Source organism: Cupressus sempervirens, chromosome 11 (genome assembly GCF_028749045.1).
Source record: "Cupressus sempervirens isolate cs-2001-9-10 chromosome 11, ASM2874904v1, whole genome shotgun sequence".
In the NCBI taxonomy this organism is placed as follows: Eukaryota; Viridiplantae; Streptophyta; class Pinopsida; order Cupressales; family Cupressaceae; genus Cupressus; species Cupressus sempervirens.
Window position 1 is genome coordinate 374,008,554 of NC_143128.1, and position 72,089 is coordinate 374,080,642.

The following is a 72,089-nucleotide window of genomic DNA, read 5'->3' on the forward strand; positions in this document are numbered from 1 at the left end:
ATAAAGTCCAGCCCCTAAATCAACTTCCATCTCTGCAGCAAGTTGTGGTTGACCCCAATAAACTTCAGCCCCTAAATCAACTTCCATCTCTGCAGCAGGTTGTGGTTGACCCCAGTAAACTTCAGCCCCTAAATCAACTTCCATCTCTGCAGCAGGTTGTGGTTGACCCCAATAAACTTCAGCCCCTAAATCAACTTCCATCTCTGCAGCAGGTTGTGGTTGACCCCAATAAACTTCAGCCCCTAAATCAACTTCCATCTCTGCAGCAGGTTGTGGTTGACCCCAATAAGTTCCAGTCTCTGGACTTTCAAAAGGTCCTACTGCAGAAAAATTACTAGGCATAGTCCCTGAATTTCCAAAAGGCTCAGCTGCTGGAAAATTATTAGCTGTAGGTCCTGAACTTCCAAAAGGCCCCGCTGCAGGAAAATTACTAGGTTTAGCGCCAGAGCTTCCAGAGGGCTCCGGTGTAGGAAAATTACTAGGTGTAGTCCCTGAGCTTCCAAAAGGCCCCGCCGAAGCAAAATTACTAGGTGTAGTCCCTCAATATGCAAAAAGAATTGTCTGCTCAATATGCACTAAAACCGGTGAACTATTTTCATATCTACATCTGCATTTATAGGTAAAGGAAAACTCCGCCCAATTAAGAGAATAAAAGCTGTTTTTAATGTTAATTTTATTGAAATAGAATGTTTCCAGAAAGCATGCCTGAGAATAAAGGCTGTTTTTAATGTTAATTTTGTTGAAATAGAATGTTTCCAGAAAGCATGCCTGAGAATAAAAGCTGTTTCTAATGTTAATTTTATTGAAATAGAATGTTTCCAGAAAGCATGCCTGTTTTTAATAAAGCCCGGCATTGAGAGAAAATAAATCCATTCCCATAAGGATTGCGAAAGATTTGCAATCATGCTTTGCGTTTTGGAGTATAATCCGCGTTTCCAGCTCCGTTTCTTCATGGTTTCCCTTCTCAGCCGATTCTTAGTTTGGAGCTTCACCATTTTTTTGATTTATGCGCAGTTGTGTTTTTGGCTTTCAACCGTCTTGGGATTTTGTTCAGGCGTTTCAGCTCCCTTGGAAGGACAAAACTATTTGGGCGTTTCAGCTCTTCAGTTTTTTTAAGTCGCTTTTATCATTAAAAAAATACGTTATATTTTATACTTTCTTTCATCTTTTGAGTTTTCCTTTTAGTTTTCTATGAAGTCATTTATTATGAAAAACCTGTTTTATTTTATGTTCTTTTTTATCTTGAAAAATTATCGTCTAAGATTATGATTTTTAGTAGATAAATAAAATGTTTTTTATATTTATATTTAATATTAACATAATTTTTATATTAGTTTTAGTTATAACTAGATAAACTATTTATAAAAATCAATAATATGTTTATATTAATTCAAAAATATGATATAAAATTTAAAATATATTTTAGTATTATTTTAAAAAAGTGTATAACAGGTCAAATATATCTTCTTCTTTTTTAAGGTCTTGATTATATTAATTAATAAAAATTGGTAATTTACAACAGAGTTCCTCTGTTCTAGTAGGAAAGAACGAAGAAGAAAACCTCCAGTCTAGCCCACGAGCATAGTCTTTTATTATTACATCATTAAAGAGCATACCCCTGTCAAATTACCTCAAATATTATTATTACAAAAGAGAAGATTGGAATTCAAATAAATATAATAGTCAACGTTTCTTAAATGCAGCTAAGACCAATTTTAGTTAACCATTCCAACCTCTGCACTTTTACATCCTTCCATTATTGAGCGAAACTCTCATCCCTCCCTTCTTGACTTGACAATCAGATTGGTTAGTGGTAGAGCTGCATATATCTTTTTAAATATAAAGGATACCTTGGAGAATATATTTTTATTATTAATTTCTTTTGATAAGATTATTTTTTATTATTCAAAATGACTAGTTATTTCTATAAATTTTTAATAGTAATACAAAACTTTTATTCCTTTCGTAAATTACAAATAAGCATGAGTAGTACTATACTATATACTTGTTTGTATATGCATATTCATACATGTTTTTGAGCTCATACACTTGTGCAAACTAATGCCTAATTCCTACTATAATAATACAATTTTATATTAATTTATTTAATATCTTTTATGTTACGTCAACTCCTATTTAGCTTGTGTGTATTTTATAATAGCCTATATATATATATATTAATAGAAATTTATAATTTATTAGGTTATGATTAGAGTTAGGGTTTATAATTGGAACTATGGTAAAGATTAGGATTTACATCATGGTTAGTATTATCATTAGGGGTAGGGGTTGGTGAACTTATGATTACAAATAGGTTTAGGATAATAGTCTAGGTTTACCAAGATTAGAGTTAGGGTTGGGATTAAGTTTTCAATTATAATGTTGTTTAAGATTAGGATTATGGTTGGGACTAACTGTTTGGGTTAGGGTTAATGTTAGAATTATGATCATGATTATAATTTTGGGTTTAAGATTGAAATTATAATTAGGTTTAGGGTTTATATCTCACTTATAATTATGGTTAGGGTTAGGATATGGGATTTATTTTGTGTCATGATTAGTCAGGATTATGGATTGATGTTTTTACTACACGATTTAGAATTTAAGGCTAAAATGATAATTTGTGTGAGGGTTTGTATTATAGTTAATATTACAATAAGGATTAACGTTTCAATTAGGGATAGACGTTAGGGAAAGGGTTAAGGATTAGGATTATGGGTAGGTTAAGGGTTTATGATTAGGGTTAGGATTTTGATTAGTGTTAGAATATATGTTTACAATTAAGATTAGGATTTAGGCCATATGATTACAAAAAAAATTTAGGATTCAATTAGGATTAGAGTTCAGTTAGGATTAGGGTTTGAGATAGAATCATATAATAAGAGTACAATCATTGTGAGAATATGATTTGAGTTTGGACAAGGTTTAATTAAGGTTAGGGTTATTTTTGGATTAGTTTATTACTAGGGTTAGAGTTAGGGTCAAAATTAGGCTACAATAAGGATTAGTATTACATATAAAAATAATTGGTATTATGTATAGGGTTTAATTAAAGTTATATTTCTAGGGTTAGGTTAAATTAAGATTATGGTCATTATTATCATTTTGAGTGTGGTTCAATTAGGGTTAGAATTGGTTTTAGTTATCGAATAGGGTTATGTTTTAAAGATAAAGTATTGCTTTAAAATTAAGGTATGTTGTTGTGATTTTGTCATAAACTCAAAATTTCCAAATTTTGTTATGTTGGAGTCATTAATGATAATTTATATGTCAAGCTTCAAGCTTCAAAAAGAATGCTAGTCCATGAAGTTCTTGGAGATTTGACATCTCTAGTTCCTCTAACCAGTTATCATCTCCATGCCACACTTCAAATTTCTCAAATCAAAGCCGACAATTAAAATTTCTATCATTTTCAGTTATTTAAAATTTTGAAATAAAAAATTCAAAAATAAAACCATAACCTTTGAGAGATTGAAAAAATTAATGGTCAATCTGTGTATGTCCCTATAACATCCTAACTTTCTTCCAAATCATAAATATTGAAAAGGTTAATGATTAGTGATTGGGATTTCAAATTTTGAAGAGGCAAAATGATAGGAAGTTAGGAGTCAACATTTTATTTTTCTTGAGACGTTAACTTTTAATAAGTTAGAGATTACAATCCACTTTTTCAAATATTGTGTCTTAATCCTAACCTCGTACAAAATGCTTTTAATAAGTTAGAGGTTACAATCTAGACTTTTCCAAATATTGTGCCTTTATCCTAATCTCATATAAGTTAGAGGTTACAATCTAGACTTTTCTAAATATTATGCCTTAATCCTAATCTTGTACAAAATGCTTTTAATAAGTTAGAGGTTACAATCTAGACTTTTCCAAATATTATACCCCAATCTTAACCTCGTACAAAATTTTCACTTTAATCCTAACCTCATGAAATTTCAAGATAGCCAACCCAAACCCTGAATCCAACTTTGTAACTAGTTGTGAGCTACTTTCAAGAAAATACAATTTATTATAGTTGAACTAAAAATGAAGAAATATCACACAAAATTTGCCAACCTTCTAGTATTCTCACCAGAACATTAGCACAATGGAAACAAGAAAACATCACATGCCAACTATTTGACCAAATATCTCTACTTTATGTGCATGAAATCAATTTTCTAAAATGACTTTATTAATTAACTCTACAAGAAGATTATGCCTGCTAGTCACAATGGAGTTTTCGCACAAACTATCAATTGCCTAAATCTTATTAGACATTTTGACTAGAAAACTCTTTTAGAAAATAACACAGATGATTGAGCATGTAATGGTTTTGGGTTCCTCTTCATGGCATGTAATTGTTGACTAATGTTTCTCTTTGATGCAAAAGTTGAAAAGATGTCATGATAAATAATATGAAGATGTGGCATTTGTGACAGTGGTAATGTGAAATGTCTTTTTATTACATTGTTGAAGACAACTGTTTTAGCATATTCAAATATTCTCCTCACTTATCGTGGCAAGCAGTAAGGTTTATTAAAGCCTAGTAATATTCACTTGGTAAGTAAAGTGTCACATGTCAAAATTGTATGGTGGAATTGAAAGGCTTGTGAAAAATGTTTTAGGACTTTATTGTAAAGTGGCTTTCAAAAGGATCTTTCTTAGTTTCTTTGATTCAAAACAAACATAAACCCCATCTTGGAGACCACTGCAATTTCTTTTAGACTAGATTCTTGAACTAAATAAGAATTCATGACAGTCATGTTGAAAGTTTTCTTTTCCACCATGATTGTGTGTTGCACAATAGTCTTTATGAATTTTATCTATCAAGGTAATGTATTGTTTTTATTGTTTGATTAGGTGTTGTCTTTCAGTTTGATAGGCACTCAGTGGCAATGGATTTTATACTCCTTATGGTTATATATGCACTCATTCAACATGTTTTTTGTTTGAGTTTCATATGTTGAGAACATTGGAACAACATGGAAAACAAGGGTTTTTCAGTTTCATTAGATCTTCATAAAGAGAAAGAGGTAAAACATCTTTTTTGTTGTAGGTATGAGATTCAACAAATGTTTGCAAATTTATTTGAAGAAATACTCAAGATTTCTTTGTCTATTCCAATTGGTAAAAAGAATGTTTTGTTTCCTAGAACTTGTAAAGATGAAATGATAATGTGTCTCTCTGTTATCGTTGTTTTGTGGCTGAGAAAAGAAGATAGTTTAGTTTTTTGTATATTCTTATGACTCTGTCAAAAGAGAGGATGGATGTTTGTTTGGATTTCTTGTCCAAATTTTATCTTTTATTCAAGTCAAGAAATGAAGCCATTCACAGTTCTTGACGGTTCTTGATAGTTACTTTTTTTAAAGAGTCTCATTTGTAAAACTCTATGTTGCTTTAGCAAAGTGGTTCTTGTATAGTTTCTTCAAAACTATTACAGTTGAGTAATAGATTATGTAACAATTATCATTGTAACTAAAAATTCTTCTCTATTTAAGAGAATGTTGATTAGTGTTCAAAATAGGTTGAGTACTTTGCAATAGAGACACGTCTATTTTTTTAGAACATCCGAGATGAATCTGAAAATTCATTTATAAGATTATCTACATGTAGGGGTGTATAAAATTAAAAGCATACAATTATATATGTATGTAATATTGGAACCAAATTTTTAAAAAGGAAAGAAGGGTTGTAGCCCTAAAGCAGTTGTAGCTATGATTGTAAAAGGAGTTGTAACTCAATAAAATAGCATATTCAAATGGAGTGGTTTTCTCCCTATGACGAAATTGAAAGGATTTTTGAGGGTTTCTCACTAGGCACAAATCTTGTGTTTCTATCTTTTGTGAGTTGTATCTTTTCTATTCTGATATCTTGAAAAGTTCTTATTCTTAGAAGATGATATAAATGAAGTGTTGCTTATGCATTTTTCTTTATGCAAAAAGAGATTAAAGTAATTGAAGACATAGTTTTGATTCACCATCCTCCTCCCCCCCCCGCTCTCTTCCCCTCTCAGAATGATAACTACTTCCAACCAGTGGTATCAGAGCATAGGGGTTCCTTCATAAGTCTACCTATAGGAACTATTCTTGGGATTCTTGGAAATATAATGGCTCAAGCTGAAGGTGCTTCTCTTAATCAAGCTCCATTATTTGATGGAAATGACTATGTTTTCTGGAAGGTTATGATGGAAGCCTTCATACATTATTTAGATGTTAGAATGTGGGATGTTGTTGTTACAAATTATATTGTTCCAAAAATAATACCTACTGATCCAAATGATAAACTTACATATGAGTTGGACAAAAGGGCAAGATATGTTCTTCTATGTGGTCTTACTAAAGATATGTTTTCCAAAGTAGTATACTGTCAGTCTACAAATGAAATTTGGGTTAAACTAGAAACCATATATGAAGGAGGTGAGAAGGTAAAAGAGTCAAATTTGATAACTCTCAAAACTTAGTTTGAAAATCTTAAAATGAATGAAGATGAAACCATAGCAGCCTATTTCTTGAGAGTTGATGAAATAGTTAATGCTAGACAAGGTTTAAGAGAAGAGAATAAAGAACAAGACACAATTTCAATAGTCATAAGGTCTTTCCTATCATAGTTTGAAACTAGAATCTAAACCTTGGAAGAGAAGAAAAAGTTCTCTAAAATGAATCTACATCAGTTACAAGGAACCTTAACTACATATGAAATGAGAATTAGCAATCAAACTAATTCTACATCAAAAGAGACAACCTTTAAGGCTAAAAAACAAGGAGAGAGTGATTCATATTTAATAGAAGCCTTAGAAGCATTACTAGTTAGGAAAATGAAAAATAAATATCAAGGAAAACCAAAATGCTTTAGCTGTGGTCAATTAGGACATTTTGTTGCAAAATGTCCCTATGCTAATCAAGATGATAATGACGAGAAAATTGAAAAGTTTTCCAAAAAGAAACCTTGGAATCAAAACAAAAGATTCAAGAACTTTAAAAAGAAGAGTCTCATGTCAAAGAAGACTCAAATGAAGATTCAAGTGAACTAGATGAGGAAGAAGAAAGATTATTTATGGCTGAAATAGTCAATATTCCCAAATTAGAATCAAGCCTATCTAAATCTTCATTTGATTCAGATAAAGAAGTTGACCTTGAAGAAGAACTTCAATCCCTACAAGAATTGAAGAGATTAAATAAATTAATCTCAAATCATGAAATAGATAATAAGAAACCTCTTGCAGATTTAGAGGAAGTAATAAGTTAATTGAAAGTCAAAAGTTGTTACTTGATGAAAAGGACAAGAAGTTGATTTCTTTGCAAAATCTGACTTATAAATCTGATTCAAACTTAAAAGAATATGAGGCTTCAAAGTAGAGGATACAAATTTTTTTTTAGGGTTCTTGTTTTAGTTGCACTATCTTTGGCCATAAATCTTTTCAATGTAATATGAGTAGTACTGGTTATGGTTCGAAGAAAATTGTTAGGTGTTTCAAATGCTTCTATTATGGCCATTTTTCTAACCAATGTAAATTGAATCTGATGTCTAAATAGGTACGGAAACCTATTGTCAAGAAGGTTGAAAAATCATTCATTTTTGAAACAACCCTATTTGCTCATAAACTCACAACCTGGGTTCTGCACAATGGTTGCTCACATCACATGACCAACTATAAAAATAAATTCAAAACCTTAAAGGATTTTGATGGAGGATTTGTCTATTTTGGAGATAATTCAAGTGCATATATTACACATCAAGTTTCAATAATACTTAATAAAGAAACACCTATTCATGATGTATATCATGTAGAAGGTTTAAAACATAATATTTTAAGTGTCAATAAAATTTGTGACAATGGATGCTAAAATTCTTTTAATGCTCAAGGATGCTCAATCAAAAATGAGAAAAATAAATTCATTGCTAGTGGTCTAAGGATAGGAGTAAATCTTTATAATTTGATTGATTTTATAGTTCAAGAATCTTCATTGATTAATACTTGTTCATTGAGTCAAGTTGAAGGAGATTGGTTATGGCATAAATGACTAGGACATTTAAAATTTGATAATCTTGTTAGAATTACTAAGAATAAAAAGGTCAGAGGATTACCTATGATTAGTAAACTAGACAAAGTTTGTGAAGAATGTGTAAAAGGAAAACAAACAAGAGTGTCTTTCAAAACTAAAGAATATCTATCAAATAGGCCATTAGAACTTGTTCACACTAATTTATGTGGACCAACTAAAACTCCATGGGTCAGTGTAAGAAGTTGGGTTTCACTTTTGGCCAAAAAGTGGAAGTGTTTTTCCTATTTTTAAATTTTTTTGTCATTTGGTGTCAAAATTTGAGGTATTTAGAAATTGAATATAAAAAACTCCAGAAATAAATTTTTAGTGTTCGGAATCTAGTTTTTGAATAAGTAATTTATTTGTGTACCCATATAATAGATTTTTTTTTGGTATGGATCTTTAAAAACCACTTTTTCAAAATGCCTATTTCAGGACCATACCATGCTCATGTATAGACACCATAATTTGACACAAATAAATGAATTTTCGGAAATCCTTTTAAAGGGAGTTACCTAATACACCAAAGATTAATGACAATATTTTTCCTTAATTTTTTATTGAATAATTTTTTATTATTAATTATTAATTGGCTATAAAGGTAAATTTTAAAACCTCTCATGTATGGACCACATAATTTGATCAAAATCTCACTTTTTTCAAAAAAAAAAAAAACAACGTCAAAAGAATTGTATGAAGATTGATGACATATAAATTAATTTAAGAAAAATTATAAAATAAAAAAGTTATTAAAGTTTTAGTGAATGTCACTTTTTAACGTTTAGGAGATAGTTTTGATTAATAAATAATGGAAAAATAGCAAATAAACTAATAACACTATAAAATTTTCATTTTTGGAATCAAAACAGTAAGAGCTATAATGGGTTTTTTTCTCATCAAAAAATTCAATGGTGATGACTATAAAAAAATTATGACAATACTAGAAATTGTTGATTAAATGCCTTAGAAAAAAAATAGATCATAAAGGCATGGCTTGGTGGGACCAAGCCTATGCCATGCCTTTCCCCAAGGCAAAACCCCATGCAAAAGTCAGGAGCCATACCAAATTCCTGCTCATGTCTCAAGAATCAATCACCTGATTTGTAATTCGAAAATTGGGTGCTCGATTGCTTTCAACCATTGTACCCAATTGCTTAAAAATCGGGTACCCGATTCTTTTTGAAATTGGGTACCTAATTTTTAAAGAATCAGGTACCTAATTTTTAAGTGATTGGGTACCCATTTCTAATGTACCCCGTGGGCCCCAAAAGCTACCCTACAGACCAAATTTCAATGATTGAAATGATTGAATAATAGTTTTAATTTGCAACAATGAATTCTGTCGTGCTTATTGTATTTTCTTGTCCTCTTATACAATTTGCAAGCTACTGATTCAAATTCAAAATTGGTGCAAACATGGGATCAAAAAAATGAAGAAAGAAGAAAGCAAAAGTTCTGACAAATGAGGAGATTGCAGCAAATAAAGAGAATGAAGCACGACATCAATGAGAGAGAAGATAGAGAATTAGAGACTTGAACAATGTTTCAAAGGAGAAAGACATTGAGGATACCACGATAGATTAAGAGGTCAAATAAGAGAACCCAATACAAGAAAATTCAGGTGCACATTCTAATCATGCATTCAATATAGGTGTGTCTCCAAACCCTCGAATATTCTCTCATGATGAAATTGGTGATCTTTTAGAAGCAGGTTACGATTTAAATGATTTAGATTTTCTTCATGAGAAGCAATTGTCAAATGATCATGCACAAAAAACTCCAATTGAAATGCATGCCCCAAAAGAAATACCAAGAAAATTTGAAAATGATATTCAAATCTCAAATAATAGTGAAAATAGTAGAGTGTCTGAAAATAAAAATTGCATGAATGTAGACATAGAAACACCAACTACTGAACAAACATGTCAGAATGATAGTAAAGTGTTTGAACATAATTTTCATATTCCTAATGATGTGTTAGATAATCTTAAGGGATTGGTTTAATGGAGACAAATTAGGACACATGCTAATAGATTGTATAGGCATTTTTTTTTAATAAGAAATTTGGGTTTCAATGTCAGCTAATGTTGCAACTAATTAAAATGTCTAAAATGTGAAAAGTAATGAGAAGGTTGGGAATGTATGAAAAACCCAAGAATAAAAATGAGTTTTCAAAACAAGTTGTATCCACTATTGCTAGTTCCTTTAATGTTATCGGAAAGAGAAGCTGGTCTAAAGATAAGAATGCAGCATGACGAGCAATAACAATAACTTTAGTTAACAAATCAACATCTAACAAAAGATTCTTAGTTTGGAGCTTCACCATTTTTTTGATTTATGCGCAGTTGTGTTTTTTGCTTTCAACCGTCTTGGGATTTTGTTCAGGCGTTTCAGCTCCCTTGGAAGGACAAAACTATTTTGGTGCGGTTCTGTTTTTTCTTTAGTTTTTTTAAGTCGCTTTTATCATTAAAAAAACACGTTATATTTTATACTTTCTTTCATCTTTTGAGTTTTCCTTTTAGTTTTCTATGAAGTCATTTATTATGAAAAACCTGTTTTATTTTATGTTCTTTTTTATCTTGAAAAATTATCGTCTAAGATTATGATTTTTAGTAGATAAATAAAATGTTTTTTATATTTATATTTAATATTAACATAATTTTTATATTAGTTTTAGTTATAACTAGATAAACTATTTATAAAAATCAATAATATGTTTATATTAATTCAAAAATATGATATAAAATTTAAAATATATTTTAGTATTATTTTAAAAAAGTGTATAATAGGTCAAATATATCTTCTTCTTTTTTAAGGTCTTGATTATATTAATTAATAAAAATTGGTAATTTACAATAGAGTTCCTCTGTTCTGGTAGGAAAGAACGGAGAAGAAAACCTCCAGTCTAGCCCAAGAGCATAGTCCTTTATTATTACATCATTAAAGAGCATACCCCTGTTAAATTACCTCAAATATTATTATTACAAAAGAGAAGATTGGAATTCAAATAAATATAATAGTCAACGTTTCTTAAATGCAGCTGAGACCAATTTTAGTTAACCATTCCAACCTCTGCACTTTTACATCCTTCCATTATTGAGCGAAACTCTCATCCCTGCCTTCTTGACTTGACAATCAGATTGGTTAGTGGTAGAGCTGCATATATCTTTTTAAATATAAAGGATAGCTTGGAGAATATATTTTTATTATTAATTTCTTTTGATAAGATTATTTTTTATTATTCAAAATGACAAGTTATTTCTATAAATTTTTAAAAGTAATACAAAACTTGTATTCCTTTTCTAAATTACAAATAAGCATGAGTAGTACTATACTATATACTTGTTTGTATATGCATATTCATACATGTTTTTGAGCTCATACACTTGTGCAAACTAATGCCTAATTCCTACTATAATAATACAATTTTATATTAATTAATTTAATATCTTTTATGTTACGTCAACTCCTATTTAGCTTGTGTGTATTTTATAATAGCCTATATATATATATATATATATATATATATATATATATATATATATATATATATATATATATATATATATAGGCTAGTAATGTAACATGAAAGATATTAAATAAATTAATAGAAATTTATAATTTATTAGGTTATGATTAGAGTTAGGGTTTATAATTGGAACTATGGTAAAGATTAGGATTTACATCATGGTTAGTATTATCATTAGGGGTAGGGATTGGTGAACTTATGATTACAAATAGGTTTAGGATAATAGTCTAGGTTTACCAAGATTAGAGTTAGGGTTGGGATTAAGTTTTCAACTATAATGTTGTTTAAGATTAGGATTATGGTTGGGACTAATTGTTTGGGTTAGGGTTAATGTTAGAATTATGATCATGATTATAATTTTGGGTTTAAGATTGAAATTATAATTAGGTTTAGGGTTTATATCTCACTTATAATTATGGTTAGGGTTAGGATATGGGATTTATTTTGTGTCATGATTAGTTAGGATTATGGATTGATGTTTTTACTACACGATTTAGAATTTAAGGCTAAAATGATAATTTGTGTGAGGGTTTGTATTATAGTTAATATTACAATAAGGATTAACGTTTCAATTAGGGATAGACATTAGGGAAAGGGTTAAGGATTAGGATTATGGGTAGGTTAAGGGTTTATGATTAGGGTTAGGATTTTGATTAGTGTTAGAATATATGTTTACAATTAAGATTGGGATTTAGGCCATATGATTACAAAAAAATTTTAGGATTCAATTAGGATTAGGGTTTGAGATAGAATCATATAATAAGAGTACAATCATTGTGAGAATATGATTTGAGTTTGGACAAGGTTTAATTAAGGTTAGGGTTATTTTTGGATTAGTTTATTACTAGGGTTAGAGTTAGGGTCAAAATTAGGCTACAATAAGGATTAGTATTACATATAAAAATAATTGGTATTATGTATAGGGTTTAATTAAAGTTATATTTCTAGGGTTAGGTTAAATTAAGATTATGGTAATTATTATCATTTTGAGTGTGGTTCAATTAGGGTTAGAATTGGTTTTAGTTATCAAATAGGGTTATGTTTTAAGGATAAAGTATTGCTTTAAAATTAAGGTATGTTGTTGTGATTTTGTCATAAACTCAAAATTTTCAAATTTCGTTATGTTGGAGTCATTAATGATAATTTATATGTCAAGCTTCAAGCTTCAAAAAGAATGCTAGTCCATGAAGTTCTTGGAGATTTGACATCTGTAACTCCTCTAACTAGTTATCATCTCCACACCACACTTCAAATTTCTCAAATCAAAGCCGACAATTAAAATTTCTATCATTTTTAGTTATTTAAAATTTTGAAATAAAAAATTCAAAAATAAAACCATAACCTTTGAGAGATTGAAAAAATAAATGGTCAATCTATGTATGTCCCTATAACATCCTAACTTTCTTCCAAATCATAAATATTGAAAAGGTTAATGATTAGTGATTGGGATTTCAAATTTTGAAGAGGCAAAATGATAGGAAGTTAGGAGTCAACATTTTATTTTTCTTGAGATGTTAACTTTTAATAAGTTAGAGGTTACAATCCACCTTTTCAAATATTGTGTCTTAATCCTAACCTCGTACAAAATACTTTTAATAAGTCAGAGGTTACAATCTAGACTTTTCCAAATATTGTGCCTTTATCCTAATCTCATATAAGTTAGAGGTTACAATCTAGACTTTTCCAAATATTGTGCCTTAATCCTAATCTTGTACAAAATGCTTTTAATAAGTTAGAGGTTACAATCTAGACTTTTCCAAATATTATACCCCAATCTTAACCTCGTACAAAATTTTCACTTTAACCCTAACCTCATGAAATTTCAAGATAGCCAACCGAAACCCTGAATCCAACTTTGTAACTAGTTGTGAGCTACTTTCAAGAAAATACAATTTATTATAGTTTAACTAAAAATGAAGAAATATCACATGAAATTTGCCAACCTTCTAGTATTCTCACCAGAACATTAGCACAATGGAAACAAGAAAACATCACATGCCAACTATTTGACCAAATATCTCTACTTTATGTGCATGAAATCAATTTGCTAAAATGACTTTATTAATTGACTCTATAAGAAGATTATGCCTGCTAGTCACAATGGAGTTTTCGCACAAACTATCAATTGCCTAAATCTTATTAGACATTTTGACTAGAAAACTCTTTTAGAAAATAACACAGATGATTGAGCATGTAATGGTTTTGGGTTCCTCTTCATGGCATGTAATTGTTGACTAATGTTTCTCTTTGATGCAAAAGTTGAAAAGATGTCATGATAAATAATATGAAGATGTGGCATTTGTGACAGTGGTAATGTGAAATGTCTTTTTATTACATTGTTGAAGACAATTGTTTTAGCATATTCAAATATTCTCCTCACTTATCGTGGTAAGCAGTAAGGTTTATTAAAGCCTAGTAATATTCACTTGGTAAGTAAAGTGTCACATGTCAAAATTGTATGGTGGAATTGAAAGGTTTGTGAAATATGTTTTAGGACTATTGTAAATTGGCTTTCAAAAGGATCTTTCTTAGTTTCTTTGATTCAAAACAAACATAAACCCCATCTTGGAGACCACTGCGATTTCTTTTAGACTAGATTCTTGAACTAAATAAGAATTCATGACAGTCATGTTGAAAGTTTTCTTTTCCACCATGATTGTGTGTTGCACAATAGTCTTTATGAATTTTATCTATTAAGGTAATGTATTGTTTTTATAGTTTGATCAGGTGTTGTCTTTCAGTTTGATAGGCACTCAGTGGCAATGGATTTTATGCTCCTTATGGTTATATATGCACTCATTCAACATGTTTTTTGTGTGAGTTTCATATGTTGAGAACATTAGAACAATAGGGAAAACAAGGGTTTTTCAGTTTCATTAGATCTTCATAAAGAGAAAGAGGTAAAACATCTTTTTTGTTGTAGGTATGAGATTCAACAAATGTTTGCAAATTTATTTGAAGAAATACTCTAGATTTCTTTGTCTATTCCAACTGGTAAAAAGAATGTTTTGTTTCCTAGAACTTGTAAAGATGAAATGATAATGGGTCTCTGTTATCATTGTTTTGTGGTTGAGAAAAGAAGATAGTTTAGTTTTTTGTATATTCTTATGACTCTGTTAAAAGAGAGGATGGATGTTTGTTTGGATTTCTTGTCCAAATTTTATCTTTTATTCAAGTCAAGAAATGAAGCTATTCACAGTTCTTGATGGTTCTTGATAGTTACTTTTTTTTAAGAGTCTCATTTGTAAAACTCTATGTTGCTTCAGCAAAGTGGTTCTTGTATAGTTTCTTCAAAACTATTATAGTTGAGTAATAGATTATGTAACAGTTATCATTGTAACTAGAAATGCTTCTCTATTTAAGAGAATGTTGATTAGTGTTCAAAATAGGTTGAGTACTTTGCAATAGAGACACGTCTATTTTTTTAGAACATCCGAGATGAATCTATTAATTTATTTATAAGATTATCTACATGTATGGGTGTATAAAATTAAAAGCATACAATTATATATGTATGTAATATTGGAACAAAATTTTTAAAAAGGAAAGAAGGGTTGTAGCCCTAAAGCAGTTGTAGCTACGATTGTAAAAGGAGTTGTAACTCAATAAAATAACATATTCAAATGGAGTGGTTTTTCTCCCTATGACGAAATTGAAAGTATTTTTTAGGGTTTCTCACTAGGCACAAATCTTGTGTTTCTATCTTTTGTGAGTTGTATCTTTTCTATTCTGATATCTTGAAAAGTTCTTATTCTTAGAAGATGATATAAATGAAGTGTTGCTTATGCATTTTTCTTTATGAAAAAAGAGATTAAAGTAATTGAAGACATAGTTTTGATTCACCATCCTCCCCCCCCCCTCCCTCTCTTCCCCTCTCAGAATGACAACTACTTCCAACTAGTGGTATCAAAGCATAGAGATTCCTTCATAGGTCTACCTATAAGAACTGTTCTTGGGATTCTTGGAAATATAATGGCTCAAGCTGAAGGTGCTTCTCTTAATCAAGCTGCATTATTTGATGGAAATGACTATGTTTTCTGGAAGGTTATGATGGAAGCCTTCATACATTATTTAGATGCTAGAATGTGGGATGTTGTTGTTACAAATTATATTGTTCCAAAAATAATACCTATTGATCCAAATGATAAACTTACATATGAGTTAGACAAAAGGGAAAGATATGTTCTTCTATGTGGTCTTACTAAAGATATGTTTTCCAAAGTAGTATATTGTCAGTCTACAAATGACATTTGGGTTAAACTAGAGACCATATATCAAGGAGGTGAGAAGGTAAAAGAGTCAAATTTGATAACTCTCAAAACTTAGTTTGACAATCTTAAAATGAATGTAGATGAAACCATAGCAGCCTATTTCTTGAGAGTTGATGAAATAGTTAATGCTAGACAAGGTTTAAGAGAAGAGAATAAAGAATGAGACACAATTTCAATAGTCATAAGGTCTTTCCTACCATAGTTTGAAACTAGAATCTCAACCTTGGAAGAGAAGAAAAACTTCTCTAAAATGAATCTACATCAGTTACAAGGAACCTTAACTACATATGAAATGAGAATTAGCAATCAAACTAATTCTACATCAAAAGAGACAACCTTTAAGGCTGAAAAACAAGGAGAGAGTGATTTAGATTTAATAGAAGCCTTAGAAGCATTACTAGTTAGGAAAATGAAAAATAAATATCAAGGAAAACCAAAATGCTTTAGCTGTGGTCAATTAGGACATTTTGTTGCAAAATGTCCCTATGCTAATCAAGATGATAATGACGAGAAAATTGAAAAGTTTTCCAAAAAGAAACCTTGGAATCAAAACAAAAGATTCAAGAACTTTAAAAAGAAGAGTCTCTTGTCAAAAGAAGACTCAAATGAAGATTCAAGTGAACTAGATGAGGAAGAAGAAAGATTATTTATGGCTGAAATAGTCAATATTCCCAAATTAGAATCAAGCCTATCTGAATCTTCATTTGATTCAGATGAAGAAGTTGACCTTGAAGAAGAACTTCAATCCCTACAAGAATTGAAGAGATTAAAGAAATTAATCTCAAATCATGAAATAGATAATAAGAAACCTCTTGCAGATTTAGAGGAAGTAATAAGTTAATTGAAAGTCAAAAGTTGTTACTTGATGAAAAGGACAAGAAGTTGATTTCTTTGTAAAATCTGACTTATAAATCTGATTCAAACTTAAAAGAATATGAGGGTTCAAAGTAGAGGATACAAATTTTTTTTTAGGGTTCTTGTTTCAGTTGCACTATCTTTGGCCATAAATCTTTTCAATGTAATATGAGTAGTACTAGTTATGGTTCGAAGAAAATTGTTAGGTGTTTCAAATGCTTCTATTATGGCCATTTTTCTAACCAATGTAAATTGAATCTGATGTCTAAATAGGTATGGAAACCTATTGTCAAGAAGGTTGAAAAATTATTAATTTTTGAAACAACCCTATTTGCTCATAAACTTGCAACCTGGGTTCTGCACAGTGGTTACTCACATCACATGACCAACTGTACAAATAAATTCAAAACCTTAAAGGATTTTGATGGAGGATTTGTCTATTTTGGAGATAATTCAAGTGCATATATTACACGTCGGGTTTCAATAATACTTAATAAAGAAACACCTATTCATGATGTATATCATGTAGAAGGTTTAAAACATAATCTTTTAAGTGTCAATAAAATTTGTGACAATGGATGCTAAAATTCTTTTAATGCTCAAGGATGCTCAATCAAAAATGAGAAAAATAAATTCGTTGCTAGTGGTCTAAGGATAGGAGGAAATCTTTATAATTTGATTGATTTTATAGTTCAAGAATCTTCATTGATTAATACTTGTTCATTGAGTCAAGTTGAAGGAGATTGGTTATGGCATAAATGACTAGGACATTTAAAATTTGATAATCTTGTTAGAATTAGTAAGAATAAAAAGGTCAGAGGATTACCTATGATTAGTAAACTAGACAAAGTTTGTGAAGAATGTTTAAAAGGAAAACAAACAAGAGTGTCTTTCAAAACTAAAGAATATCTATCAAATAGGCCATTAGAACTTGTTCACACTGATTTATGTGGACCAACTAAAACTCCATGGGTCAGTTTAAGAAGTTGGGTCTCACTTTTGGCCAAAAAGTGGAAGTGTTTTTCCTATTTTTGAATTTTTTTGTCAATTGATGTCAAAATTTGAGGTATTTAGAAATTGAATATAAAAAAATCCATAAATAATTTTTTTAGTGTTTGGAATCTAGTTTTCGAATATGTAATTTATTTGTGTACCCATATGATAGATTATTTTTTTGGTATGGATCTTTAAAAACCACTTTTTCAAAATGCCTGTTTCAGGACCATACCATGCTCATGTATAGACACCATAATTTGACACAAATAAATGATTTTTCACAAATCTTTTTAAAGGGAGTTACCTAATACACCAAAGATTAATGACAATATTTTTCCTTAATTTTTTATTGAAATTTTTATTATTATTAATTATTAATTGGCTATAAAGGTAAATTTTAAAACCTCTCGTGTATGGACCACATAATTTGATCAAAATCTCACTTTTTTCAAAAAAACAAAAACAACATCAAAAGAATTGTATGTAGATTGATGACATATAAATTAATTTAAGAAAAATTATAAAATAAAAAAGTTATTAAAGTTTTAGTGAATGTCACTTTTTAACGTTTAGGAGATAGTTTTGATTAATAAATAATTGAAAAATAGCAAATAAACTAATAACACTATAAAATTTACATTTTTGGAATCAAAATAGTAAGAGCTATAATGAGTTTTTTTTCTCATCAAAAAATCCAATGGGGATGACTATAAAAAAATTATGACAATACTAGAAATTGTTGATTAGATCCTTAGAAAAAAAATAGATCATAAAGGCATGGCTTGGTGGGACCAAGCCTATGCCATGCTTTTCCCCAAGGCAAAACCCCATGCAAAAGTCAGGAGCCATACCAAATTCCTGCTCATGTCTCAAGAATCAAGTAGCTGATTTGTAATTCAAAAATTGGGTGCCCGATTGCTTTCAACCATTGTACCCAATTGCTTAAAAATTAGGTACCCGATTCTTTTTGAAATCGGGTACCTAATTTTTAAAGAATCGGGTACCTAATTTTTAAGTGATTGGGTACCTATTTCTAATGTACCCCTTAGGCCCCAAAAGCTACCCTACAGACCAAATTTCAATGATTGAAATGATTGAATAATAGTTTTAATTTGCAACAATGAATTCTATTATGCTTATTCTATTTTCTTGTCCTCTTATACAATTTGCAAGCTACTGATTCAAATTCAAAATTGGTGCAAACATGGGATCAAAAAAATGAAGAAAGAAGAAAGCAAAAGTTCTGACAAATGAGGAGATTGCAGCAAATAAAGAGAATGAAGCACGACATCAATGAGAGAGAAGACAGAGAATTAGAGACTTGAACAATGTTTCAAAGGAGAAAGACATTGAGGATACCACGATGGATGAAGAGGTCAAGGAAGAGAACCCAATACAAGAAAATTCAGGTGCACATTCTAATCATGCATTCAATATAGGTGTGTCTCCAAACCCTCGAATATTCTCTCATGATGAAATTTGTGATCTTTTAGAAGCAGGTTACAATTTAAACGATTTAGATTTTCTTCATGAGAAGCAATTGTCAAATGATCATGCACAAAAAACTCCAATTGAAATGCATGCCCCAAAAGAAATACCAAGAAAATTTGAAAATGATATTCAAATCTCAAATAACAGTGAAAATAGTAAAGTGTCTGAAAATAAAAATTGCATGAATGTAGACATAGAAACACCAACTACTGAACAAACATGTCAGAATGATAGTAAAGTGTTTGAACATAATTTTCATATTCCTAATGATGTGTTAGATAATCTTAAGGGATTGGTTTCATGGAGACAAATTAGGACACATGCTAATAGATTGTATAGGCATTTTTTTTATAATAAGAAATTTGGGTTTCAGTGTCAGCTAATGTTGCAACTAATTAAAATATCTAAAATGTGAAAAGTAATGAGAAGGTTGGGAATGTATGCAAAACTCAAGAATAAAAATGAGTTTTCAAAACAAGTTGTATCCACTATTGCTAGTTCCTTTAATGTTATCGGAAAGAGAAGTTGGTCTAAAGATAAGAATGCAGCATGACGAGCAATAACAACAACTTTAGTTAACAAATAAACATCTGACAAAAGATTGATTAGCAACATAAGTGGATATCTTAATGTGAATCATAAGACATTAGAAAGAGCTCTAAAGAGAAGGGTTAACTTTGAGTGTGATCTAACAAATATTTTATGGACTTATAGTGGTAGACTCCCGAGCTGTGATATGAAACTTACTAGTGAAGTCAAAAGTTTGATTGAAAATTTTTGGCATGATAATACAAGAGTGTCATCTAATTCAAGAGGTGTTCTTAAATTGAGAATTGGGTCAAAAATACATGATCCACATCCTAAACACCTTTTGGACATGACTCAAACGAAATTGTTTAAAATTTTTGTAGATGGTAAGGTATTAAATATTACCATTAGTCAAAGATCTTTTGAAAAGTGTAAACCATGGTATGTAAGGATTAACAAGGAAAGAATCACATGTTGTTGTAAAACTCATATTCAATTTCGTTACCATTATGATGTATTTTGATCTATACGTGGTACCATGCATAGTAAAGAAATGTTGCAAGAATGTGGTATAAAAATACCACCTCAAACTATAAAAGATTTCATATCAGATTTGTTTTGCAAGCCACCCAATGATCAATACTTTCTTTTCAATGCATGTCTTTCTAGTACATGTGATATGTGCGGCAATCTTTCTTTGTTAGATGAATGTTTGCATGAAAATGCTTTGACTACTTTTGGACAACAATTAGTTTAGGTAAAAAGATTCAAAACTATTGAATATCCATTGAAGGATGGGAAGATTGGAAGAAGGTGTGATCTAGTTATAGATAAAGTTAGTTGTCATGCATTTATGGATGAGTTTAAGAGTGTGATCATACCAAAATATGCTAAACACTCTCAATATTGTAGATGACTTGATGGAAAATTTTACATATGTAAGAATACATTTCTAATTGGTACTATACTTTCAGTTGTTGACTTTGTAGAGAACTACACACTTGCACTGCAAGAAGAGGTAGAACCACAATATTACAATTTAGTGCAAGTAACAATTTATGTTCATATAGTTTATAGGCATGCACCTAATAGTACAGAGGAGGATTGAAAAATATTGAGAGAGTACCATTTTTATATAAGTGATAATAAGCTCCATTCATCCGAGTTAATCCAATATTGTTTCAAGGTCTTTTATGATAATTTAAAAAGAGAGAAAAATTCAAATGATACAACATTGGATATCGTTAGATAATTTTATAGGACAATTAAAGGATGCTAGAAGGTTCTATTGGTTGAGTAGGACACATAGGCAAACTACCATCCAACATGTGTGGATTTTTTTTGAGGCTGGACATGGTAAAGGAGAACATGATGGTGCTGGTGCATGTGTGAAGAGAGCCCTTAGTAGAGAGCAATTAAAATTTGAGGAAAAAGCTAAATTCAAAAATGCACATGAGGTTGTCGAATGGTGTAACAAATATTTATACACGGGATCAAGTTAAAACTCTACAACCAAACGTTTCTTCTACCTTGTTGAAGAAAATAACATCCCTTCAAGATATGACTGTGATACAATTAGTGGGTTAGCTAAATGGCATTCATTTAGGAGTTTAGATTCTAACACTTGGACTATATGGACTAGGGAGCTTTCTTATTTTTGTCAATTTTGTCTTGTAGGTGAATGGGAAGAATGTGAGAGTACAGAATGGGTTGAAGATTGGCAACAAAGATCATTAGCACCTACTGACATGCATTTTGAAGATGATATAGTAAATGAAGGCCATAATGTTACTTTTGCATCAGAAGACTATGATTGTATTTCAAACCTCATAGAACCTGGTATGCACAATTTAATTAGATTTTTTTTGTGATCTCATGCTTCAATTTATATAATTTTCATATGTACACTCATGTGATTAACGTGTTTCTATACTTTATCTTATCTTGTAGGACATATTTATGTTATTATTGCACCTAGTGATAATGATGAATAGGCTGGGTATTGGCTAGCTAGATGTGTGGAACCTAAGAAAAAATTGACATGTCATCAAGTAGACAATGATGGTTTTGAGTATCCAATTGGGTTTGTCATTGTAGCTAGCACCTAGCTACATAGATACCTAACAAGAAGAAATGGTTTGCCATTATTTGAAGACTACCAAATCGAAAAGAAGATTTTACACTATTCTCATTTGGTTGCGGCAGCAAATATCAAATTAGAAAGATACAAAGGGAGACCAACCAATAAGGCATTATGGACAATTTCAATGGACGAGCACAAGACAATCATAGATGCATTGCAAAAGAGAGAGGATGTAGATGGTACAATCGGATAACTATATTTAAATCAAACACATGTAAGCTTTTTCATTATTGTATTATTTATATATATGTACTTATATAATTTAATTACATGTATGTTTGTGTTGTCAATACCAATTTAGAGAACTTATATACCTCTTATTCAGGTCTGAATTACAATTTATGCAATTTTAAATGTTAAAGTGGATCAAACATCAACATCTTGTGCAATTTCACATAGTAAGTACATACAAATTACACATATATTTACATAGTTCAAATACCTTGAATATTAATTTATGTGTTTATTAACATGTGTTTTTGTTTTACAATTTTATTTTATAGGACCTCATTTGAAGAGATGTGTTGAACCAATTTTATGTTTTGAGTTCACTGAACTATAAATATATCATTGACATTGTCTTACATATATTGTGAAATATGTTGTACAAACTAATTCAAAAATGAGAGTTTACTTCTATTTGAAAGTTAAAGGTATGCACTTGATAAATTATAAATTAATTATCAATTTAAGTAATGACCTCCTATTTTGTTCCATTACTTTTGCATTCAAGCATGTTTAAACTAATGTTTGTTTGAAGTTTCAAATTACTATTGATTCTAATATTTATTGATTAGACTGTAGGAATTGGGTGCAACACAACCCACACTATAAACTGCAGTGTGCCAGGTAAACTTTTTAATGTGACTAGTAGCACTGGCACGACACGCCCACCGGTACCACAAGGACGGGGGAGACTATATTGATTGTAATATTAAAAGCAAGTCACTTGTACATGATAATTTAAAGATCATTACTCATTGTATTGATTATATGTTAGATCATTACTCATTGTATTCATTGTATTGATTATATCTTACATTACCAAACAACACATTAAGACCACTTATGATACATTGTTAGGTACGTTATCCATACATGTGTGTCTTAAGGGGACATGGGAGTCCTAATTAGTCATATTAATTTCTATAAATTTTAATAAGTCTTAATATGTTTACTAGCACATAATAGGTATTATTAGGTGATAATGAGTCTTACATTACCAAAAAACACATTAAGATCACTTATGATACATTGTTAGGTATGTTATTCATACATGTGTGTCTTAAGGGGACATAGGCGTCCTAATAGGTCATTATGTTTGTTATAGGTTATGATAGGTATTCATATGTTTACTACCACATAATAGGTTGTATTAGGTAATAATGACTCTTACATTACCGAACAACACATTAAGATCACTTATGATACATTGTTAGGTACATTATCCATACATGTGTGTCTTAAGGGGACATGGGAGTCCTAATAGGTCATAATAATTTCTATACATTTTAATAAGTCTTAATATGTTTACTAGCACACAATAGGTATTATTAGGTGATAAAGAGTCTTACATTACTAAACAACACATTAAGATCACTTATGATACATTCTTAGGTACATTATCCATACAAGTGTGTCTTAAGGGGACATAGGAGTCCTAATAGGTCATTATGTCTATTATAGGTTATGATAGGTATTCATATGTTTACTACCACATAATAGGTCGTATTAGGTAATAATGACTCTTACATTACCAAAAAACACATTAATATCAATTATGATGCCTTGTTAGGTACGTCATCCATACATGTGTGTCTTAAGGGGACATAGGAGTCCTAATAGGTCATTATGTTTGTTATAAGTTATGATAGGTATTCATATGTTTACTAGCACGTAATAGGTCTTATTAGGTAATAATGACTCTTACATTACCAAACAACACATTAATATCACTTATGATACATTGTTAGGTACATTATCCATACAAGTGTGTCTTAAGGGGACATAGGAGTCCTAATAGGTCATTATGTTTTTTATAAGTTATGATAGGTATTCATATGTTTACTAGCACATAATAGGTCTCATTAGGTGATAATGAATCTTACAGTACCAAACAACACATTAAGATCACTTATGATGCATTGTTAGGTACATTATCCATACATGTGTGTCTTAAGGGAACATAGGAGTCCTAATAGGTCATTATGTCTGTTATAAGTTATGATAGGTATTCATATGTTTACTAGCACATTATAGGTCTTATTAGGTGATAATGAATCTTACATTACCAAACAACACATTAAGATCACTTATGATACATTTTTAGGTACGTTATGCATACATGTGTGTCTTAAGGGGGCACAGGAGTCCTAATAGGTCATTATGTCTGTTATAAGTTATGATAGGTATTCATATGTTTACTAGCACATAGTATGTCCTATTAGGTGATAATGAGTCTTACATTACCAAACAACACATTAAGATCACTTATGATACATTGTTAGGTACATTATCCATACATGTGTGTCTTAAGGGGACATAGGAGTCCTAATAGGTCATTATGTCTGTTATAGGTTATGATAGGTATTCATATGTTTACTAGCACATAATAGGTCTTATTAGGTAATAATGACTCTTACATTACCAAACAACACATTAATATCACTTATGATACATTGTTAGGTACATTATCCATACATGTGTGTCTCAAGGGGACATAGGAGTCATAACAGGTCATTATGTTTATTATAAGTTATGATAGGTATTCATATGTTTACCAACATATAATAGGTATTGTTAGATGATAATGAGTCTTGCATTACCAAACAACACATTAAGATCACGTATGATACATTGTTAGGTACATTATCAATACATTTTTTAATCTAGTAGGTCAATTTTATTTGTATGAATCTCAATGCATAAATTTGATGTGATATTTATCCAATAATGCTCTATAGATAGTTAAAATTATTGTTCATCTTGCATATATACTTATAAAATGTGTCATATGTTCATGAATAAAATATATTAGAATAAAGAAAATGGTTTGAATATACTTAAAACATGATGAAACATAATAATATATACTACATACACAAGCATGATAAGAAGTCATAAAAAAATAGTACATGGTCTAACATACAGTTTTAACTGTCCTAACACAAAGTGTATACGTCATAAACAATATACATCATAAAAACACAATCTATAGGTGCCAACAAGACCTAATCTATCTGATTGAATGTCTTCTTTACTCCACGTGAAGAGGACTTAAATGAATCATCATGTGTAATATGAGCCGTCTTGTCATGTTGGACACCCTATGAGGTAGATGGATCACCTTGTGTAACATGAGGCATGCCTCATCATGTACATGCTTAATTGAAATCAGTCTCAAAATCTAGCTTGCAAATAAATTAAATATTCACTACATAATAAAATAAATACCACATGAGATGGGTGTCCCTTAGTAATAGGAGGAGGCGCACTGTCAAAACTACCAAATGCAGTACTAGTGAGGTCTTGTAATTTACAATACATACATTTTTAAAATTTGATTTTAGAGCATAATGAACTATACATTATGTATATAAATCACAATACTGACCTCAAATGATGATGTGGGTACCTCCATCTGGCTAAGTCATGTGTTCTCAGCAACACTCATGGTGACATAGTCCTAAAATTATGGATACATAAACGTTTAGTCAAAATTAAATATACATGAATAATTACAAAGTACATAATTTGTACACTACATTTTTTATACACTATAAATTTAACATGTATATATATATATATATATATATATATATATATATATATATATATATATATATATATATATATATATATATATCATACCTAAGTGGTAGCCAATGTCACAGATGTGTCTATAGGTATGCTAGCATGATAATCATAAGATGGAGTCGAAAATAGACTATACCGAGGCCTATATGGATGAGTATGATATGGCTCTTGTTCATAAAATCAAAACACATAAAATATATATATACATGTGAGTCAAAATTGTTGAGATTATAAGTTAATAATAATGTACATACATAAAAATAATACAAATTATTTGTCTTCAGTCAAAAGTTCATACCACATGTATTTGAGGCTATGCCTCAATCGTAACTGGAGTAGGACCTATACTAACATCAATCTGTGTAGATGCCGTCAATCCCTACAAAATCAGATAAAAAGAACATCTGAGCACATGTTATTAAATTCGAGTTTGAATGTACATTTTTACAATGTAATTCAAAGTGCATACTGTATAAGGGATGCCAATGTCTATAGGTCTCAGAAAAAGAGTATACTGCCTCCTAGGAGGAATAGTATCATCCATCCTTTGTTATTTCAAAAGTACAAATTAATATGGTTAATACAATTACACATTTATGTAGAAAGTAAATAATTATGTGTACTTTATATTTATATTAAAATTAAAATTTTACCTACTGCTCTTGACTCTCTCCAGGCTCTCCTTGCTACATGAGGTCAACAAATGATGACATGTCTATCTCGTCACTACCATCACCATGGGCAGCATATACATCATCATCAAAATTTGCACCCTCAGCATAATGGCCATCATGTGCTACATTAGGATCACTCTGGGGGCTTGTGCATATGCCTCTATAGCTAGTACAAACATGTCCAAGTGGAGGAGCATGTACCGCCTACGTCCATTGCTATACTAAATTTCCTGAAAGGGCACTCAAATGGGTAAAAGCAAATGAAACTACTCGATGATGGTGAAGCACAACAGGTGTAGGAAGAGGTACAAGGGGCTCAACTTGCCTGTAGTTTCTCATTCTATCACTTAGCTTTTCCCTAGGCCTATCTTGAGGCATCCCTCTACCAACCCCCTGAAATGCTTTCATATCAAAATAGTTGGGTTTCAAACCCAACTCAAGCTCAGCTCATAAATTCCTAAGGAAGTACATGGGCACTTCATGGTTAGTGTGTAGTGGATGGTCAAATACCATCCACCACCATTCCCATAAATGTGCTACTATACGTGGATGTGTACACCACCTAATGGAAATGTGAGGCTTCTTATCATTAATTTCTTCACCCATCTTAGGGTTTACAAAATAATGTTTAAAATTCCCTTTACCTATATGTAGGTTATAAACCTGTTTGTATGATAAGCTGTTGGAGTATAAGGCACGCATGCTTTCCCTGCACAATCTAAATGAATCAATGTTTGAATCAAAATGATGGATGGAGTCAATCATGTCTTGCATGCTATATACAAGACATAGTAGGTGGGGGGGGGGGGGGGGGGGGGGGTTGTCTCTCACGTTGGATAGCCTCTATATCACACATGAGTTCATTGAGGTTACACCTCATGGTCTTGTGAAGCTCATTTGTAGTGGGTGGTGGAGGTGTGGGTGAAGGTGGAGGTTGAGGTGGAGGTGGAGATGGAGGGGGTAGAGGCGAGGGTATGGGAAGGGGAGGGGGTGGTGGTGGGTCCATCAAATATAATCTGCATATATATTTAAACAACATAAAACATAAAACATGACAAAAATACATCACAACATAAAACATGACAAAATTACTATTTAATAAAATTTAAATAAAATTTTTATCAACGAGATCTATATAAATGTGCATATCTTTATTAAAATCATATCAATTAAATAAATAAAGTTAAACACTTAAGTCAAATTAAACATTAAATACTAAATTTTTAAATCTAATCATAAAATAATACTCCAAAAAGCTATATCTAGGTTAGTTCAAGGTTTCTTTTCTTAAAATAGGAGCCACCAACTAATTTTTCTTTCATGTACACTTATTTTGTGACATTGGGGGATTGTATGAACTCATTATGGATTATATGCTCATCTTAGGATGAAACAAAGTTAAAATTATGGCAAGGTTATGGTTTACAATTTTGTTATGTTAACGGTTTTCATGATAGCTAAGCTTAAGATTATTATAATGATTATGGTCCTTTAATGTTAGGGAACTTACCTAGGATTATGGTTTTAGTTAGAATTATATTTAGGTTTTGTATATTTATTATGGTCCTATTGTTTATAGGATATATAATAGATGGCGTTAGAATGAGAGTTAAGGTTACAATTAGAATGAAAGCTTAGAGATAGAATTATGATTTTATTAAAAATTATTTATGATTGTAGCTTGAATCCTAAATATTATCCACTTTTTAATGCAAACTATAAGTGTAGATCATGCCAGGTAATGAACTAATGCATGTGAACCCTATCCCTAACCATATAATAATCCTAATTCTAATCATAATCCATAATTCATTACCTTATGAAGTTTTGGCTATCCATTTTATTGCCAAAGTAATCCCTTGAACTTTCTTAAAGTTTTCATTCCAACTTACTAATCTCCTTTCTTTATGTGAACTACTCTTGGTAGCACGATTCTTCATATTTCCTTTTCCATGTGACCACAAAATGTTCCTAATAGATTTATATAGAAGATCAAACTGATTTAAATAAAATAAGCAAGAAGAAGAGAAGTACACCCAATATGAGGAGAGAATATTTTAACATACTTGAATTCTACCAACCAAAGTGAGATAATTAGAGTTCCAGTTGTTGAGTTTTCCAAAGATTTTCTTGTTGATATAAAGACACATTTCAGTTATATATTAGGGTTTACTAAAAATGGAATCCCTAGGTACCTAACCTCTTAATTATGATATCTCCATCCAATACCATATTTACTACACAAGGTAGGGGACTCAATATTTATCCCCAATAAGATAGATGTAGAGACATAAATCTTACTACTCGATACAAAGAAAAGAGGTCCAATTTGATAATTAAATGACTCATGTTGCACTCTTCTAGCTTAAAAAGAATACAAATATTATCAACAAACTATACGTTAGATACTTATTAATTATTTGGAGAGTAGATCCTCTAACTTTTAGAGACAACTAGATATCTCTAAGGAGATAATGTAATGAGTCAACAACAATAAAAAATAAAGAGGATGCAAGAGGACGCCCTTTCATAATTGATCTAGAAAGTCCTAAAAATTATGATCTAACCCCACTAATTTCTTTACTAAAACCCTGACAACAATCATAAGAGAGGACACCATTTGACATAATATTGGATGGAATCTTGGGCTTGCAACATCATCATAGTGAAACTCCATTCCACCCTTTTGTAGACATTTTCATAATCAATTACTTGAGCATGCCTACATTCTATCCTAGAAATGTTTCCCAATCCAAAGTCTTCCAATAATTTATCAAGTTCTCCAATATGTATAAATATCCTTAACAAAACACTTTTGTGTAGGGTTAATGATCTTGGGTAGGATATTTTCTAGTCTAGAGGCTAAGACCTTGGAAAGAATTTTGTATGATATGTATTTAGGAGTGTCCTATCTCTAATTTTTAATGAAATTCTTATCTCCCCTTGGGGATCAATTTTATGAGCCCTCCATTGATTACTTGACCTAGGGATTTTATGATCCCTCCATTGATCACTTGATCAATTTTATGAGCCCTCCATTGATTACTTGATGTAGGGATTTCTCATTACTAATTTTTGGATGGAGGAGCTGATTTATGATAGAAATGGGTTTATCAAGGAATAATGCATCTTCATTAGGAATGATGGTTCTCATTTTATTCCTATCTTCTAAATCATTTTTAACTATCATCATCTTCTAACCAAAAAAATTGATAGTAAAATTCGGAAAAAGATCTTACCATATATCACTAGGGGGTGGGTATTTCTTTTTATAGAATAAGGCAATATTTTGTTATGTGGCCTTCCATTCTGCAAAGGCAATAAACATTTAGGCTACCCATACAAAAAATAGGAAACAAATAGGGGAATCTCCAGTCTCCAAAAAAAACTTTTAGGCACTTCCAACCCAATATAAATAGAAATTAGTCCACCCTAACATAATCATCTAGTTAGGGATTGGGGTGTTAGAGTGCTTCAATACCCTCCTAATTAGATATTACATGATGAATACTCACTTAGGATATAAAGGTTTAGGCATCCAATGGAAAGACAAGTCATTCACTTCTTTAGATATATTCTTAGGCATCCAAGGGTGTAGTCTAGGCTCCTACTCACACTGATGTTCCACCTCCACCTCTTGATGGTGAGGGAGGGTTACTTAATTAGATGCCTGATTCGTTCAAGTCTCTTCTAATTTTTTTATGATGTATCATTTTGAGACCTTGATATCAATGTTTAATTAGTTTTAGGATCAGGGTTCAATTTGGTTTGTTCTATTTGATTAGGTTTACATGCTTAGATTTCAATTAGGAAAAGAGTTAATAAATTCAATCAAGTTTTAAAGTGCTAAATTTGGTTTTAGATATAGAATTATAGTTAGAGCTTTTAGATTAAAAACCAACATTAATTCAAAAAAGTTAGGTTTGAATTTTGTTTTAAAGTGTTGAATATATTATTGAGTTCTAGTTTAGGGTGATTTGGTTTAGTCTTAAGGTCAACGTTTAACTTGGTTCAATCTTCGGGTAATGGTTCAATTTGGTTAATGGTTGGGGAAAGTATTCAAGGTTAAATTCAAGGTTTGTACTGTTAAGTTGGGATATATAATTAGGTTTATGATCATGGTTTAATTCAATTTGGTTTATAATTGTAATACTAATTAGTTAAGGGCTAGGGTTACCTTTCAATGTAGTTTGATATATTCAATTTGGTTTAGGGTTACCTAGGGGTTAGTTTATTTTAGTGTTAAATATTAAGATATAATGCTTTGATATCACTCATTTTTTGATATTTTGATTATATCACCCCTATACATTGATAACTTATATGCAATGAATCTTACAAATATTATTTGATCTCATTACATGTGTCATGGTAATTTTTTTTAGTTTATGTACATGAGATGCTCCTATAAATGGTGTTTTTCTTTTCTTATATTATATAGTGTTATATATATATATATATATATATATATATATATATATATATATATATATATATATATATATATATATATATATATATATATATATATATATATATATATATATATATATATATATATATATATATATATATATATATATATATATATATATATATATATATATATATATATATATATATATATATATATATATATATATATATATATATATATATATATATATATTTACCTAAGTACCCTTCTTGATTATCTATGACGGACATGTCGTAAATGACATATCTCTATATGATTCTTTTGATATGATATGGATGGATAATATATATAATGAAAATTTTAAATCCTTCCTCTGCAATAAATGATGTAATTAGATATGTACAAATGTTTTTAGATTCACGTGTACATGACATGTAGATGTAGATATGATGCTCCTGTAGGATAATTTAGTTTACCATAAATAAGGTTACAATTTTAGGGTTTGACATTTATAAAATTAGTACTCAAGGTAAGATAGGAAAGTTATTTAATTATTTATATATTACCTGGTGTAGGTTTTAGCAAATTAAGATCAAGGTTAAGATGATAGTAAGGGTTATGATTAGAGTTAAATTCAATACAAATTGACATTATAGTTAATCCTAAATGACGCCCAGACAAGGGATGCAAAGAACTAATCAAAAGTTTTACTAAGCAAGCAATAACATACATACAGTAATTTACATTTATAAAAAACATAAGAGATTGAATTCCTTAATGAGCACATTTACATTTCATTTTTAAATAATTATAAGTACTAAAAGTAAAATAAATAACACATCCATATAAAATAATATTAACTACTTCAGTTCAATCCATTTAAATAATATATACATTTGTTTCGAATGCCACTTGGCAAATTAATTCGGAATGCACAATCATCCACTGTACATGTCACAGGGTATGAAAGGCTGAAAGAATATACATTTATAAAATAGTTTACATCATCCATTTTTGATCCATGAAACAAAGTACAATACAATTTAAGTAAAATCATTTTAAATACTAAGTTTTTTGTTTGGATCCCTTGTCGGGCTATTATGTGATTATGTACTTAGTTATATATGTTTAGGGTTTTATTGTACATAACTATATGGTAGGTCGAGATTATAGTTTAATCAATGAATTTAGGCCGAGGTTATAGTTTAAAGAAGGTCGAGGTTATATGGTTCTAGGTGGAGGTTATATTTATTTGTAATTATATGTTTAAACAATGAATTTACATCTAATCTAATCATTCAACATTGTAATAAATACATAAATTGAATACATTTCAAAACATCTAAAATAATAATTTTTTAAACAAACATTTATGAAACTATATTTTAATTAACAGATACAAAAATTTAAACATCTACTCATTAACAATGTAAATTTACAATTTTACGTATATGAAAACTTTTTAAAAAAAAAATAACATACATATAAAATGTAAAATTGAAAAAAATGAAGTAAAATAGTACAAAACATATTAAAATACCTGGTATATCGAAAACTAGCAATAGGGGGGTGGTCGGTAGGGCTAAAAATCGGGCTCCCATTTTTGAGGTCATTAAAATGACTTCAAAAATGCCAAAAAAAGGGGTTTAATAAAGTCTTTCAAATCGGGTACCCGATTTTTAAAAAATTGGGTACCTAATTTTTAAGAAATCAGGCACCCATTTTCAAAAGCAATCAAGTGCCCAATATTTGAGTGCCTTGGGCACCCAATCTGCTTTCAAATATCAAGTATCCAATTTTTGAATTTTGGCTTGGGTACTTGAAGCTTGATTTTAGAAACAGGTACTCGATTTTATAAAAATCGAGTACCCATTTCTGAGAAGTACAATTCTACGGATTTGACTTCTGCAGAATTGTGACCCAACTTCTTGCGGTCACCCCCATCCTTGAATGGTGAAAAATACTTTATGCTATTTGTAGATGATTATTCAAGAATGGTTGGGTAACATTCTTGAAAACCAAATGTGAAGCATTTGATCATTTAAAAGTCTTTAGAAAAATGGTATAAGGAGAAACATTTTTGAAGTTAAAATGTTTGAGGTCAAATAGAGGTGGTGAATTCACCTCTTAAGAATTCATTGAATATTGTGAGAAATGTGGCATTAGGAGGTAGTATTCAACTACCTATACACCACAAAAAAATGGCATTGTGGAAAGAAAGAATAAAACTATTAAAAAAAAAACTAGAACTATGCTGAATGAAGCCAAAATACTTGACAAATACTAGAAAGAAGTTGTTCATATAAGTGTGTATATTTTAAATAGAGCTCAAATAAGAGTAAGGACAAATCATACCCCATATGAGTTGTGGAATGAAAAAATAAAAAAAGTAAAGAACTTTAAAATATTTGGCTGTAAATATTTCATTAAAAAGGACAATGATTTTTTGGAAAGTTTTAATACAAGATCTAATGAAGGAATATTCCTTGGGTATTCTACACATGTAGTAAAACTTTTAAATGTTACAATACAATATTGAATAAGATTTTAGAAGCTATACATGTAGTGTTTGATGAAAGTCCATTTTTACACAACAATAATGATGATGACCTTGAAAATATTTCTTTTCAAAAAATAGAAACCATAATTGACGATAAAAAGTTAGATGATGTTGATTTAAATGCACTTGATGAAAGTGAACAAGAAAGTTGTTCAACTCCTAAAATAAAAAATGCTAGTATGCAAATGACTAAAACTCCATCCAAGATCTTTGATAAAAGACATCCTAAGTCTCAAGTCATTAGAGATGTAGAAGGAGGGATTCTAACTAGAAGAAAAGCCAAAATAGATGAGCATGCTAATATTGTTGAACATTTCTATTTGATATCAGATTTTGAACCAAAAATAGTGACTGAAGCACTAACAAATTCTTGTTGGTTGACTGCTATGCAAGATGAAATAAATTAAATTGAGAAAAATAAAACATGGGAACTTGTTCCTAGACCTAATGACAAGAACGTCATAGGTGGAAAATGGGTGTTTTAAAATAAATTGAACAAAGATGGTAAAGTGGTAAGAAACAAAGCCAAATTTGTATGTAAAATTTATGCTCAACAAGAAGGAATCAACTTTGGTGAAGCTTTTGCACTAATTACAAGAATGGAATCTATTAGAATTTTTCTTGCATATGCTAGTTATAAAAAGTTCACTATTTATCAAATGGATGTTAAAACAACATTCTTAAATGGCTATCTTGAAGAGAAAGTTTATATGGAACAACTAGAATGTTTTGAATCTTCTAATAAACCAAACTATGTGTATCGACTATAGGGTGTGTGCAAGATCATGGTGTGCCAAAAAGTGGCGATCTGAAAAATATTTAGTTCTGAAATGCCTCAAAGAATTTCAAAATCTATTCCCACTTTTTTCCCAACCATCCTAATACTAAATGAAAACAATTAATACCTTTATAATTCCTACTATATCTTTCAATACCAACCTTATATGGTCATCTTTAAAACATCCCAAAAATGTGTTTTTGGCATGTTCTGATGTGTTTTTTACTTCAACCATGTAGCTGACTACTTTTTTTTAACTAAAATTTGATGTAATGAAAACGGTTTCTTAAGAATGTTCTTAGCTTTTCATAAATATAAGTTTTGTCAAATTACAAGTTCAGTAAGTAATTATTACTTATTTTCTAATGGAGTTAGCTACAAAGTGTTGATTGACATACTAGTTGAAAAATAGCTATAACTTTCAAACCGTATAAGATTTGTGAAACCAAAAGATGTGTCACATTCTATGCTTTGACTAGTATAAGAAAAAAAAAAAAAAAAAAACTTAATTTTGATTTTTTTTGAACTAGTTAAGGTGGTCAGACACGGGAGTTTTTTAATTCTGAAAATAGTATAGTAGAAAATTCATAATTAATTATTTATTTGGAATAAAAATTGCCAAAAATATGTGTCACATCCAGGCATGAGTCTAATTTTTATATCTAAAATTATATTTAAAAATATTATCATTTGATTATGATTAAGGTGGTTAGACATACACCTACTTTTTATTTTTGCCTTGAAATTTTTGTAGTACTACATTAAAATCCAAACTTTTGACCAATCAAATAATTTTTTCTCCAGATAAGGCCTTGTATTTTAAAAACTAGATTCAATTTCCTACAGATTATTTTCTTACAACTTTTTGATATAAAGTCCAGAACCACTTTAAAATTATGTGTCAAGTTGACATAACCTTGATTTGCTGGTTCTCACTGCCACTTAAGGCCATAGTTTGGTACACCATGATCCTGCACATACCCTATAGAGCTTGGTATTCTAGGCTAGATAAACATCTGACTGCAAATGGTTTCTCTTGTGGTAGTGCAAATAAAAGGTTTAAAGTCATCAATGATGATATTTTAGCAATTGAAATTTATGTGGATGATATTATTTTTGGATCCACTAATGACGAATTAGCAAAAATTTTCTCTAACGTTATGAAATCTGAATTTGAGATGTCACTTTTGAGTGAGCTCACATTCTTTCTTATTTTGCAAGTCTCATAGCCCGAACATGGTTTATTTCTTTCTCAAGCAAAATATGCTAAAGAAATGTTGAAGAAATTCAATATGACTCATTGTAAACTAGTCAATACACCTATGGAAATAGGTTGCAAATTAGTCAAAGGTGATGATTCACCTTCAGTAAATTAAACTTCATACAGGTCCATGTTGACAGTTTGTTTTATCTCATAACATCTAGACTTGATATTGTGCAGGCAGTTTGTATGGTTTCTCAATTTCAATCTGCTCCTAAATAGTCCCATCTTAATGTAGTAAATTGAATTCTAAAGTACATTCAAGGTACTTTTGACATTGGTTTATGGTATCCACACAATGATGATTTTACACATCTTGGTTATATATATGTAGATTGGGGTGGCTTTGAAGATAAGAAAAGCACTAGTGGTGTTGCATTTTCACTTGGTGATCATTTGGTTGCTTGGCATAGAAAAAAATAGGAGTGTGTTTCCTTATCCACTTGTGAATCTGAATATGTTGATGCTACTTCATGTTGCACTCAATTAATTTGGATGAATTACCACCTAACTAATTTAGGTATTCAAGTTCCAAAGCCTATTACTATCATGTGCGATAATATGAGTGACATCCAACTAAGTAAAAATCCAGTAATGCATTCTCATAGTAAACATGTGGCTATCAAACTTCATTTTTTTCTTGATAAAGTTCTTGAAAATGAGTTTAAATTGATTTATGTTCCTAGTCAGGGACAAATAATAGATATTTTCACTAAACCCTACCTATGGATTCTTTTGAACAGTTATGAACTCGATTGGGATTTTTCTCTCAATCAATGACTTCCTAGATTTCATATTTTGGGGGAGTTTGTCATTGGTTTCTACTCCTATTCATATAAATTTATGTTGTTTAAAAGTAGGAATGATGTTTTGTCCTTGATGCAAAAATTTGGGGGAGAAATTCTCTTTTCTTGGTATGGTGTAATGTAGTATAAAATAGTGATACAGGGATTAGAGACTAGTGAAAGTGATAACATGATCATTTCAATATTTTAGCATAATATTAATATCTTTATGGCAATGTTTTAACACATTCTTTGAATTTTGTCATATGGGCAAATACATATGTCATCTTGAACTGATAAATATATGTATCATCCTAAATTGATAAATACGCACATATATCTATTTATGCATATGCTAGAGATTGGTTAAAACATTCATTTGTATACATATATAATATGATGTATAAAGGAGATTAAATTTTTTCCTCAAAGAAAATGGGGGAGCTTGTTGACTAATGTTTCTCTTTGATACAAAAGTTGAAAAGATGTCATGACAAATAATATGAAGATGTGGCATTTGTGATAGCAGTAATGTGAAATGCCTTTTTATTACATTGTTGAAGATAATTGTTTTAGTATATCTAAATATTCTCCTCACTTATTGTGGCAAGTTGTCAAGTTTATTAAAGCCTAGTAATATTCACTTGGTAAGTAAAGTGCCACATGTCAAAACTATATGGTAGAATTGAAAGGTTTGTGAAATATGTTTTAGGACTTTATTGTAAAATGGCTTTCGAAAGGATGTTTCTCAGTTTCTTTATTTAAAAAAAAAACATAAACCTTATCTTGGAGATCACTTCGATTTCTTTTAGACTAGTTTCTTGAATTGAATAAGGAATTCATAACGATCATGTTGAAAATTTTCTTTGCCACCATGATTGTGTGTGTAGCACAACAGTCTTTATGAAGTTTATCTATCAAGGTAATGTATTATTTTTACAATTTGATTAGGTGTTGTCTTTCAATCTGATAGGGACTCAGTGGCAATGGTTTTTATGTTCCTTTGTAGTGCCTACCCCTAGGTCGCATTTTTGTTATCATTGTTGAACTCTTTTAGGGCTAGTTTTATGTTGATGATTAATAGTAGCATTGTTTTGAGACTATTAGATATTATGCGATGGATTCAATTGATATGTGATGAGATTACTTAGACTCTACATTTCATATATGTATGATGATCATTCAGTAATTCATTTATTGATGATGATTAGTTAGATGATTTATTATCATAATTGTTTTCTCATGGATACTTATCCCATACTTGCATGTGTATGGTGTGCGTGCTTGTTTCCTTTCTGGATGGTATTTCTGATGTGGTTAAGGAAGGGAGTTGTAGTCACCTACTAGTCAGGATCTACATGATGCACCACTTCTTGCCATTGCTTGTTTAGCTTAGCATATATATATATATATATATATATATATATATATATATATATATATATATATATATATATATATATTGTATGTACATGCATGGTTTTTATGCAAGTTGTAAGTATCGGGTATTGACTTCCCTGAATTGCCAGGATGAGCGTACCCTATCACATTATCTCAATGGTAAGAGAGAGGAGATAAATTCTCAAGTCCAAATCCCGACCCTTTAAGCTAGTTGTCCTAATTGAAAATTAGGACAAATATCTGAGTTGAGTACCCTCTGAATATTTTGGATGACGTAATTCGTGATATTAACCCTTTAGTTTGATTTTTTATGTGTTTTTCTATAATGGATTTTTTAATATTTTACTTTGAGTCTTTAGTGTATTTTCTATTAATTAAGCCTAATTAAAAGATTTGATTAATGGTTTAATTTAATGGAAAATTAATATGGTATTTTAATATTTATTTTATTTAATTAATTAGGAAATTAATTAAATAAAATAATTAAATAAAAGTTATAATTTTAAAAGTTGGAATGTAATAATATTTATTTAAGTTAATAAATATTTTAGCAATTAAGTTTTGAAAATGAATTTAAAAGTGGAAAAGATATTAAAATTATTAAAAGATTCTAGATTGCATGATGTGTACATGTGATTAAAATATAAATATATTAAGATAAAAACAAGTGGAGTTATTAAAGTTAGTGCATGAAATTTAAAAATTAATAAATTAAATTGAAAAGAGTAAAGTGTATATTATATTAATTAATGTGCATTATTTTAATATTTAGGAGTTTGCAAATTCTCGAGAGTTGTCATGTAGACAACACATGAGTTTGCACTCTAAGTATGCACATGTTGTCTACACTTAGGAATTAGCATATTATTTGAGCACATAGTGTCTACAACATTCTAGAGACCTCATCATGTTTATCTTCTTATCATGGAAGTTATGTGCTTGGTTGTCATGCTTATTTCCTAGTTCTTCTAGACACATTCTAGATGCATCTTAGAGGCCATTAAATAGAGGCTCTCCTAGTGTGATTGGACAAGCTTCAAAGCTTACATGCATTTGAGAAGCTCCTATGCTTCTGCATGCTCCTATGCTTCTTCAAGCACTTCTAGTCACATGGGAATTTCGGTTGGCTTGGATCTTGGAGGAATTGTGAATGTTGGAGAAGGAAGGGATTTTTCTATGGACTTTTGAGGCATGGAAAATTAGCATCAGTGTCCAGGTGCACTCATGATTCTCGCATATTCTATTTGCACTCTTTCTCTTCTTGTCTTCTTCGTGACTGTTATATATGTCTAAATATTTTCTATGATTGAATCTTCAATTTTGAAATTGGAATCTAGATATGTATGTTAATTTTAATTGGTTGAGAAGAAAATAATAGAAAACCCTAGTTTCAATTTAAGAAGAAATTAAATCTAAATTGGGTTTGGGTTCGAATTAGAATCAAAGACTTGATTAGACAAGGGTTTGTATTTTAACAAAGAGTTTTAAGTTAAAATTTATAATCAAACCCAATAGAAGGAATTAATGAGTAAATTACTTTATGGAAATTCTTAATTTATAAGACAAGATAGCCCTTTTACTTATAAACTATGTTCTTTTTTTTTATAGAAATACTTATATGTTCAAATCTGCATACATATACATATACATATACATATACATATACATATACATATACATATATATATACATATATATATATATATATATATATATATATATATATATATATATATATATATATATATATATATATATGTATATGTATGTATGTATGTATGTATATATATGTATGTATGTATATATATGTATATATACATACATACATATATATATATACATACATACACACACACACACACACACACACACACACACACACACACACACACACACACACACACACACACACACACACACACACACACACACACACAGATATATATATATAGTGAAAACCGAATGTCAATCACAATTGAAATACATTATGGAAAAATCCGAATTGCTCGAAACATTTTATGAAAAATGTTTAAAATTTTTTTTTATTAAAAAATGATTTGAGAAGGGACCCCCATACCCCCCCTCTGTCTTCATGCGATAGCGGGTAATGTGGTCACAGGGTACCAGCGACAGACCCTTTTACCACCACACGGCCTTTGTTAATTGCTCAACGATTTTTAAATCGCCTAAACTTCTAATGCCTCCTCCCTACTTTAGTATGTTTAAAATTCGATTAAGTTTTAATGAAAGTTTTGTTAAATTTTTTTATAATTATGGATATATATTATTAAAAGGTTATGAGCAATATTGTTTATTGCTCATTATTATTAGTTTTGTTAATAATATTGTTTATGATAATTATATATTAATATTATAGTTTTATATTTAGAATTTAATAATTGACTTAATGAAATTTAGTTTAATTAAGGTTAATCAATAGAATATATTATAAATCAAAATTTTGAATTATGCAATTATTGTTATCGATAATGTTAGTATTCGTTGATAAGAGTGACAAATGTGGTCATTATAGATTTATTAATAAGATTTCCAATATAACTCGTTATTAAATAATAACAAGTCATTATTGAACTATTAATATGAATATTAGTAAGTTGGATTATAGTTGACTTTTAACTTGTAAATTATAGTTAGATATTAATCAACTGATATTCGTTGGGTCATTGATATGGTTATGTAATTATTAATTAAATTAATTAATTAGAATTAATTTAATTTAATTAATAATTAAATTGTGTAATAAATTTTTAGTTGATATGATTCTTTTAACGAAGTTGTAAAGTATTTACATTGAAGTTGATAAGTCTTATTCTAATGACTTGAATAATGACTTTAGATTTTTTAATGGTTGTTAGTGATGATTTAATCAAGAGACTTAATATTTAGTAATATTTAATTGAGTTTTAATTAAATGATATAGGGTCATGGGTTGTGTACCTATGTTAATTGATTGATTTAATTGATCATTTTAATAAAGTTATAATCTTCTTATTCGAAGACTAGTAACTAGTTTTCTTATAATTTAAACGAATAATGATCCTTTGATTATGTTGAAAAGTTGAAGTAACATTAAGGAAGAGTTATTCAATTAGTAACATTGATCTTATCAAAATAAAGAAAATGATTTAATTAAGGGTCAACGAAGATTAGTTTAATGAGTAAATATTTACCCTTAAGTTATTCTTAGAATATTATTTTAAATAATGGAAGGATAATGTTATCGAGGGAACAAACGGGTTGACTTGTAGGTCAAATGATTAATCCTATACACTTGAAGTATACTTGCAAATAGAAAACTAAAAACCTATACACTTAATTCAGTTATGTAAATTTTAGTAAACCAAAACATGTGCTTGCATTGTGTTTCTTTATACTTCTTGTTTTGGGTTTTTGGGTTGACTAGTGTTGACCAGTTATAGGACGTCTACTAGAGGCTCAGGGGTTATGATTGTGATGTCATGATGATGTCTTGAATTTGATCTTTATAAACCCAACCATGGTTATGTGATGGAATGCTCTATGAGATGTTTGTATTTACTGATTGTTATTGCTCATTAGTCTTCTTAAAGTGAAGCTGAGTTATGTGTATCTGAGACACTTGACTTAACCATTTTTGAGTCATCGATCAGTTATCCTTGGATTACTTTCCAGTCACCATGATGGGACTGAAGTGTTGATTTATTTCTTGATGATGTCATGTTGTGACATGTTTTGACTTGACCATTTTGGAGTCTTTGATCAGTATGATTTTGAGATATATTTTGGTTATTGAGAACCAATGGATATTTTGATTATCATTGATACCTTCAGTTGCCAATAGAGAACTATTGTGGTCATGATTATCTATGGATGCTTTTCATCTGCTCATGGAGATTTGATGCTTTTATTATGGATTATCTTTTGGTATTTCTTTCTAATCGCTTGTATAGGACTGTGGTGATTTTGTGATTTATGATTCCATGAGCTTAGGGTAGGTTATCTACTTGTAGTGTTGGGAAGTGGCTTGCAATGAGAGCTGGGGTCCTAAGTGGCTGCCAGGGTAACTCATTGTAAGTTTTGTTAATAAGTGATAACATTTACAATAAATGAGGATTAAATGAACCTAAAAAGATAATTGTTTTGGTTCTCGCCCATGCCTTGAGTGCTTGTACAGACTAAGATTGGAGTAGAGAGAATGCTTGGTTGCGACCTTACATTCCATAGTATGCCTTGTCAGTATGAGAGGATACTAATGGCCACATAAGGATCAGTAGGCACCTGTGGAGTTGTAAGCTAACTGCTAGGGTAACTTCTACATGATATATTCGATGACACTTGCCCACTTACAGAGTAGGTTTCCTACATGTCATTGTTGTGCCTATGGAATTAGATGTCAATTTTGTGATTGGAACCTTTGAGTTAGTATACTTTTAGGATTCCTTGACTAAGAGTATATTTGTGCTATGTGATTGTTAACTTGTTTGGGACTTGAGATTATCTCCTCAGTGCAGTGGGAGTGGACCAATTAGGTTCCATGGGGTCGAGTGGTAGTGCTTTATCACTCTTATCATTTGAGATCCATCTGAGACACCATGGCTAATGCATTCTCTTGTTGGCATCTATTTTTTGTGGGTGGATTATGATGGTGGACATGTATCCTTATATTGATGATTTGCATATATTAGATGATGTTATCTTATGTTTTACTTTTCATGTTAGTAGGATGTTTTAGGAGTGACATTCCTACTATGTTAATAGCCGATGATCACTTCGGTGACTTGGGATGTTACGCATGGAGGGATGGCTAGGAACCATGATGGTCTAATGATGCTACTACGGTTGGGAGGAACCGTGCACTTAGTTATTTATGTTTGTAATATATGGTTATCTTTTATGATGATGTATCATGTATGATGTATGGTTTTATTTACGTTATTGCATCATGGATTAGAGTTAGTATGATGATGTAGTTTATTTTCACACATGTATATTATTTTAAGCCTTTCATACCCTGTGATATGTACAATGGATGATTGAGCAATCTGAAATGTAATTCTAAAAGGACACTTGTATAATGTTTAAGAACATTAGATGTATCATTGCTAAGGATGTGATGTTAAATGCATAGTTAATTTAGATGTGATACAACGTTAAGGGATTTATGAAGAATGTAATCAGTTATGTATGTTATTTTTACTTTCAGTTGAATTGATGCTAATGCTTTCGTTACTATGTATAAGTTGTGAATGGTTTATCTTTCATGTTTAAGAAAAAAAATTGTTACCAAACTTAATATAAATTTAGGTTAATTCTTTGGATCTCTTGGCGGGGCATTACATCCTTCTAGTTATATATGCACTCATTCAACATGTTATTTGTGTGAGCTTCATATGTTGAGAACTTGGAAGAACAGGGAAAACAAGGGTTTTTCAGTTTCACCAAATCTTCATAAAGAGAAAGAGGTAAAATGTCTTTGCTATTGTAGGTATGAGATTCAACAAATGTTTGCAAATTTATTTGAAGAAATACTACAGATTTCTTTGTCTATTCCAACTAGTAAAAGGAATATTTTGTTTCCTACCACTTGAAAAGATGAAATGATAATGGGTCTCTCTGTTATCATTGTTTTGTGGCTGAGAAAAGAAGATAGTTTAGTTTTTTGTATATTCTTGTGACTCTATCAAAAGAGAGGATCATTGTTTTTTTTTTTGGATTTCTTGTCCAAAGTTTATCTTTTATTCAAGTCAGAAAATGAAGCCATTGATAGTTCTTGATGGTTCTTGATAGTTACTTTTTTTAAGAGTCTGATTTGTAAAACTCTATTTTGTTTCAACAAAGTGGTTCTTCTATAGTTTCTTCAAAACTGTTATAGTTGAGTAACAGATTATGCAATAGTTATCATTGTAGCTAAAAATGTTTTTCTATTTAAGAGAATGCTGATGGGTGTTCAAAACAGGTTAGATACTTTGTAGTAGAGACACATCTATTTTTTCAGAATATTCAAGATGAATTTGATAGTTCATTTATATGATTATCTACATGTATAGGTGTATGAAATTAAAAGCATATAGTTATATATGTATGTAATATTAGAACCAAATTTTCAAAAAGGAAAGAAGGGTTGTAGACCTAAAGTAGTTGTAGCTTGATTTTAAAAGGAGTTTTAACTCAATAAAATAGTAGATTCAAATGGAGTGGTTTTTCTCCCTATGATGAAATTGAAAGGATTTTTGAGGGTTTCCCTCTTAGCACAAATCCAGTGTCTCTATCTTTTGTGAGTTGTATCTTTTCTATTTTGAGATCTTGCAAAGTTCTTTTTCTTTGAAGATGATATGAATCAAGTGTTATTTACCCAATTTTCTTTATGTAAGAAGAGCTTAAAGTAATTAAAGACAGTTTTGATTCACCCCTTCCCCCAGAACAATAACTACTTCCAATAGTAATGATTAAAAATCTTGTCACAAATACTCGAAGAGATGCATGCCAAATGTGGATTTACATATAAAGAATCTAAACTATTGATAAATGGTTTCTTGGTATGCATGAAGCTAACAAATCATCAATTTAAAAAATCCTTCGAGTAATTGTAATTGCAATTGGCTAGTCTAAAAATACGAGGACTTATCAAAGATGGGGATTTCTTGAGAAAGGTGGAGCCAAGTTCTACAACCTGTATTACTATTAGGGCCTATTCCAGTGGCTTAATTGACACTCTCAAATCATTGATTAGTAATGGTTAGGAGTGGTCCCAGCCACTCTTAACCAATACCATGAGACAAATGCATAACAGTGGCCCCAAGCTATTGGCTAAGAGTGGTTGGGCCCACTCCTAGCCACTATTAGTCAATGGTTCCAGTGTGCTAGTCGGGCTTGTTTGGTTGAAGGTATAGGAATGGAGAACATGAATGCATATTGGGAATAGGAATGGCTATTCCAATAACAACTACTTTTTGGAATGGGTATAAGCTCATTTTAGAAGAAAAATGGGAATATATATATTTTTATTCCCTATTCCAATCAAAGAACCAAATGGAAAATAGAAAATGTAATCCTATTCCTATTCCTATTCCTTCACTATGGGGACTAGTTTTTGTGGAACATAGTAGTACTACAAAGTGAGGTGTTTCAAGTTGAGTTCTTTCTAAAAAATAATTATTGTCTTAACTTTTCCTCGTCTTTGTTTTTTAAAAAAATTACCATAATAATTTTGGTTTTAATTTTTTTCTCCAAAGCAACATAATGAGAAGTCTTGAGTGGGAAATTTATTCCATCCCTAAAGCTAATGAAAATTTGGAGTGGAAAACTAATTTCATCCCATTGAGAAATATATATGACAAAAAAAAAGGGTAGGAGTTAGACATGAAAGGTGTGAGGGTGGAGTGGATGTTTTAGAATTTGGTGAGTTCTATGGTACATGGGAACTTTGGGTTTTTGAAAAGACCAATTTCAACTATTCATGCATTTTTGTGAACAAGTTAGTTCCAATTGTGGATGTAGTGGAGATCCAAATTTGGTTAAAGTATCTACAGTGATATTGCAAGGTAGAAGTGGGATAAAGCTCAGAATGATAATCCAAATTTCAACCTTTAAGTCTTTACTAATGGATTTGGGGAATAATGGCGGAGAAAAAGATTCAGGAGCAAGAGAATTTATGCAAAAGGTCTCTTGTCAAGGAAAGTATTTTTTTATGTCAAATAAATTTGGTTTTGTGTTCTATTTATTGGTATACATGTGGATCCTTTGCATATGAAGTTGACATATCTCTATAAATATGCAATACTCATTGAGATTGGGGAAAAAACCATTTTATTTCTAAACTTCACAAGAAAAATCATTGTGAGTAGTTTGGAACTCTGTACTCCTAGAGTATTTCTTCCTTTATTCTTGTGGTTGATTTTTTAATTCATTTAGATATAGAAAACATGGTTTAAAATAAAATCTTTCTTTTTGCTTGGGATAAGTTAGCTATTGTCTTATTCATGGAAGTTCCATTCTCAACCTATTTAGAATATTATATCCCTACAACATGTTTGGTTTGTTCATCCCTAGTTACCACTAAAGTCTTCACATTTGGGTATTTTTTGTAAGTTTTTGGAATCCTCGACAATCAATTCAAACATGGTTTTTTCTTTAATTGGTAATTATTTTATATAGCAGATTTGTGGACTTAGAGACCCTAATGTTGTTCCTCTAATAACCTTGAATTGAAAATCTATAGATAGGGTTTGGTGTTAAGAAACAATACAAGATTCATGTGATACCCTGCCCAAAGATCCTTACAAACACAGATAAACAAAGACTAACATATACTTTTTATTTAGATAAAGAATATTTACATGCAACTACAACAATAAAAAATAGCAAAATGGAAGGCAATTGACCAAATCACCAAAGATCCCCAAGCATTTATCACTTACAAACACAACCATATCTATTGATAAGAATCAATCATAAAAGGTACAACTGAAGATATAATCCAACATAATAATCGAGGTTCATTTTAAAGCCCAAATCCAAGGTTCCTAAATGGTTAAACCATAAAAGTTAAATTTACCAATAAGACAATAAATGAAAGCCACAAACACCACTTGAACCCTAAACATCTAGTAACCAAAAGGTCAAGAACTAGGGAGTAAGAAATCCTAAAAGGGTGTCTAAATAGCCTTTTGGAACACCCCAAACAAGTAAAAAAGTACTCGCAATTAACCAAGTAGGTTTTACAAAAGACTCCAGGAGATACTTCACAATACTTCCAAGTGATACTTCACAATACTACCAAGTGATGGACCACAAAAGAGCATTATGATACTCTACTAGTACCATATGATAGACCATAAAACTAAATTATGATACTTCACCAGTATTGTACGATATTTCTCCAAACTAGAGTTAATATTTCACCAGAACCATATGATATGTTGTCCCACTATTTCTTAGGTCAAAAGAAAGACTACAAAGCTAACAGAGGAAGTAACAAAAGGGTTAGAGCCTCCACACCTAGAAGTACCAAAACCATCAAAAGTTGAGGAATGCATACTTGAGAGCATCAAGAAGCATACAGAGGATCAAAAAACCTCAATAATCATCAAACTATTCTAATCCATAATAATCAAAATCCCCATAGAAATGTCAACATAAACAACAATGCAATGAAGGGAAAGCACAAATAGATGAAGCAACCATACAAAAATAATTCTATTTATTTTCTCCCTACCATAATGACATCATGAGACCTCAAGGATCCTAATTATACCCCTAACAATGAATCTCAATTTTCTAATAAGATCTTTGGTGTTATGTTAGGTAAGTGCACCAAGTTGTGGTGTCAAAAGAGGGGCTATAAGTGGCCACTCTTTTTTTCTGAAATCAACAATTTCTGAACTTCAACAAGAATTTCAGATAGTTATTCTCAAAATTTTAATATATGGCAAAAATAAAAGTAGTATTCCTTTGAATCTAGTTTCTAAACTACTAATTTTTTTCAAAATAGTTTAGTGTTAGGTGCTCAAAAATGGGGCCACAAAAAATGGTACTATTTTTTCAAAAAAAAAATAACATAGTGCAAAGTGTGGCCCCCCTAATTTTTTTAAAAAAAATTTGAAATTCTTAAATTGCTTTGGTCAAAAGGTACCTAACACCATCTAGTTTATCCCATATTTTTCAAGTAATTTATAATGTGTATTTTTATTTTATGAATTTTGTAATTGGACACATTCGAAAAATGTGAAATATTTGTGTGGTCCTCCTAGAAATGATTGAAAACTAATCTAAAATGAAAACTTATTTTTTTTAAAGTGTGTAGAATGGATTCTATTTTCTAAAAAACTAACTTGTTGCAAAACTTGATGAACAAACTAAAATCTACACCCCAATTAGTACATGTTGGTTTTTGAGATAAAATGGACATACATTCTAAAGAAATTATAGTTGAAAGGCTTGAAATAGTTCAAATTCAAAATAATTTTATGGTTATATAGCTAACATAGAGATCTACAATATCATGTAACCTAATTTTATCGATGTTCAACTACTTTGAAACTTGAATGAGAGCACACAAGAAAATCAATCATTTTTTGTGTGCTTGTTGCAGAACATGTCTTAGACCAGTTTAGAGAATCTAAACCTTTGGGTTGGATCCCCAAGGAAAATCCAAGCCTTAGGCTTGGTAGAATCCAAAGCTTTAAATTTAGGCTTACATAACACACATACACTATAGCATGAAATGGGAACACACTTTGTAAGCCTTGTATTTCAATAGAGAGGGAAGGAGAGAGGGAGAGAGGGTAGAGAGTGAGAGAGAGTAGAGGTTTGGGAGAGAGTAGGAGATGGGAGAGGGTGGGTAGAGGGAGAGGGAGAGAGAGAGAGAGAGAGAGAGAGAGAGAGAGAGAGAGAGTAGGGGATGAGAACGGTTAAGAGTGAGAGAGAGGGAGAGTAGAGGATGGGACAAGGTGTGATAAGGGGGGGGAGAGAGAGATGTGTGTGAGAAATATATAGTAAAAGAAAGAAGTGGGAGAGAGATTTAGCTAGAGAAATATGGAGATTAAGACCAAGATAGATACATGAATATATATAGAGAGAGATAGAGAGAGAGTAGGAGATGGGAGAGGGTGAGAGAGAGTAGGGTTGGGGGAGGGAGGGAGGGAGGGGGAGAGGGGGGGAGGGGGAGAGAGAGAGAGAGAGAGAGAGAGAGAGAGAGAGAGAGAGAGAGAGAGTCGAGGATGGGAGAGGGTGGAATAGGGTGTGTATGTGAGATAGAGAGACTAGGGGATGAGAGAGGATGGGATAGGGGGAGAGAGAGACTAGGAGATGGGAGAATAGGGTGTGGGAGAGAGAGGGAGGGAGGGGGAGGGAGGGGGAGAGAGAGAGAGAGAGAGAGAGAGAGAGAGAGAGAGAGAGAGAAGGTGGTGGGAGAGGGAGGGAGGGAGAGGGAGAGGGAGAGTAGGGGATGAGAGAGTGAGAGAGAAATATTAGGGGATGGGAGAGAGTGGGATAGGGTATCAGAGCCCAAGTTTCTACATTGGGAGCTCTGGGTATATTGGAACACCACTAGTGTTAACTAGTTGAACAAAAATGAAAACTTTAAACTATCATGTGTATCTCTTTCAAATTGAAAACTTCAACTAGTTGAACTGAAACAAAACTTAAACTTTTAGTTGTATATTTTTCATACTTCAACACTTAGACTTCAAAACTAAAATTATACATAAACCTAAACATAGGCAAAACTGAGATTGAAACTTATTCTATTTGCAAAACATGTATCTTTCATATGTGCTTTATAGTAGTTTGTTTTATGGTTATTATAGCATCTTGTATCTTGGATATTATTGTAGAATGGTATTTGGGACAAGGTCTTCCATTAGAGGTTGTGGTAGGGGCCATGGACGAGGCAAAGCTATCAGTGTCCATGAGTTTGTCCACGAAGACCTTAATTATTGAGGGAATAGGAAAGAGCATGTCAGTGACCATCAGGAAGAGAACCATAGAGAGGAGCATGTTGACTCTAAGGAGGTTGATCTAAGGAACATGATGCAAACCATCATTGATTTCCTACCTCCTATTCATGACCAGGATATAGCACATCAGGCAGGACATGAGCATAGACCTAGGTCTAGGAGCCCTCCAAGGGATCGACAGAGATCCATAGTATCCACTCAAATGAAGGACCTTTAGAGGTCCAAGGTCAAGCCCTTTAATGAGTTGGGTTTAGTTAATGTAGTTGAGCAGTGGCTTATTGCTCTTGACAGGGTTTTTTCTATACAGGACTTTGACAGTAATGTCAAAGAAAGATTTTCTATTACCAACCTGGAAAAATTTTGAGCCACTTGGTGGACTTTGAGGAAAAGAAGCTAGGCATAAAGATGAACAATGTCACTTGGGAGTTATTCTTGGAGAGTTTCCCTGAGTGATTCTTACTAGAGGAATGGAAGCAACATAGGGTAGATGAGTTCCATAACTTGAGACAGTTCACTATGATCGTTGAAGAGTATGAGCGCAAGTTCTATGAGCCCATGCCTTTTTTGAGAATCAATGATAACCTAGCACAATTGGCACAATATTTAATTAGAGGCTTGAACAACCATTTAGTTGGGGGTGTTAAGGTGGTTGAACCTAAAACCCTCAAGGATGCGGTGCATCAAACCATTCTTGTAGAGTAGAGTGTGAACCTAGGTCATGGGGATTTTGTAAGAGCACCTTCAGCATTAGGAACAAAGGGTGGTTAGGGAGTAGGTGGCAATATGAAACCTCCTTCTAGGGGTAATCAGCAGTAGAGAGGAATTTATCCTCCTATACAAAGTGGTGGGAGTGGTTCCAATGCTAGGAACTATCACAATGCTTAGTGCAACAAGCACAACTAGTATGATCGGTCATCTCAGAGTGTTCAATCTTATCCTAGTGGGGGTAGTTTTCAGCAGTCTACTAAACCTAGAGTTTAGAGGAGCTTTGATGGAGAGTGTTTCTCATGTGGACAATGGGGACACCAGTTATCTTGTTGCCCTAAATGGAAATCACAATTCTTAGGCTAGAGACCCACAACTTCAGAACCTATGGTTGGTGACATGGGTAGAGCCTAGAGAGTGTACTCAGTGGAGTCATATCCTCATACTAGGGGAAAGGGTCCAATGGGACCTGCACAGTGAATCCTTAGTTTTACTTTTCTTGTAGGTTTCCAAGAGTAAGCCTAAGTCTACGGGGGTGGATTTAGTGCTTGCCCTTAAACTACATTTTTCTATCATTGCTAAACTCTTTTAGGCCAGTTTATGTGTGATTTCTAGAAGCATTATTTTTCAGATCATTAGATATTGTTTTACATTCAGTTGAATATATGATGAGATTACTTGGTACTCTATATTTCATATATGCATGATGATTATTATAGTGTTTTTCAGTTATTGATGATGATTACTTAGATCTACACGACACACCACTTCTTGCCATTGCCTATTTAGTTTGGTAAATGTTGTGTATGTAAATATGTGAATTTTATGCAGGTTGCAGGTACCAAGTATCGACTTCCCTGAATTAGTAGGATGAACATACCTTGTTGCATTATCTCAATGATAAGAGAGGGGAGATAAATTCTTAAGTCCAAATCCTAAACGCTTAAGCCATTTGTCCTAATTGATAATTAGGACAAGTATCTGAGTCAAGTACCCTTTGAATGTGTCAAATGATGTTAATTCATGATTATAACCTTTTTGTTTGATTTATTATGTGTTTTTCTATGATGGGTTTCGTATTTTTATTTTTATGAGTCCTTGGTGTGTTTTCTATTAATTAAGTCTAATTTAAAAATTAAATTAATGATTTAATTTAATGGAAAATTATGATGATATTTTAATATTTGATTATGTTTAATTAATTTGAAAATTAATTAAATAAAAAGAATTAAATTTGAAGATAAAAGTTATAAGTATAAATTTAGAACATGCTAATATTTATTTAATTTAATAATAATATATTTAGAGTTCATTTTTTAATAAATGTTAAACATTATTGTTATTTAAGTTAATAAATATTTATCAAATTAAACATTTGAAATAAATTAAAAGTAAAAAAAGAAATTAATTTATTAAATTTTTTAAGATTGCATGATTTATGCACAAGGTTAATATATGAGAAATTAATTAAAAGATAAAACAAGTAATTTAATAAAGATATTTTAATTGCATGATGTGCCCATGGGTTTAAAACTTAATTAATTAATTAAAAAAAAGAAGTAAAGTGGAAATTTAATAAAGTAATTTAATAATTCATAAACATGCATGAGAAAGATTAATGCAAGATAAATAAAAGTTAATATGGAGTTAAGGGTTGTGAGCAAGGAGTTCTCTCAGATGAATGCACAATCAGTGCCCCAATTTAAGGAGAGAACTCTTTATCACAATTAGGAGTTTCATTATTGAGGGACAAGAATTTTGGAGACAAATTTGGACTGCAAATGTTGGAGAAGGAAGGGATTTTTTTCTACAGTTTCTGAGGCATAGCGAATTAGCATCAGTGTCCTGGTAGATGCTCCTGATTTTTGCATACTTCATTAGGCTCTTTCTCTTCTTGTCTTCATCATGTCTGCTAAATGTTTTTTGAAGAATTCTTGTGACGAATGTTTTCAATAGTATGTATTCCCGTTATGAATATTTAATCATTTTGTTATGAGAAAACCCACAAAATCTGTATGGCCCTCTTTAGAAGATTAAAGAAATTTGTTGGGAAAGGTTTGAATTTAATTAAGAAAATCTTCTTGGGTACGTTGTATTTTCCCATCAGATTAATTCTTAATTTTGATGTAAAAATAAAAAATAAATAAATAAATAAATACATTTTTAGTAAAATTTGTTTTATTAAATTTTGTAATTTACAAAATAATAATAAAATAAATAATGACTTATAAAGAGGGGCTTTGTTTATTTTAAATTTTTATTAAGAAAATTTTTAATAAACAAAATACTATTTTTATTTAAAAAAAAAATATGTATACATTCATTTAAAATGTAATTGATTTACCAAGTTTTGAAATGGAAGGAGAACGTTTAATATAAAAAATGTTTTATATAAAAAATAATAAAAAATAAATAAATTTAATATATTTATGGGTGGGGGAGGGAATTACCTCCCGTTCCATCCCTTGCCACGACTACGACAGTAACTTGCATCACAGGTACTGCGACGACAGGTACTATGTACCTACCACTGCTGAGGCTTTTATTAAGCCGATAGGCTTATAAAAAACACATTAAAAAAAAGTTTTTAATGCTATTAAAGTTAATTTTATTAAATGATTTAAATATTATTTATTATAATTTGTTAATATTATTTTTATCAATTAAAATGATTAAAGATTATTGATTTATAATAATTAATTAATGTTATTTAAAAAGGTAATTAATTAATTTAAATTAAATTTATTATAGAAAATTAAATGTTATATAAACATAGGTTAGTTTATTTTAAAATAATTTTTAATTTAATTTATTATGGGTATGAAGTAAATGGGAGACCTTTTTAAATTGCTAAAGATTATTCAAATTCTAACTTAGTAGAAATACAATTATCTTATTGGGAAACAATATGAATTCATCTTAGCAAGTTTAGAATGAAATTATAATTTACCCTTAGTAAATTTTTAGAAAGGTTGATTTCAAATATTACAAGGGATTAAACCTTAATTTAATCAAATGTATATACGAGATAACTATAGGGTAAAAGAGAGTCTTCTCACTTGATAGAAAACTTTGGAATGAAAACTAAAACCTTATTATTAACTCAACCATGTGTTTTAAAACAAGCCAAAATATGAACTTACACCTTGTCCTCTGTGTGATGTTTATGTTTGGGTTCTTTTGGGGTTGATTAGAGTTGACCAATTTAGGTTGTTACTAGAGGTTCAAGGGTTATATATTTGTGATGTCATGCTGATGTTGATCTCGATCTTCATTATTTTTCTCAACCATGTATGTGTTGATATGGTCTATGTTGAGTGTGTTTATATTGCTGATTACTATTTTCAGTGCCTTGTGGGATGGTGAGAGTTATGTTATGGGTTTTTTGACTTAACCATTTTTGAGTCATTGATTAGTTATATTTGATTTGCCTTCAAGTCACTTTGAGAGGACCAAGATGCTTTGGATGATTTGTTCTTGATGATGTCATGTTGTGACATGTTTGACTTGACCATTTTGGAGTCTTCGATCAATGTTATTTTGGGATGCTTTCTAGTTGCTCATTAAGAACCAATGGATATTGTGGGATACTTTCTAGTTGCTCTTTGGAGAATCGATGGATATTGTGATTTATCATTTGATGCTTTTTAGTTGCTCATAGAGAACTGATGTGATTATTATGATTATATTTATGATGCTTTCTAGTCACTTGTACAAGACAGAGGTGGTTTTACTATGATTCTTTGATTTTTGATTCATGATCTTAGGGTAGGTAATCTATGTGTAGTGTTAGGAAGTGGCTTGCAATAGGGGTCAAGGCCCTAAGTGGCTACTAGGGTAACTCATTGTAAGTTGTTTTAATATGTGATAACATTTACACTAAATGAGAGTAAAATGAACCTAACAAGATTAATTGTATGTTCCTGCCCATGCCTCAAGTGCTAGTAAAGACTAGGATGGGAGTAGAGAGAACACTTGGTTATGACTTTGCATTTCATAGTATGCCTCATTAGTATGAGAGGATACTAGTGGCCACAGGGATTAGTAGGGAGCCGAGATTCCTAAGGGATTTCTTGGGTAACTCTGAACATGATTAGTGCAATGACACTTGCCCACTTACATAGTAGATTCCTAAATGTCTTGTGTGCCTCTAGGTCTAGATGTCAATCTATGTGTTGGAACTTTTGAGTTAGTTTACTTTTAGGATTCCTAGACTTAGAGAGTTCTTGTGTTATGTGATTTGATATCCTATTTGGGACTTGAGACTATCTCCTCAGTGCAGTGGGAGTGGGCCATTTAGGTTCCACGCGGTCGGGTGGTAGTGCTTTTTCACTCTTACCATTGAGATCCATCCATAGTCACCATGGCTGGAGCTTCTTGGGATGCTTTTTTATCATGTTTAGGTGATGTTATTTACTCATGCATTTACTTATATTGATGATTAGCATGTTAGATTTTCCTTATGCTTATGTGGTAGTATGTGTAGGAGCGACATCCCTATTACTATAGTACCAATGATCTGGTCAGTGTCTTGGGATCTTATGCATGGGGGATAGTTAGGGCCCATGATGGTCTGATGATGCTATTGATAGTTGGGAGGAACCACACACTTGTGTTTTATGATGGATAGTTGTATTCCATGTTAGATATTTATATCTTTTATGATGGATAGAGGTATCATGTATGGTAGATGGTTTCATTTACTTTATTGTACTTGTATCATGGATTTGAGGAGGATGTTGTATTTATATTTCTTCATATGTATATTCTTTTAGCCTTTCATACCCTATGACATGTATAGTGGATGATTGAGCATTCCGAATTAATTTACCAAGAGGCATTCAAGACAAATGTATAATATAGACATTAGACTTTTTGATTATTCTTTCATGTGGATTTGGTAGTTGTTAGACTTAGAATTAATTAAATATAAATGTGACTCAATTTATTGGGATCCTTAAGGAATGTAACCTATTATGTATGCTTACAGTTGATTGAATGTTATTGCTTCTACTACTATGTGTTTCAGGCATATGTTATCTTTCTTGTTTTAAAATTTTTTTTTTTAGAAAACTTAGTAAAACTTTAGGTCAATTATTTTGGATCCCTTGGGGGGCATTACATAGGGTGAGAGATAGAGACTAAAGGATAGAGAGAGAAAGAGAGAGAGAGATAGATAGAGAGATAGAGAGAGAGAGAGAGAGAGAGAGAGAGAGAGAGAGAGAGAGAGAGTAGAGGATGGGGGATGGTGGGATAAGGGGAGGGAGAGAAAGAGTAAGGGATGGGAGAGGGTGGGATAGGGAGAGAGAGAGTAGGGGGTGGATGAGAGAGAGAGAGTAGGGGATGGGAGAGGGTGGGATAGAGGGGAGAGAGTGAGTAGGGGATGGGAGAGGGTGGGATAGGGTGATAGGGTCAGAGAGAGAGAGAGAGAGAGAGAGAGAGAGAGAGAGAGAGAGTAGGGGATGGGGTAGAGAGAGGGAGGAAGAGAGAGTAGGGGATGGAAGAGAGTGAGGGAGAGAGAGAGAGTAGGGGATGGGAGAGTGTGAGATAAGGTGTGTGTGTGTGTGTGTGTGTGTGTGTGAGAGAGAGAGAGAGAGAGAGAGAGAGAGAGAGAGAGAGAGAGAGAGAGTAGGATATAGGAGAGGGTGGGATAGCAAGATAGAGGGTTGGATAGAGAGAGAGAGAGTAGGGGATAGGAGAGTGTGGGATAGGAGAGAGAGAGAGTAGGTGATGGGAGAGGGTGGCATAGGGGAGAGAGTGTAGGGGATGGGGGATGGGGAGAGAGAGAGAGAGAGAGAGAGAGAGAGAGAGAGTAGGGAATGTGAGAGGGTGAGATAAGAGAGAGTTGGGGATGGGATTGGGTGGGATAGGGATGGAGAGAGAGGGAGAGAGGGAGGGAGGGGGGAGAGAGAGAGAGAGAATATGGGATTAGAGAGGGTGGGATAGGGAGAGAGGGAGGGAGAGAGAGAGTAGGGGATGGGAGAGAGTGGGATAGGGTTACAAAGAGAGAGAGTAGGAGATGGGAGAGGTTGGGAGAGAGATAGAGGGAGAGAGAGAGAAACTAGGGGATGGGAGAGGGTAGGATAGGGGAAGAGAGAGGTATGGGATGGGGGGAAGAGAGAGAGAGTAAGGGATGGGAGAGGGTGGGATTTGGGGGGGGGAAGAGAGAGAGAGAGAGAGAGAGAGAGAGAGAGAGAGAGAGAGAGGGTGGCATAGGGAGAGAGAGATTTTTCACATAGTGTGGAGGCACTATAGTGTGTGTGTGCTTTATAGTGCATACACACTATATGAAAACACCAAAAAATGGTTACAAGGAAAGTTTGGGTCCCTATTGACCCATATTCTCTTTTTTGTCTACTATTTTTTCTATTGTTTTGACAGAAAATATAGGTTTCTTTCTTTTGGAAGCTAGCAAACACCAAATTCAATCATTGGATACACTATTTAAAGGGTTTTTTACCATTCTTTCTATAGAAAAGGTTAGTGCATGCCTTTTTAAATATTCTTTATTACTATAGAGACAAATTTCATTATAATTTGACAAGTTGTTTAATATATAGTGAATTCATTGAAATTTTTATATTTGAATCAATTGTTATTGGGAAATGGTTAGAATTTTGACAAGTTGTTTAATATATATTGTGTATTCATTGAAATAATTGTAATTTATATATGTATTTGAATTAATTTTTATTTACAAATTGTAAGTAATTCATATGTTTTAATAATTTGACATATGGAAATCATCATCATGCCAAGGAAGAAACCAAAAACTGGAACAATGGAAGAGAGGGAGTGAGATTTGGCAATTAAAAGAGATAAAACAAAACTACTATGTTAACAAAGAAAATTTTAATGCAATAATCAAGAATTATCTTTTGAAGAGGAACACGAACCACCAATACAAAGAAACAAAGAGGAAGAATTAGAAAGACAAAGAGAACAAATGAGACTCTTACATTCAAGATGACAATTGAATTGTGAAGCTACACCATCTTCTAATGTTGGAGTCATTTCATCATCTCATGTTGAAGAGATGCTTATTTCTACATCTGATGATGTACACACTCTATCATCTCATGTTGAAAGCACAACATCAACATATCAAGTAGGTGATATTCCATCTTTTGGATCTTATTGCCAAGGCACATAATCATCAGTTCAAGGTACGCAAAAAACAAAACCTTATGTTGATGTTCAAACTTTTGAGGGAATGGAAGAGATTATAACACCTTCTAGAATTCATTTTAGAAGATCAAAATATTTGATTGATATTGATACTAACATTTTGAAATCAATGCCTAACAAGATTAGCAAACACACTTGTCAAAGAAAAGTTAATTGTATTTGAAAATTATTCTTTGAAGAATTAAATATGAAAGGACAATGCCAATTATTTGTTGAAATTATGAGGATTTTAAAATTTAGGCCCATCATGAAGATTCCCGGGCTAAGAATGATAGATGAGTCAAATGAAAAAAGCATTCTAAATAATCTAATGAGTGTATATGAGAAAGTGGGTTCTAAATCACACACCAAATATAGTAATATCATAAGACATGTACTTACATCAACAATAGTAAGTATCAGAATGAAGAAAGCTTGAATCATGAGAAAGACAAGCAAAACATTGAAAATCAGTAGAGGTACTCTAAGGAGAGCCATGGTAAGGCATGAGAAAGTGGAAGATCCAATAAAAAAAGAGTTATAGACATTTAGCAATAGACTACCATGAAAGGATAAAGAAATTAGTGAAGCTTTGAAGTCATTGATTGAAGATTTTTGGACAAATTACACTATTTTTTCCCTAATCAAAGAGATGTTGTAAGAAGGAGGATTGGTAGCCAAAATCACGATCCACGTGAGAAACATTTTTTGGACTCAACTCAGACACATTATTTTGAAAAATTTATTAGTATGTATCCTCAAATTCTAAAAAGTTAGATTTTTTGAGATGGGTAAACCTTTTTATGTGAAGATAAATCACATACACACAACTTGTTGTAGGATACATATTGATTTTTCTAACAATTTTGATGTTTTTAGGCATATATATGTGTTTTTGAATTCTAATTTTTTTTTGTAGGATTGTGACATGAAAGAGCCACCTAGATCTTCAAGGGAATTCATATCCAACATTTTATGTGAAATAGGGGACAATCAACAATTTTACAAGATGTCATGCTTGGATGGTACATGTTTATTTTGTGGTTCTTTGCAACTTTTATCAACTTGTGAACATATGGATAGTACACATGCAATTAGAAATGAAGTAGTAGATTATAAAAAATATAAGATAGTGACATATGCTCTAAAAGATGGGAAATAGGTTAAAATATGTTATTTAGTCATTGAAAAGATTCTAGTATATGAGTTTACGAAGATTTTTTGTGAAAAGATCATTTACAAGTATGCAAGGCATCCATATAGAGCTTGATGGCTAGATTTGCAATTCAAGTTGTACAAGGATACATTTCCATTGGATACCATTGTTTTGGTTGTAGACTTTGTAGAGAACTACATACTACAACCAAAAAATGAGGTACAAGAAAAGTATTACACTTCTTAACAGGTTTCCATATTTGTTCACATAACATTCATGCATACACCTAGAAGTACAGAGGATGACAAGAAGATATTGACGGAGTACCATTTTTACATCAATGATGATTGATCACATTCTATAGAGTTTTTACATGATTTTTTCAACTATTTTATGGAGATTTGACTTACAAGGGCATACCATATCACCAAAACATTATTTGATCAAACAATTGCGCATCTCAATTCAAGAATGCAAAGATGTTCTATTGGTTGAGAAAAATGCACACATTGTCTAGAATTCAATATATGTGAAATTTTATATAGATTGGTCATGGAAGCGGAGAGCACCTTGGTGCAAGAGCATGCATCAAAAGAGCCTTAGCTCATGAAGAATTAAAGTACAAAGATGGGGCAACATTGACAAATGCAAAATTCATCATCTAGTGGTGTAATGCTACAATGAGTCCAGGTAAGGAAGGTGAGTCTATGGTTCATAGATTTTTTTGGTTGATAGATAATACTAACATTACACCATATGAGGATTGTTGCACACTAACATGTTCAAGTAAGTTGCACTCTTTTAGAAGCTCCAATGCAGGTTCATGAGTACCCACACATGAAAAATGGCATGCTTTTTCCCATCATGTGCAGAGGAAAATTGGGATAAGTGTGAGTCAACTGAATGGACAAATGGGATAGACAGGTTTTGAACCCAATTGACATATATCATCCCCCACAAGCACTAGAAATGGTAGAGATGGATTCATCCATTGACTTTGGCCACTTGTCTGATCTTGTGCAACTTGGTAATATATATATAAACTCAATATGTAACATTATAACTTTTACCTAAGTATTTACTGAATTAATGACCACATTATGTGCATTTATCACTGTAGACCATATTTTGTTGCTATTGCATCATAAGACAATGAAGAAGGGACAAATTATTATTTGTATCATTGTGTCCATGTCAAAAAAAATTGGATCACTTGGTTACAAATGGTGAAGGTTTAGAGTACCATATAGGTGCGATGGTTGTCACCGATACATGGCTTAGATGATACTATACAAAGAACCCTTGTAGTGCCTCTCCTAATAGATTGCTATAAATCATCCTAATGAATGTAATCCTAATGATATTTCATTGTGATGTGATTGTGCTATGAGTATTTACATCATTCTCAAAATAATCTTTTACTATTGCGCAAATGAATGATTTAAATAGATTATTTTAATGAAATTAATTAGATGCTTTAATTATGCAATTTTGTATAATTATTGCTTTAGCTATTATATATTGTGCACCTACACTTGATTATGTTTGTTTATTGTGTTTGTTTATTGTATCCCTAGTAGTGGCACATGGAATTAGTGATCAAAACTTTCATGTTGAGATCCTTGTATGGATGATGCATCTATTATTGTTATTTTAATCCTTTATCAATTGGTAAATCTAGATTCATAATGAATTATGTGATTAGACCCATGTGTGTGTTTATGCATTTAGGAATTGTAAGAATTTTCCTTAGGGAAAAATTCATCCAAAAACTAAGAACTCAAACACAAGCATAACTGTAGACTAGAAAGAGTATGATCAGAATATCGATATGTATTCAATTCAATATCAATAAAAGTACACTAGGAGTGCCTATATATAAAAGCCTTTGAGATGCATCTAGAATGCCTAAGAATCAACATCATGATAAGTCATACAATTGGGCACATGTTTTCTAGATATGGATTATCCTCCATTAAGCACAGAAGTAAGTGTGATGATGAGAGGATAAGCTTACAATGGTGTAGCACACAAGTTTATGTTGTAGACAACATGTGCTAAAAAGGGAGTGCAAATAACTATGTTGTCTACATGAAAATGTAGTGAATGATGCAAATGCTAGTGTTGTAGACACCATGTGCTAAATTAGAGTTGCGTACTTCTATGTTGTCAATATGACAACTCATAAAGGTGTGCAAACTCCTAAGAATCTCATAAAATAAAATAATAAAATAATGCAATATAATAAAATAATGCATTAACCTAAGTAAACTTAAGTAAGTGTAAATAGTGAATACGTATTTACACCAACACCCCCCCTTAAGTGTAACTTAGGGAATGCCCTTAAGCTTATGAAAACTAGGATGAAATGCATAATGGGTCCTGGCTACTAGGCCATGTTAGGTACCCATGTACATAATGAAATGCATCTTGCATAAAGTAGAGAAAGAGGGAAAACCTCATGGAAAAATCGTCCCTCAAAAAGAGAGATGAAAAACAAGATGCATGGATGGATGGAGTGATCAAGACCCCCCCATTATGACATACATAAAGTATATACAATAGATAAATGTGAGAAGAACACTATCCCAAAAGAGGAAAAGGTCCTCCCCACAAGAGAGAAGAGGAAGAGAGACAAGGTAGTACCGCCCCTCCCCCCCAAGTGAAGAATGTTGACTAGTGATTGCTGCTCCAAGGAAGAAGCTAGTCCAAGAGTGTAGAATGATGTTCCCCCCCTTTGGATGAAAAAATGGAAAAGGTATAATCCTGAAGATGCATGGTGGCCCTAAAACCTACTCAAGTGTCCCTGTGTTGATGCTGATGGTTGCTCCTTCCAACTATGCTGAAAAGAACGAATGCAGATCTAGTAAGGATGTGGGTAGAACCTATTCCATAGAGCCAACTATCTCCTTAACTAATAAAGAGACCTTTAACAACTATTTTACATAAGGATCCACAATCAAGTCAACTTGTAAAGATCAATCATGTAGAGAATGCACATTAGGGTCAGAGTGAGCCCTCACAACAACTGTAGAAGGATCATCTTCATCAAAGAGAAGATGTAAATCATTAAGGCTATCTCCCAAATTTGTGGTGTGTGACTCCATGAACAAACTTGGAATTTTTTCCATGTAGTCATCTTCTATTGCTAGAGCTAGAAGACAAAGTGTACCCTGTTGTGCTGGACCTATCACTGTGGAAATGTATGCATGTGGACTATATTGATGCCGTGACCTTTCGCTACAACTATTGATAGAACCCCACATGTCTAAATCTATTGAAGCACTATTTTTGGTGTCACTATCAGTTTCCATAGTGTATGAAGTGTGGAGAGGAGTAGAGGATAAGCTGGGTGAACTTTCCTCAAAGTGAACATCCTTCTCCACAAAGATTACATGAGTCTCAAGACCTATAAGTCTATAAGCCTTAACACCATCTTTGTACCCAATTAAAGTACAAGGCCTAGGTACTAGTGCCTTACATCCCTTGGAAGATATGTTTGCCCATGCTGGACAACAAAAGACTTTGAAGTGACTCACAACTAGTTTTCTATTGCACTATGCCTCAAAAGGAGTCTTAGCATCAAGGGCTTCGACTTCAAGTGTAGGATCAAGATAATTGGCTTTAATCATACAACTTTCCATGGACTTAAGAGTCCTAATCCTTAGTGTTACAACATCTGTCTTGTGTGGATTGAATGTTGGTAGATTCTGAAGATCAATTCCCTCAACTTTTTAAAATTCTTTAAGTCTTCTGGCCACATATCTACTTTCATTGTCCATTTGTAGAACCTTGATGGCTTTCCTCAATTTGTGTTCAACATTAATATTAAAGGCTTGAAAATTATTAATCACTTAATTCTTATGATAAAGGAAGTAGGCCCATGTGAAGTGTGAAAATTCATCAACGAAAGTAAGGATGTAGTGACCTTGGCTAACTGATGTCACTACAAAAGAACCTGCTAAAATCATGTGAACCAATTGGAGAACAAATGGTACTTTGGAAGACTTCCCTTTATCATACTTCACTTTGACATGCATATCCATTGAACATGATGAACACTCACCATTAGAAAAGTTGATGTTAGGTAGATCTTTGACCATGTGTTTTGAGCAAAGTTGCTAAAGGTAGCAGAAGGCAAGATGACCAAACTGCTCATGCCATAATTTGATTTGTGAATGTGAGTGAGTTAACAATGCTTGAGAAGGAGACTTAGGCACAAAGTGGGAAAATGAATAAAGCCTCTTTTCATGATTGACTTTCCCCACTTCAACCAATGAATCATCTTTTAGACTTCGCACCTTTACTAAATTTGGAAGGAACTCAACTTTTTTGCCATCTTTGAGGTGAGTGATTTGGTAAATTGAGAGGAGAGTAGACTAAGGTTTGTAACATAGAGAAAACATTTAAATTCCCCATTTTCCATCTCTACATGTCCTTTCCCTTCAACTTCCATTTTGGTATCATCTCCCACAAAGATGTGCAGTACTTGTGACTACTTCAATGAAGAAAAGTCTCCCTTTGAAGAACCCATATGATAGGAGGCACCTGATTCAAGTATCCATTCCAAAGAAGAACTTGTGTTTTCCATAAGTGCTTTCCCTTTTCCCTTTGAAGAGATTGGAGTTGAACCCTTGGAAGTACCTAGCACTTGAATTTTATTCTTCTTGAGTAGGTTTTCCAACTCATCAATTCTCTTAGCTTGGCAATGATGCTCATCATGATTTAGCTTTTTGCAATATGCACAAAAAAGATTGTCCTTATTTTCATTACTTCCCTTCTTGTTGGAAGAAGAATTAACTTGATATGAAGAGGATTGTTGTGTCTTAGATTGTGATTTTTTCATTCACTATTTGTTGTTGTTGTTTGAACTTCTTCCTCGTTGACTTGATTGGTGCTGATTACTAGCCACTAAGCCTTTGGTCTTTGATGTCATGAGAAGTCCCAAATCTATCAAGTGAGATTGTTCAACAATTAACATCTCTACAAACACATTAAATATAGGCTTCTAGAAAGAACTTCCCATGGTTAACCTATGAGTATTATAACTCAAAAAAAAGGAGGCATACTCTTAAGGTAGCCTCTTCAAAATGTGATGAATCAACTTGTCATCCTTCATGGGATTTTAAAAATCTTTAAGTAGTTCCCTATACTCATTAGCTTTGTTGATGTAATCTCTAATTATGTCAAAGTTCTTTGGATCTAAGAGAAGTAAATTTTTCTAAATTTGAAATCCCTTTTCCTCATTGACCTTATCATACAATGATTCAAGTTTGTCCCATGCAGGTTTGGATTTTGTGAAATTAGAAATGTAAAAGAAGAGATCTCTATGTACAGAACTCCTAATAATTTCTAAAGCTTGATTGTCTTTAATTTTCCAATCAAGGAGTTATTTAGCATCAGTGGGTTTTAGAATTGTACCATCAAGATAAAGATTTAGACCTTTTGCAATTAATCTACTCTATACAATATCTTTCCATGTAGAATAATTACATGAAGTTAGAAGTGGACCTTTAGGTGAACCCATGATGCAGAAAATTAAGAGCACACAAGAGAGACACAAAAAATATAGTACACACCCCCTCTTTTCACTCAATCAAAAGACACCCCCCCCCCCCCCCCCCCCCCCGCCCCCCTGAAAAAAAAAGAAATGCTTTTGGCACTTTATACATAGTGCATGCATAATAGGCCACTTGTCAAAATGTACAAAGTGGACTTTTGATTATGCTTTTTACAACTTCCATTTGAGACTCAAATTTGTCACTAAGCACTATAGCTCAGATGTACAACAATTTTGAAAAGTAATCAAAGCAATACAATGCACAAAAAGCCCAAATTCTAAAAGTGAGATTTTTGTCCACACAACCCTAGAATTTGACTATTGATTTGGAAAGTAGACAAAAAATAATGATCTTTCAAAAAAATGAAAAGTATTTTTGTGTCTAGATGAGCCCATATGGAATGTTTGAAGCTGCAAAATGTAGGATTGAACAAGTATAGTCACCAAAAAATGCAATTTTTGAAAAATACTTCCACCAAAACTAGAAAAGAACACTACCACAAAAAATTTTAGGAAATTTTACCCAAAAAAAAAACAAAAATCACACCTGATTTGGGGTTCGAATGTTTGAGTTATGGCCTCTCAAAGTTAGGTTGTCAAATAAAAAATGCATTTGAAGAGGCGTCTGGTTAGAAAACAATTAGCTTATATTTGACAATAAAACAACCATCACAATAGTTATAAAAGGCCTAGTTTTGACGGTCAGATGACTATCAAATTTAACATCATGTCCAACTGATGTCAGCAAAAATAGTCCATCTGTTCATGTGGTAGGGCCATACCGTACGAGATAGAACATGTGGTAGTATGGATGCCAAGGTGGAAATACTAATGTGTCAGATGATTGGATGTGGTTGCTGAGGTGGCAACATGCCACATGGAAAATGACTGGATTTCCACAAGCTGATGTGTTTGATGACTTGGGTACAGGCTGATGTGTTTGATGAAGCATCTTCAATAGGTTTGTTCTTCCACTTCACCAAATATTCATAGTAATCTTTTCCTCTTGTGCTCTTGCCAACTCTCTGATCCAATATCTATTCAACTTCTTTAATTTGCTTCTTAGGAAAATCATCTGATATAACAACTTCATCTTCTAACTCATGATACTTATACAAATTAGAAATATTAAATATAGGATATATATCCATGTCATTAGGTAACTCAACTTCATAAGAATTACCACTATCAAACTTCTTCAAGATCGTACAAGGTCCAAATTTTTTCATCTTCAACTTACTGTATGTTCCAACTGAGAATCTTTCTTTCTTCTGATGAACCATCACCTCATCAACAACTTGACAATCATGGTGTCTTCTAGACTAATCAACATTCTCCTTATACTTTTGATTACTTTGTTCCAACCTCACCTTCACTTCCTTATGTAAAGACTCCTTAAAATTTACAAATTCTTCTCGTACAATACTTCTCTTTTCTTCACCAACAACATCTCTCAAATTTGATACTCCTCTAAGCTTCATTCTAGTAACAATCTCAAAAGGTATCTTCCTTGTACTCCTATTCAAAAAAATTTAATATGCAAATTCAAGTTGTGCCAATACCATCTCCCAATTACTTGGCTTACTCCCAACTAAACATCTCATCAATTTACCCAAGCTTCTATTCACAACTCTATCTATCCATGTGTCTATGGATGGAATGTAAAACTAAACTTTAAATCAATACCCATCTTCTTCCACAAAGTCTTCCAAAAACAACCAAAAAACTTATATCTCTACTAGAAATAATGCTTCTTGGTAATCCATGCAATCTCACAATCTCTTTAAAGAAAAGTTTAGTAACATGCTCAACATCTGATGTATTTTTACATGGTATGAAATGAGCCATCTTAGAAAATCTATCCACTACAACAAATATGGAATCACACCTCTTCGTTGTCTTAGGCAATCCAAGAAGAAAATCCATACTGATGTCACTCCAAAGTTTCTCAAGAATAGTAATAGGTGTATAAAAACTAGTATTTTGACTTCTTTTACAACTTGACAAACTCCACAAATCTTTAAAAATTTCTGAACATCCTTATACATTTGTGGCCAATAATACTTCTCTTTCAACAAACTCCACATCTTATCAATTCCAAAATGTCCAGCCAATCCACCACTATATTTTTCCTTAATTAGATTCAACCTCATAGTGTATATGAGCAATGTTAGTATGCTAATAGAAACCAAATTTAAATAAAGCTTCTACAAACTAAAAAAAATTCATAAACTTCAAGATAGACTAAGATGAGCTCTCAATTGAGAACATGAGCCATTAATGGGCTCTCTCAATGAGAAGCTCTCTTGTTGAGTAGCTTTGTCTAAATAGATAGGATGTATGCTCAAGCTTTTATGCTTCAAAAAGGGCTTCAAATGGAGTTGGAATTTGGGTGTGAGTGTATGGTTTTGATGTAAAATGGCTTTTCAAAATGGCATTATGACTTTACTTCATGGATTGTGTTATTTTGCAAGGGGGAAGGATCCAATTTATAGGCAAGAGGCTTGAGGGATTGAGGGCTAAGATGCAAGGATGGGAAAAAGCTCATGGAGGGCTCGGATTGCATGAGAGGAGAGCACATGGATTGTGCTTCCTTACAGCCAATCAAGGAGTGACACATGTCACATGGTGAGAGGATGGAGGAAAGGGGAAGGATGAGTCAACAAAGGAGGATCAAGGGATAAAATCTTCATAAAGACCCTCATAATGACTTGTAAGAGCAATAAAAGGGCTTGGAAGAGTCATTTATGGCCTAGTGGGCTTCATAAAGTTTTATGGTTGAGATATTTTGAGGGTGATGAGAGCAATTTTGACTTGGACTTGATTAGGAGGGTTTTAAGCTTGCTTAGGCTTGTGCAAATGATTAGAGGATGGATTAGGATGGTTTAGGATTAGCTTAGGGATAGGCAAGTGGATGGCATTTAATGAGGGTGGGTGAAGGAGGATATATTTGTTAACTTTGGCTTAGGTAAGTAATTCTTAACCCATGTTTAGGGAATGCAACAAGGTTAGGAGGGGATTAGGATTAGGTTTAAAGACATCTTCTAGAAGAGTCTAGACTTTGGATGAGGATAAAGACTTTCTAGAATAGTCTAGAATTTCCTAAGATGAGGATGAAGACTTTCTAGAAGAGTCTAGAACTTCTTAGGATGAGGATAATTAGATTTTTAGGAAATAAATAAAGTTTTATTTATTTCAAGGGTTTGGGTTGAGGAGATATTTATTAAAACTTTTTTAATAAACATGAGAATTAATATTTAATCTTAATTAAATATTTTGAGTTGGTATTAGGGGTAGGAAATGATGGGATTAGCCTTTAATTAAAATTAAAGAAGGATTAGAAGATTTTGGAAGAGGTTAGTGGTCTTAAGGAAATTGGCCAAGTTTTGGGCAAAAAATAAATTTTTTATTTATTTTGGGTTTTTTGGTCAATTTATTAATTAAATAATTAATAAATAAGGAAATAATGTTTAAATAAGATTTAAACATTTTTGGGAGGGATTCCTTAATTAAATATTTTTAATTAAGATAAAGGGATTTAATGGCATAAAAATTAATTAATTAATTAAATAAATAAATAATTAATAAATGATGATGTCATCAGGACTTTTTCAGAAAATAAAAATACTTTATTTTCTAAAGGTTTTTAGGTGTCTACATTTTGCCCCTCTTTGATGTGATGCCGCAAGTGGCATGGCATCAAAGATAAGAAAATAAGATGCCCAAGGCTAGAGCAGAAGAGGAGAGAATGGACTGTGAGATGCCCCCTCAAGAAGGTAGCAGGGAGAGAAAGCGAGGCTTGATGGCTTCTTGAAAAGTACAAGAATCTCGAATGAGCAAGGAAACTCAGATTGGCAAAGAGAAGGGGCTGAATTAGCTCAAACTCTCACTATGGGAGAATGATAAAGGAGAATCAGATACAAAAGAGGAAGCAAGCTTAAGATTTTAGGGAAGGTGGAGGATGAAGGAGCAGAGCGCTATAAAAAGGAATCTAGGATAGGGAGATGGATGAGGGGATTATAAAGCTGATGCAACAGGATTTCAAAGAGTCAGATTGGTGGAAGATGGGTTTTGGAGATCCCTAGGACTAGGATTGTGGATCTCGAAAGATGAGGCTTGGTGGATTGATTTGGATTGGTGGATCCCTAAGACTAGGATTGTGGATCCCTAAAGCTAAGAGTGATGAGTGATTCAAAGAGATACTGATGCATAAGCTGGGGTAGGAGAGATGGATGTTGGATATGGATGGGGGATAATGGAGATGAAGGAAAACCATTGAAGCTTTTTGAGTGGGGGGATACTTCAAAGAGAAGTACCACCATGTAGTTGAGCACTAGATTTTCTATAGGACTATTGGTTAATTGCCAAGGTTACCAAGAACATCGAGGCCTTTTCACCAACCGTCCAAAGGAATGAAAAAATAACTCAAAATAAACACGCAAGGATTGCCCCAGCATCACACATGAATCCTAGAGGAAGCAGCGTGGAAATGACACTGGAGAACCCACAAGCAGAAAAGAAAAACAAACGAAAGACCTGATCAAGACCTTACGCTCTAATTGCCCCATTCACAGCATACCATGATATGGAAGATCATGGCAACCTTGAGGAGGGAATAAGGAGATTGCTTGGAAAAGATACTTCAAAACCCAAAAGGGAAGATCTCCAATCAAAAGAAAGTGAAAATCCAAAAGAGAGCCGTTTTCCAACAAGATGGGTAGGACAAGGTACTAATGGACCAAGATCAAACATGAGGAAAGCTATATCCTGCAAGGACCTATCGGAGAGCACCAAAGTTGGTGGATTTGGATGAGTGATGCATCTAGCAAGATGAACTAAGAAAGATAACACTTTGGTGATAGGAAATCTAGCTAAAGGATGCATTGGAATAGCTAACCAAGATGTGTGATGGGTGCAAGATACGGATCAAGGACGAATTGACACGAACACTAGATAGATACAATGGTACTAAGCTAAAGAGGATGTACAAGCTGATGGACCAAGATATGTTACAAATGTACAAGTTTGTTCATGTTTTGGTTTTTGTGAGATGGAAATGTTTGTGAACAATGGGATGTCTATAATAGGTGATAGGTGGATAGGTAGATGGTTTGCAAAAAGCTTAAGTGAAAATGGGGTTTTGTGTGTGCATGTGATAGTATACAAGCTAGGATACAAGATTATTTATAGGCTGGAATATGGTACAAACCTTGGACAAGATTCGGATAGACAAGGTATAGTACAAGATTTACAAGGTATAATACAAGCTTTGGTACAAGATTTACAAGTTGTACAGGAGGTATTTACAAGCTTCATCAGATTTTGGATATTTGGTTGGAACACCAAGGGAACAAGCAAGTGTGTCTTATGGGATGGTGAGTGAATGGATGAGGGATAGGATAGTGATAGATAATGGATTATTCTTTCATACACAAGGTGCCTGAATTACCAGGTTTTCACCAAGGTACCTATCCAAGGCGCTTGAATTGCCAAGTTTTCGCCATTGGACACTTATTTCTCTTTATGATTTTTTTTTGTATTTTTCAAAATCTAGGTATACCAAGGATCTTCAAGCATAGAAATTCTTGAGATGAATGATGTTAGTAGGATCATTCAAGAGTTCTCCTTCTGGTGTAGATAGTTGATAGTTTCTGGAGCCAAAGGAAGCAGTGACAACATAAGGACCAAGCCATGTAGGTTCAAACTTGCCTTTCTTTTCTCGATCTGCTTGGACTTTCATGTTTTCTTTAAGGACCATGTCACCTAGCTGAAAGTGTCGTGGAAGAACCTTCTTGTTGAAATTCCTTTTGAGACGAGTTTGATAGATTGTGAGATGATCATAGGCTTGTTGTCGCTTCTCGTCTAAGAGATCTAGCTGGGTGAGCCGAGCTACTCTATATTCTTCATCTGATATTTTCCCTTGTAAAGATATGTGCAAGGAGGGAAGTTCAACCTCTATAGGTAGTACCGCTTCAGCACCATAGACTAGGGAGTATGGAGTTGTGCCTGTGGATGTACGAAAGGAAGTTCGATAGGCCCATAGGGCTGGATTTATTTGTAGGTGCCAATCACGGCCGAAATCATTGACAACTTTCTTTAGGATTTTGAGGAGGGTTTTGTTAGTTGCCTCTGCCTGGCCGTTACCTTGTGGGAAATATGGGCTAGAAAAGTGGTGATGGATGTGGAGGGAAGTGCATAATTCTTCCATGTTGATATTTTCAAAGTAACCTCCGTGGTCGGTGAAGATGGTGGATGGGATGCTGAAGTGGCAAACAATGTGGTACAAGATGAACTTGGAGACCTGAACTCCTATAGCTGAGACTAGGGGGACTGCTTCCACCTATTTAGTGAAATAGTCTGTAGCTATTATTATCCATTTATGTCCATCAGATGAGAGGGGTGTGATAGTTCCAACTAGATCAAGGCCCCAACAAGCGAAAGGCCAAGGTAGTGCAATAGGCTGTAGATCCTATGCTGGAGTGTGCACAAGATTTGCATGCTGCTGACATGGGAGACACTTTCTGACAAAGTCACAGGAATCTTCTTCAATGGTAGGCCAATAGTAGCCCACTCTAAGGATTTTTCACACTAGGACAATACCACTCGTGTGGGCACCGCAAAGTCCAGAGTGTACTTCCTTTAACACCATCGCGGCCTCATTTTGGTCTAAACATCGAGAGAGAGTATCGTGATAACCTCGACGATATAGGGTATTGGCTATGATAACATAGCGAGATGATTTTTGGATGAGGTTTTGGCATTGGGTACGTGTGAGGTGAGGGGATATGATACCATCGTTAAGGTAAGCGTGAATCTCATGGTACCAAGGGGATTGGGGACCAACCAAGATACAAACACGGTTTGAATCCTCATTCGCATAGGCGGGTGTGAGGAGCTGCTCCACTAAAAACTCATACTATGTAGTTGCTTGGGGAATTTCCAAGAGCGAGCCTATAGTAGCCATAGCATCTGTTGCTTTGTTCTATATTCAAGGAACTTGTGTAAACTTAAGCTTTGTAAAATGTTGGGTTAGCTAATCAACTAGCTCTTTGTAGGGTAATAGCTTTTCATCTTTGGTTTGATATTCATTTAGGGCTTGCTTGATGATGAGCTGAGAATCACCAAAGATTTGTAGATCAACAATGTTCCATTCTGCAGCTATCTTTAATCCTGCTATGAGGGCCTCATATTTAGCTATATTGTTGGTGCTAGGGAATTGTAGCTTGAAGGCTTTTGGAATGTAATCTCCTTGAGGTGTGACCAACAATATTCTTGCCCTTGATCCATGAGATGTGTATGAGCCATCAAAATAAAGTTTCCATGGGGGTTGTTCTTCAATTAGACAGATATGCTCATCTAGAAATTCTGTGATCAACAGATAAGCATCTATTAGAGGTGCATCAGCTAGGTGATCTGCTATAGCTTGCCCTTTGATTGCCTTTCTATCTACATACTAGATGTCAAATTCACTAAGGAGCATAACCCATTTGGCCAAACGGCCTGTATGTGCTATTCTAGAGAGCATATACTTGAGAGGGTCAATCTTGGAGACTAGTTGGATGGTATGACTTAGCATGTAATGGCAAAGCTTTTGAGTTGAGAAAACAACTACCAAACAAGCTTTTTCCATAGGAGTGCAATTGAGTTCATAACCAACTAGGGTTCTACTGATGTAGTAGATGGCTCTTTCTCTATTGTAGTCATCAAGCTATGATAGAAGTGCCCCTAGAGCAGTAGGTGTTGCTAATATGTACAAAATCAGGGGATGACCAGGAACTGGTGGAACCAAGATAGGGGGATTGATGAGATACTGCTTGAGATGGTCAAAGTTGTGCTAACATAAAGGATCCCACTTGAAGTTCTCATCCTTCTTCAGTAAATGTGAAAATGGTGTACACTTATCTGCAAGCTAGGAGATGAAGCGCCGAACAGATTGGAGCTTTCCTTGAAGAGAGCAAAGCTGTCGTAGTGTCTGGGGAGGAGGCATGTCTAAGATAGCCTTGACCTTCTTGGGGTCGATCTCTATACCTCGTTTAGAAACTATGAAGCCTAGAAGCTTGCCAGATGTGACCCCAAAGACACATTTCTTGGGATTCAGCATGAGATGATATTTGGCTAACCTATCAAAGACTTTCTCTAGGTCAGCAAGATGATCCATGAAGGTATGAGACTTGACCAAGATATCATCCACATAATCCTCCAAAATGCTATGGATGAGATCATGAAAAATGGCTTTCATAGCTCTTTGATAGGTAGCCCCAGCATTCTTTAGGCCAAAAGGCATCATGTTGTAGCAAAAGGTTCCCCAAGGGGTAGTGAATGTTGTCTTATGTTGATCCTCTTCTGTAATTTTGATTTGATTATACCCAGAAAATCCATCCATGAGGGACAAAATTTCATGTCCAGCTGTAAGATCTACAATCATATCTATGTTGGGCAAGGGAAAATCATCTTTTGGACAAGCTTTGTTAAGATCTCTAAAATCAGTGCAGATTCTGATGTCACCAGAA